At 41.9% G+C, this 60,948-nt stretch overlaps 2 protein-coding genes across 10 annotated transcripts in view; one reads left to right on the forward strand and one right to left on the reverse strand.

Annotated features, from left to right (window-relative positions):
• The window catches only part of LOC115153868 (uncharacterized), a 15,194-nt gene extending 11,480 nt beyond the window's left edge, over nt 1-3,714 (reverse strand). For 2 of the 6 annotated variants that reach the window (XM_029699494.1, XM_029699490.1), the window contains exon 1: nt 3,181-3,324. The gene's annotated coding sequence lies outside the window, so the exon portion shown is untranslated. The other 4 variants (XM_029699493.1, XM_029699492.1, XM_029699491.1 and 1 more) reach the window with 4 other exon arrangements.
• Nucleotides 3,715-31,861: 28,147 nt separating this feature from the next.
• LOC115153869 (uncharacterized) lies at nt 31,862-58,786 on the forward strand. 4 transcript variants are annotated; one of them, XM_029699498.1, is made up of 4 exons: nt 31,862-32,027; nt 50,606-50,727; nt 50,900-51,004; nt 54,353-58,786. In XM_029699498.1, the coding sequence occupies exons 3-4, from the start codon at nt 50,911-50,913 to the stop codon at nt 58,072-58,074; spliced, it is 3,816 nt and encodes a 1,271-aa protein (XP_029555358.1). In that variant the 5' UTR covers nt 31,862-32,027; nt 50,606-50,727; nt 50,900-50,910; the 3' UTR covers nt 58,075-58,786. The 4 variants fall into 4 exon arrangements, with proteins under 4 accessions (XP_029555358.1, XP_029555356.1, XP_029555357.1 ...); XM_029699496.1 differs by having other exon boundaries at nt 50,630-50,727; XM_029699497.1 differs by lacking the exon at nt 31,862-32,027 and adding an exon at nt 41,195-41,639 and having other exon boundaries at nt 50,630-50,727.
• Nucleotides 58,787-60,948: the final 2,162 nt, after the last annotated feature.

Here is a 60,948-nt window from a genome sequence, read left to right on the forward strand (position 1 = left end):
TGCCTACAACAAATGCAATATAGACAAAAACAAATAACAATGAAATGAAATAGCCATATAAATAGCTAGTCATGTTTATTTCCCCCATTAAAAACTCTTACATATCTGTCTAGGTTGGAACTGTTGCTGTTAAAATTCAATAAATAATTTTCATTCTGAACTGGAACAAACTGATTGATCACATCACACAGATGCATAACAGAACACACACGCAGGCTTTTAGACAGTGCAACCCTAAGTAACAGTACAGATGAAGATGAACAATGATCAGGCCTAGTGTACATCTCACTGTAGAAATTATTGTCGAAAGAAAGTCTAGGTTGGAGCTGTTGCTGTTAAAATAGAAGTCATCATAGTTTTTATTCTGAACTGGAACAAACTGATTGATCCAGGCTGTATCACATCCGGCCGTGATTGGGAGTCCCATAGGGCGGCGCACAATTATTCCAGCGTCGTCCAGGTTTGGCCGGGGTAGGCCATAATTGTAAATAATGATTTGTTCTTAACTGACTTCCTGGTTATGAAATATAAATAAAAATAAACGATTTAAAAAATAATAATCACATGGATGTAGACCAGAAAACACACACACACAGTCCTAATGTGAGGTGTGCTGCTGGTTGAAGTTTTCAACAAGCATGTCTATTCTGGGCTCAGTTTTTGACAGTGCAACATTCAGGTCATGCTCAGCATTGAGACTGTTTCTGTACTTGTTTTTTTAAGTAATCCAGAGTTGAGAACCCTGACTGACATAGGTACTTGGTGCCAAACAGGACCAGAACATCTACTGCTTTCTCAGTCAGGCAGGAGACCGCTTCCTGCTGTAGATGAGCAACCCAGAACTGTGTGTGTTTGCCTCAAAAAGTATCTTGCTTCAATCAGTTTATTCCAGTTCAGAATAAAAATGATGACTTGTATTTTAACAGCAACGGTTCCAACCTAGACTTGTTTTCAACAAGAACTTCTAAAGTAAGATGTACAGTAGACCTAAATATTTGTAATCTTCATAATTACTGTTACTTAGGGTTGCTAGCTAACTTGCTTTGGCTAACGTTCGCTGTTAGCTGTGTACAAGGCCAGGGGATTGTTTGAAGGAGAAACTCACATATACTACTGTAACGACCCTAGGTTGATAAGCGCGGATATCGACTGCCGCTTGAGCATGCTTTTGCGCCACAGTCGATAGCGCGGTGCCTGTTTCATTACACTACTATGAGATAGTACCCCCTTATTTCTGCTTGCCATTACATTTTATAAAATGACAACAATAACTTGCTAGCTGATTTACTTTTCCACTGTCGAAGCACTGTTTCCTGAAGCATTCTGCCCTGTTCTGAAAGAATTCCTTGTGTATACCGTCAAGCTGTGGATGTTTGGTCAGGACGTGTCATTATAGGAATTTGTTCGTTTTGATTGACTCATTACCAAGCACTTTCCCGCATAAAACACATTAAGGGAGCTCCTTGTTAATTCTCAAAGTTTGTATGAAAGAGAGAAACTCATCGGTCTATTGGCTTTTCATGACGATTGAGCTCAGTCAGAACTTGTTGCGAGCCTGAGTCGATTTGGCGAGTGGGAATGACAAGTCAGTGGCTGACAGCGCACCATCTGCTGTTGAACGACAGCGCACCATCTGCTGTTGAACGACAGAGCACCATCTGCTGTTGAACGACAGCGCACCATCTGCTGTTGAACGACAGCGTACCATCTGCTGTTGAACGACAGCGCACCATCTGCTGTTGAACGACAGCGCATCATCTGCTGTTGAACGACAGCGCACCATCTGCGGTTGAACGACAGCGCACCATCTGCGGTTGAACGACAGCGCACCATCTGCTGTTGAACGACAGCGCACCATCTGCTGTTGAACGACAGAGCACCATCTGCTGTTGAACGACAGCGCACCATCTGCTGTTGAACGACAGCGTACCATCTGCTGTTGAACGACAGCGCACCATCTGCTGTTGAACGACAGCGCACCATCTGCTGTTGAACGACAGCGCACCATCTGCTGTTGAACGACAGCGCACCATCTGCTGTTGAACGACAGCGCACCATCTGCTGTTGAACGACAGCGCACCATCTGCGGTTGAACGACAGCGCACCATCTGCGGTTGAACGACAGCGCACCATCTGCTGTTGAACGACAGCGCATCATCTGCTGTTGAACGACAGCGCATCATCTGCTGTTGAACGACAGCGCACCATCTGCTGTTGAACGACAGCGCACCATCTGCTGTTGAACGACAGCGCACCATCTGCTGTTGAACGACAGCGCTGCATCGTGTGTCGCGGAGTGATCTTCAAGAAACTCCAGAAAAAGGATCTGGTGAACCGCGAAGCACAGAGGCATCTTCCTCTCCCACTCGCGCAGCTGCCAACCTGAGACAGCCGCTAAGCAGAGAGCGCACTGAACAGAGACCGCAGTTGCACTTGGCCAAATCAATTCATTAAATAATTATACATTACTCTGACACGTCGCGACCCATACTTTAAGAAAGGCTGTGTTAGAGGACTTATTTAATCAATATATATTTGTGTTTTATTTACCATTAATTTAAAACAAGTGCTAGAATTATTCTTCCACTCTGACATTTCAGAGTATGTTGAGTAGATCGTTGACAAAAAAAGACAAATCCATTTTAATCCCACTCCGTAACACAACAAAATGTGGGTTGTAAATACTTTGAAGGCACTATTTATGTATACATATAATTATAATATGAATATTATAATACAGTAGTGTTCTGTACATTCATCCACAATAAGAACAATGTCAGACTAATCCAGAAAGCAGAAAATATATGTATTTCTGGAAATAAGGTGATAGTTTTTAGATTACTAAATTGCAACAAAAAAAAAAAATGTTTCCTGCCTTGTGTTTGTTAGGTAACCCTTCACCGTCACATCATTAGTGTTTTTTATGTTGTTATTTAGAAAATAATAACATTTGTAACATCAACTGGACCAAGATAGAACTTTTACAATTATTTTTGTAATTATTTTCTACATCAGATACAATAAATTCATTTTTCCTCAATAGAGTTTAAAATTACACAGATAATTAGAATATGAGCCCATTTAAACTGTAAATATTAGCAAAATATAATATCCATTTATAGACTGAAGTAGTCTTAATAAGTTTATTTTGTGCAATTTATTTTGTGCAGCAAAGTATACCTTCCAAATGTGTTCCAATCAGTCAATATGTTTTTCCATGGACACCTGAGCTGTCACACCCAGACCCCACACAGTGCTCTTATCCTTTTCTTTCCAGCCTACTACTGCTCAACCAACAGCACATTTGACTATAAAGATCAACAAACTGACCAGTGCCTACCTTGTTATGCCACAGGATCAGAAGTGTGTCTCCTATGAAGAGATCTGATTCACACAGATGATCGGTCTCTTTATACAACACAACAAGGAAGTGCCGTGCCAACATGATTTACAAGAAACCTTTCACAGTGGAAATATCTTTGGTTTCATTGTTCTGGTTCCTCAGAAAAGTGACGTACAACTGCCATCATGATCTTGTATGTTATTACATTTAGGTTTCTTCTCTGCCAGTCAGTATACTACTATTATGGTCCTACAGACGCTGTATCTTAATTTGATCATCCTGTTCTTGCAGGAATTTTTCTGAATAGCAGGAAATGGAAACTTGTAGTGTATTCAAGGCTTTTACAGTTCTTAATATCCAATTTAAAATCTCAGACTTGATTTGCCCTTATGAAATATGTATCAACCCCTACAAAAAAATTTAAATTAATTATAATCCACATAATAATTCACATTTCCGATTGCTGCAGGATTCTTTTCCTGCTGTGAGAAACTGGGTCAAATTAACATGTGGTATCTTTAGGTCAGTTCTGTATGTGTTTTAGCTAACTTGTCTGATTGCTGTTGAGGAGCTGTATGAAGCACATACGACCAAAGCACATAGAGACATGCAACTAGGTTGGTATGCTATTGCTATGCTACCTCCTGTTGAAATGTGAATCTTCACCCCAGTCGGAGGTCCTGAGCACTCTGGAGCAGGTTTTCCTCAAGGATCTCTGTACGTTGCTCCGTTCTTCTTTGCCTCGATCCTGACTAGTTTCAAATAAAATGCATCCCCAAAGCATGATGCACCCACCACCATGCTTCACCGTTGGGATGGTGTCAGGTTTCCTCCAGATGTGACGCTTGGCATTCAGGCCAAGAGAGGACAAAGACATTTTGCCTGCTGCCTTAAATTTACAAAGGGCGTGAGGTGTCATAAAACCCCCCATCTCCATACATCTCCATCTCTTCCCCTCTGGTGGGTGTGAGAGATCTCTTTGTAGGATTGTGGTCCACGGTAACCTGACCCGAGCAGGCCAGTCATGACAATGGTCAGAGAGAGAGAGAGACAGCTGCTTCATAGACATTTTAATGATGCACCACCTATCTACCTTGAGTGAGACTTTTTCCAGAGTCCGAGCACTGGAAAAACGAAAGGTGTTAAGGCTCAGTCACACTGTGACAGCTAACAGCCTAAAGCAAATCATTGCCAGAGACCCATTTACCTCCACTACTCTGGGACACACCTGTGGGATGACATCACCATAACCATAGCAACAAACATGTGAATTTGCCCCAAGCTACAACAGAAATAATTCTCTAATGACTTGAAGATAGAGCATGATTGTGATTTTTTATTTTATTTAATCTTTATATCAGGGCTCTCCAAACCTGTTCCTGGAGAACTACCTCCCTGTAGGTTTTCACTCCAACCCTAATCTACCGCAGGGTTTCCCAAACTCAGTCATAGGGCCCCCCCTGAATGCACTTTGTGATATTTGCCGTAGCACTACACAGCTGATTCAAATAACCAAAGCTTGATGATGAGTTGGTTATTTGAATCAGCTGTGTAGTGCTAGGACAAAAACCAAAATGTGCACACGGGGGGCCGGCACCGAGTTTTGGAAACCCTGAGCTAGCACACCTGAGTAGCTGGTTGATAGGCTGAATCTGGTTTGTTACAACTGGGGTTGGAGTAAAAACCTACTGGAGGGTAATTCTCCAGGAACAGGGTTGGAGTAAAAACCTACTAGAGGGTAGTTCTTTAAGAACAGGGTTGGAGTTAAAACCTACAGGAGGGTAGCTCTTTAAGAACAGGGTTGGAGTTAAAACCTACTGGAGGGTAATTCTCCAGGAACAGGGTTGGAGTAAAAACCTACTGGAGGGTAGTTCTTTAAGAACAGGGTTGGAGTTAAAACCTACTGGAGGGTAGTTCTTTAAGAACAGGGTTGGAGTAAAAACCTACTGGAGGGTAGTTCTTTAAGAACAGGGTTGGAGTTAAAACCTACTGGAGGGTAGCTCTTTTAGAACAGGGTTGGAGTTAAAACCTTCAGGAGGGTAGCTCTTTAAACAGATTTTTACTCCTGAACTTATTTAGGCTTGCCATATCAAAGGGGTTGAATACTTATTTCAGCCTTTAATTATTTATTTTTGTATGAAAAAATCCGCTTTGACGTTATGTGTAGGCCACTGACAAAAAAACACATTTTTATCCATTGTATGTTCTGTCTGTAAGAATACAACATGTGGAAAAAGTCAAGGGTTGTGAATACTTTCTGAAGGCACTGTATGATTAAACTATAATATTATGATAAGTCATGTTGACTGTCCTCTCCCTCCCAAAGACAGGTTGATGATGTCATCAGTCCTGGCCATAGTCTCTCTCCTTCTCCTGCAGACAGGGGTCCAGGGGTTCTTGGTGCTCTTCGCAGGCAGGTCCATGGACCACCTGGAGATCACTAGGGAAGCCATCTTACAGACCACGGCACAGGTGTGCAAGCAGCTGGCCTCTGCTGAGGGAAGAGACTTCACTCTGGCGGTAAGTAAACTAAAGCCACAAAACTAAAGACTACATCAGATCCATATACAGTCACTGTTTTATATTTATACTTTTGTCATAGTAAAGAAAGTATTGGTGTTGTGTTTTCTAATGTAGTACAGTATATAGTAGAATACAGTTTATTTACATTTGTGTGTGTGTGTGTTTGTTTGTAGCCCGGACCACTGAGTGCAGAGTCTCTGGCTCTAGCCTGCTCCTCATCGGGGTCTGCTAAGAGTTTCCTGAGTGCCATATCAGACGTCACCTGGAGAAATGCCGGAGTTGACTTCCGTCACCTTTTCAATGAAGAGTACCACTTTGATGGGGAGACGTTCGTGGAGGGGCGGAAACTCATCACAGATGGCGTGACCTCTGTCAAAGCCAGCATCAAGCAAGGGAACTTTGAGGCAGCAAGACAGAAGCTGGGTGACATTTTTCACACCTTAGAGGTGATTTGGTATTTACTCCATGTGTAACTCTGTGTTGTTGTCTGTGTCACACTGCTTTGCTTTATCTTGGCCAGGTCGCAGTTGTAAATGAGAACTTGTTCTCAACTTGCCTACCTGGTTAAATAAAGGTGAAATAAATTTTTAAAAAATTTAAAAAATGTAAATGATTTTCATTATCTCCTTACTCCACAAGACAAGAGAGAGTGCTTTTGCTGAAATATTAGTTTTGCTAAAAGCATTTAAACAGTTTTCTCAATAATAAATCAATAACATGACATTTGGCATAACACTATTTTAAACAACTTGTCATTCTTATATTTTCAGGACTTCTACAGTCATAGTAACTGGATAGAACTGGGTAACAGATTTCCCCACTCCAATCATCAGATCAGACGTGTTGGACATCGGCCCAGTTGCAGGTATGCGTGAGAGTTTTCTGGGTGGGTGTTAAAGAGGCGGAGTAGTTTGAAGATGTCTGAATGAGTTTGAAGATAGATGGCTAATTGCCAACTAAGCATGTAGATTGATGTTCCTCTGAAGAGACAAGGGGTGTAACATTCGGGTTCGCCAACATTCCTTAAACATTCAACACAATGGAGGTTATGTCAACTGGAGATTGTTAAAGGGACGAGGGTGGGGAGAGGTTCGATATGCCAAGATAGATGCAGAAAGTGTTTACTTAACTCAGGACAACAAACCGATACAGACCAGTGCACTATGCTGCTGAAAGAACAGCCACATGCCAATTGTTAGAGTTTCTTTGTCCTGAATTGGTGGTTGACAAAACATAGGTCAAATCAAAATCAAATCAAATCAAATGTATTTGTCACATACACATGGTTAGCAGATGTTAATGCAAGTGTAGCGAAATTCTTGTGCTTCTAGTTCCGACCATGCAGTAATATCTAACAAGTAATCTACCCTAACAATTCCACAACAACTACCTTATACACACACGTGTAAAGGAATGAATAAGAATATGTACATAAAAATATATGAATGAATGATGGCCAAATGGCATAGGCAAGATGCAGTAGATGGCCTAGAGTACAGTGTATACATGAGTAATGTAGGGTATGTAAACATTTTATAAAGTGGCATTGTTTAAAGCGGCTAGTGGTACATTTATTACATTGAATTATTTTAATTATTAATGTGGCTGGAGTTGAGTCAGTATGTTTGCAGCAGCCACTCAATGTTAGTGATGGCTGTTTAACAGTCTGATGGCCTTGAGATAGAAGCTGTTTTTCAGTCTCTCGGTCCCAGCTTTGATGCACCTGTACTGACCTCGCCTTCTGGATGATAGCAGGGTGAACAGGCAGTGGCACGGGTGGTTGTTGTCCTTGATGATCTTTTTGGCCTTCCTGTGACATCGGGTTGTGTCGGTGTCCTGGAGAGCAGGTAGTTTGCCCCCGGTGATGCGTTGTGCAGACCTCACTACCCTCTGGGTAATGCAGACCTCACTACCCGCTACCCAATAAATGGTTATAATTTTAACTGGGGGAATCGTCACACATTTTACACCTAACAGCAGGAACAGCATCGTCTAGTGGTCAGAATCTGGTAACATCAGGAGATGGGACATAAACCTGACAACTTCAATTACTAATTTCCCTGAACAGGGGGTAAAAACACAACATTCAGTGATGATACATTACATAGTATGAATAAACAATTCTCCAAGCCACAACTTCATACTACTGGTCAAACATAGAGAACTGATAGTGTATACTGGCCATTGGGTGGGTTTGGTGTGGGCCCTGGGGGGTCTGTGGGTGGCTTTTGACCATTTATTTTAGATTCCTCAAGTATAATCATTGCTAAGAAGAGGTTTGGTACAAATCAGACAGTAGGTACAATACTGTATTTATTGAACATAGTGTGAAACCTACACATTGAAATGGACAATATTGGTGCAATCAATTAGTTTAGTTTCTCTGAGTTCAAATTGTCTTTCAACATAATGTGGCAGGAATGCTTATCTTATCTGTTTCTGACTACAGAAACCATTCAGAACAATCAGATGTGGGTGTCATGGCTTGCTGAAATGGAACGACCCGGATGGCTTCACCTCTGGTGTTCTTCTGAACTGTTGTTAAGGCAGATTTCATGGACATTGAAGCGGTTGAAATCTCCAAGAATTGCAAGTCCAAAGTCTGGGTACTTTTTTAGTAATTTTTTATTTTATTTCACCTTTATTTAACCAGGTAGGCAAGCCAAGATAAAGCAAAGCAGTTCGAGAACATACAACAACACAGAGTTACACATGGAGTAAAACAACATACAATCAATAATACAGTAGAAAAATAAGACTGTATACAATGTGAGCAAATTATGTGAGATAAGGGAGGTAAAGGCAAAAAGGCCATGGTGGCAGAGTAAATACAGTATAGTAAGTAAAACACTGGAATGGTAGATTTGTTATTTTAAGAAAGTTCAAAGTTCAAATATAAATAATATGGTGCAAAGGAGCAAAATAAATCAAATAATTAAATACAGTAGGGGAAGAGGTAGTTGTTTGGGCTAAATTATAGATGGGCTATGTACAGGTGCAGTGATCTGTGAGCTCCTCTGACAGCTGGTGCTTAAAGCTAGTGAGGGAGATAAGTGTTTCCAGTTTCAGAGATTTTTGTAGTTCGTTCCAGTCATTGGCGGCAGAGAACTGGAAGGAGAGACGGCCAAAGGAGTAATTGACTTTAGGGGTGACCAGAGAGATATATCTGCTGGAGCGCGTGCTACAGGTGGGTGCTGCTATGGTGACCAGTGAGCGGAGATAAGGGGGGACTTTACCTAGCAGGGTCTTGTAGATGACCTGGAGCCAATGTGTTTGGCGACGATTATGAAGCGAAGGCCAGCCAACGAGAGCGTACAGGTCGCAGTGGTGGGTAGTATATGGGGCTTTGGTGACAAAACGGATGGCACTGTGATAGACTGCATCCATCTTGTTGAGTAGGGTATTGGAGGCTGTTTTGTAAATGACATCGCCGAAGTCGAGGATTGGTAGGATGGTCAGTTTTACGAGGGTATGTTTGGCAGCATGAGTGAAGGATGCTTTGTTGCGAAATAGGAAGCCAATTCTAGATTTAACTTTGGATTGGAGATGTTTGATGTGAGTCTGGAAGGAGAGTTTACAGTCTAACCAGACACCTAGGTATTTGTAGTTGTCCACAAATTCTAAGTCAGAACCGTCCAGAGAAGTGATGCTGGACAGGTGGGCAGGTGCAGGCAGCGATCGGTTGAAGAGCATGCATTTAGTTTTACTTGTATTTAGGAGCAGTTGGAGGCCACGGAAGGAGAGTTGTATGGCATTGAAGCTCGTCTGGAGGGTTGTTAACACAGTGTCCAAAGAAGGGCCAGAAGTATACAGAATGGTGTCATCTGCGTAGAGGTGGATCAGAGATTCACCAGCAGCAAGAGCGACATCATTGATGTATACAGAGAAAAGAGTTGGCCCAAGAATTGAACCCTGTGGTACCCCCATAGAGACTGCCAGAGGTCCGGACAACAGGCCCTCCGATTTGACACGCTGAACTCTATCAGAGAAGTAGTTGGTGAACCAGGCGACGCAATCGTTTGAGAAACCAAGGCTACTGAGTCTGCCGATGAGGATGTGGTGATTAACACCATTATTTAGATAAAATAACATAAAATGTAGGATGTCATCTTACATTTATTTAACCTTCAATTATACGAATGTTTCAACATTTGCTGGTCCTCAACCATAACCTGTTATCTATAAGGTAACATCTCATTTACAGGCAAAACTGAGTGAGAGCAACTATTTATCATCATCATCATCTTCATTGTTGTTGTCATATAATCATCAGTCCCATTTTTTATAAAAACGTACAAATTTCCCAAGAAATACAATTCGACACACCATACAAAGCACAACAATGGGAGAACCCTCTGGGGGAAGGTCTCTGTCCAGAGAGAGCGAGAGAGAGAGCTGGTGCTCCACACTGCATGTTATGGGAAGGTCTCTGTTGTCGTGACGTTGTGTTGATTAATGTGACGTTTGCTGCAAGTCGAAGGATTAACGGTTTATAATTACTTGATTAAATGAATCAGGCAATTATTAACTCATTAACCTGCGGCACCATGGGAAAGTTTTAGCGTTATTAAGTTTTTATTTCCAAAATTAACTCAAAGAATATTAGAATATCGATTTTACAACAGTCGCTAATTAATCAATTTCCTCTACAGTCTCATTCTGAACGTCGCATTATTCGGGAATCTGCACAAACCCGAGTCTCACTAAATAAGTCCGTACCACACCGATTGAGTTGACTATTTATTTGCTAACAAGCTAAAATGATAATCTAAGTTACACATACACAAACATACAGTCTCTGATGACGGTCCGTGTTCGGTTATCGGGTGTAACTATCTGTTTCTCCTCACGATGTCAGTGTCCTTTTGGTTAGTGTTCTGTTTCCTTGCCCTTGCTCTGAAAATGGGTTTTCGGGAGGAGGGCTAATAAGTCGTGTGGATGATTCCAGCGTGGGAAGGAAAACAGCGTAGACACAAGATTCCTTGGGGAGTGGTGACCGGGTGGTCCTGCTGGAATTCACCCCCTTTAGATACAGCTACTCGTCCGTAGCATATGTTGTTAAAAGGTTCCTTTGTCTTCTTCAACCTCGTGTTGCGTTTTGAGTTTTCTGACCACTCAGACCTTGGCTGCAGCTCAGGGTCCTTAGTCTAATATGTTAATTCTTAACTCACATGTTTTATACCCTCGGGTCAGAAATGGGCGTTTCCGCCTTTAGGGCAATTCTCTGGGCGTACCAAGTTACAAGGCAAGGTCTGGGTTTTAGTCAGATCCAATTTAGACAACTAACTTCACATTTCATCTTTACAAAAACGTTCTCTTTGATCTGGACATTTTCCACACAACGTACAGTATGCAAACAACAGGCACATATTAGAAAAACACTTAAAGTTACAATGTTTTCGTTATAACGTCGTCATTTAACTTTTAACAACATAACAAAAACAACATTCATGTTCATATTCCATCTATCATCATTACCACCATTGTGGCTGATGAAACCTACTGTCCCAAAGTCCATTTATTGCATGCTAATGTTCTGATGCCGGTTCTCCATAGTGAGAGGACAAAGACATTTTGCCTGCTGCCTTAAATTTACAATGGGCGTGAGGTGTCATAAAACCCCCCATCTCCATACATCTCCATCTCTTCCCCTCTGGTGGGTTTGAGAGATCTCTTTGTAGGATTGTGGTCCACGGTAACCTGACCCGAGCAGGCCAGTCATGACAATGGTCAGAGAGAGAGAGAGACAGCTGCTTCATAGACATTTTAATGATGCACCACCTATCTACCTTGAGTGAGACTTTTTCCAGAGTCCGAGCACTGGAAAAACGAAAGGTGTTAAGGCTCAGTCACACTGTGACAGCTAACAGCCTAAAGCAAATCATTGCCAGAGACCCATTTACCTCCACTACTCTGGGACACACCTGTGGGATGACATCGCCATAACCATAGCAACAAACATGTGAATTTGCCCCAAGCTACAACAGAAATAATTCTCTAATGACTTGAAGAAGAGCATGATTGTGATTTTTTTATTTTATTTAATCTTTATATCAGGGCTCTCCAAACCTGTTCCTGGAGAACTACCTCCCTGTAGGTTTTCACTCCAACCCTAATCTACCGCAGGGTTTCCCAAACTCAGTCATAGGGCCCCCCCTGAATGCACTTTGTGATATTTGCCGTAGCACTACACAGCTGATTCAAATAACCAAAGCTTGATGATGAGTTGGTTATTTGAATCAGCTGTGTAGTGCTAGGACAAAAACCAAAATGTGCACACGGGGGGCCGGCACCGAGTTTTGGAAACCCTGAGCTAGCACACCTGAGTAGCTGGTTGATAGGCTGAATCTGGTTTGTTACAACTGGGGTTGGAGTAAAAACCTACTGGAGGGTAATTCTCCAGGAACAGGGTTGGAGTAAAAACCTACTGGAGGGTAGTTCTTTAAGAACAGGGTTGGAGTTAAAACCTACAGGAGGGTAGCTCTTTAAGAACAGGGTTGGAGTTAAAACCTACTGGAGGGTAATTCTCCAGGAACAGGGTTGGAGTAAAAACCTACTGGAGGGTAGTTCTTTAAGAACAGGGTTGGAGTTAAAACCTACTGGAGGGTAGCTCTTTTAGAACAGGGTTGGAGTTAAAACCTTCAGGAGGGTAGCTCTTTAAACAGATTTTTACTCCTGAACTTATTTAGGCTTGCCATATCAAAGGGGTTGAATACTTATTTCAGCCTTTAATTATTTATTTTTGTATGAAAAAATCCGCTTTGACGTTATGTGTAGGCCACTGACAAAAAAACACATTTTTATCCATTGTATGTTCTGTCTGTAAGAATACAACATGTGGAAAAAGTCAAGGGTTGTGAATACTTTCTGAAGGCACTGTATGATTAAACTATAATATTATGATAAGTCATGTTGACTGTCCTCTCCCTCCCAAAGACAGGTTGATGATGTCATCAGTCCTGGCCATAGTCTCTCTCCTTCTCCTGCAGACAGGGGTCCAGGGGTTCTTGGTGCTCTTCGCAGGCAGGTCCATGGACCACCTGGAGATCACTAGGGAAGCCATCTTACAGACCACGGCACAGGTGTGCAAGCAGCTGGCCTCTGCTGAGGGAAGAGACTTCACTCTGGCGGTAAGTAAACTAAAGCCACAAAACTAAAGACTACATCAGATCCATATACAGTCACTGTTTTATATTTATACTTTTGTCATAGTAAAGAAAGTATTGGTGTTGTGTTTTCTAATGTAGTACAGTATATAGTAGAATACAGTTTATTTACATTTGTGTGTGTGTGTGTTTGTTTGTAGCCCGGACCACTGAGTGCAGAGTCTCTGGCTCTAGCCTGCTCCTCATCGGGGTCTGCTAAGAGTTTCCTGAGTGCCATATCAGACGTCACCTGGAGAAATGCCGGAGTTGACTTCCGTCACCTTTTCAATGAAGAGTACCACTTTGATGGGGAGACGTTCGTGGAGGGGCGGAAACTCATCACAGATGGCGTGACCTCTGTCAAAGCCAGCATCAAGCAAGGGAACTTTGAGGCAGCAAGACAGAAGCTGGGTGACATTTTTCACACCTTAGAGGTGATTTGGTATTTACTCCATGTGTAACTCTGTGTTGTTGTCTGTGTCACACTGCTTTGCTTTATCTTGGCCAGGTCGCAGTTGTAAATGAGAACTTGTTCTCAACTTGCCTACCTGGTTAAATAAAGGTGAAATAAATAAAAAAAATAAAAAAATAAATGTAAATTATTTTCATTATCTCCTTACTCCACAAGACAAGAGAGAGTGCTTTTGCTGAAATATTAGTTTTGCTAAAAGCATTTAAACAGTTTTCTCAATAATAAATCAATAACATGACATTTGGCATAACACTATTTTAAACAACTTGTCATTCATATATTTTCAGGACTTCTACAGTCATAGTAACTGGATAGAACTGGGTAACAGATTTCCCCACTCCAATCATCAGATCAGACGTGTTGGACATCGGCCCTGTTGCAGGTATGCGTGAGAGTTTTCTGGGTGGGTGTTAAAGAGGCGGAGTAGTTTGAAGATAGATGGCTAATTGCCAACTAAGCATGTAGATTGATGTTCCTCTGAAGAGACAAGGGGTGTAACATTCGCGTTCGCCAACATTCCTTAAACATTCAACACAATGGAGGTTATGTGAACTGGAGATTGTTAAAGGGACGAGGGTGGGGAGAGGTTCGATATGCCAAGATAGATGCAGAAAGTGTTTACTTAACTCAGGACAACAAACCGATACAGACCAGTGCACTATGCTGCTGAAAGAACAGCCACATGCCAATTGTTAGAGTTTCTTTGTCCTGAATTGGTGGTTGACAAAACATAGGTCAAATCAAAATCAAATCAAATCAAATGTATTTGTCACATACACATGGTTAGCAGATGTTAATGCAAGTGTAGCGAAATTCTTGTGCTTCTAGTTCCGACCATGCAGTAATATCTAACAAGTAATCTACCCTAACAATTCCACAACAACTACCTTATACACACACGTGTAAAGGAATGAATAAGAATATGTACATAAAAATATATGAATGAATGATGGCCAAATGGCATAGGCAAGATGCAGTAGATGGCCTAGAGTACAGTGTATACATGAGTAATGTAGGGTATGTAAACATTTTATAAAGTGGCATTGTTTAAAGCGGCTAGTGGTACATTTATTACATTGAATTATTTTAATTATTAATATGGCTGGAGTTGAGTCAGTATGTTTGCAGCAGCCACTCAATGTTAGTGATGGCTGTTTAACAGTCTGATGGCCTTGAGATAGAAGCTGTTTTTCAGTCTCTCGGTCCCAGCCTTGATGCACCTGTACTGACCTCGCCTTCTGGATGATAGCAGGGTGAACAGGCAGTGGCACGGGTGGTTGTTGTCCTTGATGATCTTTTTGGCCTTCCTGTGACATCGGGTTGTGTCGGTGTCCTGGAGAGCAGGTAGTTTGCCCCCGGTGATGCGTTGTGCAGACCTCACTACCCTCTGGGTAATGCAGATCTCACTACCCGCTACCCAATAAATGGTTATAATTTTAACTGGGGGAATCGTCACACATTTTACACCTAACAGCAGGAACAGCATCGTCTAGTGGTCAGAATCTGGTAACATCAGGAGATGGGACATAAACCTGACAACTTCAATTACTAATTTCCCTGAACAGGGGGTAAAAACACAACATTCAGTGATGATACATTACATAGTATGAATAAACAATTCTCCAAGCCACAACTTCATACTACTGGTCAAACATAGAGAACTGATAGTGTATACTGGCCATTGGGTGGGTTTGGTGTGGGCCCTGGGGGGTCTGTGGGTGGCTTTTGACCATTTATTTGAGATTCCTCAAGTATAATCATTGCTAAGAAGAGGTTTGGTACAAATCAGACAGTAGGTACTATACTGTATTTATTGAACATAGTGTGAAACCTACACATTGAAATGGACAATATTGGTGCAATCAATTAGTTTAGTTTCTCTGAGTTCAAATTGTCTTTCAACATAATGTGGCAGGAATGCTTATCTTATTTGTTTCTGACTACAGAAACCATTCAGAACAATCAGATGTGGGTGTCATGGCTTGCTGAAATGGAACGACCCGGATGGCTTCACCTCTGGTGTTCTTCTGAACTGTTGTTAAGGCAGATTTCATGGACATTGAAGCGGTTGAAATCTCCAAGAATTGCAAGTCCAAAGTCTGGGTACTTTTTTAGTAATTTTTTATTTTATTTCACCTTTATTTAACCAGGTAGGCAAGCCAAGATAAAGCAAAGCAGTTCGAGAACATACAACAACACAGAGTTACACATGGAGTAAAACAACATACAATCAATAATACAGTAGAAAAATAAGACTGTATACAATGTGAGCAAATTATGTGAGATAAGGGAGGTAAAGGCAAAAAGGCCATGGTGGCAGAGTAAATACAGTATAGTAAGTAAAACACTGGAATGGTAGATTTGTTATTTTAAGAAAGTTCAAAGTTCAAATATAAATAATATGGTGCAAAGGAGCAAAATAAATCAAATAATTAAATACAGTAGGGGAAGAGGTAGTTGTTTGGGCTAAATTATAGATGGGCTATGTACAGGTGCAGTGATCTGTGAGCTCCTCTGACAGCTGGTGCTTAAAGCTAGTGAGGGAGATAAGTGTTTCCAGTTTCAGAGATTTTTGTAGTTCGTTCCAGTCATTGGCGGCAGAGAACTGGAAGGAGAGACGGCCAAAGGAGTAATTGACTTTAGGGGTGACCAGAGAGATATATCTGCTGGAGCGCGTGCTACAGGTGGGTGCTGCTATGGTGACCAGTGAGCGGAGATAAGGGGGGACTTTACCTAGCAGGGTCTTGTAGATGACCTGGAGCCAATGTGTTTGGCGACGATTATGAAGCGAAGGCCAGCCAACGAGAGCGTACAGGTCGCAGTGGTGGGTAGTATATGGGGCTTTGGTGACAAAACGGATGGCACTGTGATAGACTGCATCCATCTTGTTGAGTAGGGTATTGGAGGCTGTTTTGTAAATGACATCGCCGAAGTCGAGGATTGGTAGGATGGTCAGTTTTACGAGGGTATGTTTGGCAGCATGAGTGAAGGATGCTTTGTTGCGAAATAGGAAGCCAATTCTAGATTTAACTTTGGATTGGAGATGTTTGATGTGAGTCTGGAAGGAGAGTTTACAGTCTAACCAGACACCTAGGTATTTGTAGTTGTCCACAAATTCTAAGTCAGAACCGTCCAGAGAAGTGATGCTGGACAGGTGGGCAGGTGCAGGCAGCGATCGGTTGAAGAGCATGCATTTAGTTTTACTTGTATTTAGGAGCAGTTGGAGGCCACGGAAGGAGAGTTGTATGGCATTGAAGCTCGTCTGGAGGGTTGTTAACACAGTGTCCAAAGAAGGGCCAGAAGTATACAGAATGGTGTCATCTGCGTAGAGGTGGATCAGAGATTCACCAGCAGCAAGAGCGACATCATTGATGTATACAGAGAAAAGAGTTGGCCCAAGAATTGAACCCTGTGGTACCCCCATAGAGACTGCCAGAGGTCCGGACAACAGGCCCTCCGATTTGACACGCTGAACTCTATCAGAGAAGTAGTTGGTGAACCAGGCGACGCAATCGTTTGAGAAACCAAGGCTACTGAGTCTGCCGATGAGGATGTGGTGATTAACACCATTATTTAGATAAAATAACATAAAATGTAGGATGTCATCTTACATTTATTTAACCTTCAATTATACGAATGTTTCAACATTTGCTGGTCCTCAACCATAACCTGTTATCTATAAGGTAACATCTCATTTACAGGCAAAACTGAGTGAGAGCAACTATTTATCATCATCATCATCTTCATTGTTGTTGTCATATAATCATCAGTCCCATTTTTTATAAAAACGTACAAATTTCCCAAGAAATACAATTCGACACACCATACAAAGCACAACAATGGGAGAACCCTCTGGGGGAAGGTCTCTGTCCAGAGAGAGCGAGAGAGAGAGCTGGTGCTCCACACTGCATGTTATGGGAAGGTCTCTGTTGTCGTGACGTTGTGTTGATTAATGTGACGTTTGCTGCAAGTCGAAGGATTAACGGTTTATAATTACTTGATTAAATGAATCAGGCAATTATTAACTCATTAACCTGCGGCACCATGGGAAAGTTTTAGCGTTATTAAGTTTTTATTTCCAAAATTAACTCAAAGAATATTAGAATATCGATTTTACAACAGTCGCTAATTAATCAATTTCCTCTACAGTCTCATTCTGAACGTCGCATTATTCGGGAATCTGCACAAACCCGAGTCTCACTAAATAAGTCCGTACCACACCGATTGAGTTGACTATTTATTTGCTAACAAGCTAAAATGATAATCTAAGTTACACATACACAAACATACAGTCTCTGATGACGGTCCGTGTTCGGTTATCGGGTGTAACTATCTGTTTCTCCTCACGATGTCAGTGTCCTTTTGGTTAGTGTTCTGTTTCCTTGCCCTTGCTCTGAAAATGGGTTTTCGGGAGGAGGGCTAATAAGTCGTGTGGATGATTCCAGCGTGGGAAGGAAAACAGCGTAGACACAAGATTCCTTGGGGAGTGGTGACCGGGTGGTCCTGCTGGAATTCACCCCCTTTAGATACAGCTACTCGTCCGTAGCATATGTTGTTAAAAGGTTCCTTTGTCTTCTTCAACCTCGTGTTGCGTTTTGAGTTTTCTGACCACTCAGACCTTGGCTGCAGCTCAGGGTCCTTAGTCTAATATGTTAATTCTTAACTCACATGTTTTATACCCTCGGGTCAGAAATGGGCGTTTCCGCCTTTAGGGCAATTCTCTGGGCGTACCAAGTTACAAGGCAAGGTCTGGGTTTTAGTCAGATCCAATTTAGACAACTAACTTCACATTTCATCTTTACAAAAACGTTCTCTTTGATCTGGACATTTTCCACACAACGTACAGTATGCAAACAACAGGCACATATTAGAAAAACACTTAAAGTTACAATGTTTTCGTTATAACGTCGTCATTTAACTTTTAACAACATAACAAAAACAACATTCATGTTCATATTCCATCTATCATCATTACCACCATTGTGGCTGATGAAACCTACTGTCCCAAAGTCCATTTATTGCATGCTAATGTTCTGATGCCGGTTCTCCATAGTGAGAGGACAAAGACATTTTGCCTGCTGCCTTAAATTTACAATGGGCGTGAGGTGTCATAAAACCCCCCATCTCCATACATCTCCATCTCTTCCCCTCTGGTGGGTTTGAGAGATCTCTTTGTAGGATTGTGGTCCACGGTAACCTGACCCGAGCAGGCCAGTCATGACAATGGTCAGAGAGAGAGAGAGACAGCTGCTTCATAGACATTTTAATGATGCACCACCTATCTACCTTGAGTGAGACTTTTTCCAGAGTCCGAGCACTGGAAAAACGAAAGGTGTTAAGGCTCAGTCACACTGTGACAGCTAACAGCCTAAAGCAAATCATTGCCAGAGACCCATTTACCTCCACTACTCTGGGACACACCTGTGGGATGACATCGCCATAACCATAGCAACAAACATGTGAATTTGCCCCAAGCTACAACAGAAATAATTCTCTAATGACTTGAAGAAGAGCATGATTGTGATTTTTTTATTTTATTTAATCTTTATATCAGGGCTCTCCAAACCTGTTCCTGGAGAACTACCTCCCTGTAGGTTTTCACTCCAACCCTAATCTACCGCAGGGTTTCCCAAACTCAGTCATAGGGCCCCCCCTGAATGCACTTTGTGATATTTGCCGTAGCACTACACAGCTGATTCAAATAACCAAAGCTTGATGATGAGTTGGTTATTTGAATCAGCTGTGTAGTGCTAGGACAAAAACCAAAATGTGCACACGGGGGGCCGGCACCGAGTTTTGGAAACCCTGAGCTAGCACACCTGAGTAGCTGGTTGATAGGCTGAATCTGGTTTGTTACAACTGGGGTTGGAGTAAAAACCTACTGGAGGGTAATTCTCCAGGAACAGGGTTGGAGTAAAAACCTACTGGAGGGTAGTTCTTTAAGAACAGGGTTGGAGTTAAAACCTACAGGAGGGTAGCTCTTTAAGAACAGGGTTGGAGTTAAAACCTACTGGAGGGTAATTCTCCAGGAACAGGGTTGGAGTAAAAACCTACTGGAGGGTAGTTCTTTAAGAACAGGGTTGGAGTTAAAACCTACTGGAGGGTAGCTCTTTTAGAACAGGGTTGGAGTTAAAACCTTCAGGAGGGTAGCTCTTTAAACAGATTTTTACTCCTGAACTTATTTAGGCTTGCCATATCAAAGGGGTTGAATACTTATTTCAGCCTTTAATTATTTATTTTTGTATGAAAAAATCCGCTTTGACGTTATGTGTAGGCCACTGACAAAAAAACACATTTTTATCCATTGTATGTTCTGTCTGTAAGAATACAACATGTGGAAAAAGTCAAGGGTTGTGAATACTTTCTGAAGGCACTGTATGATTAAACTATAATATTATGATAAGTCATGTTGACTGTCCTCTCCCTCCCAAAGACAGGTTGATGATGTCATCAGTCCTGGCCATAGTCTCTCTCCTTCTCCTGCAGACAGGGGTCCAGGGGTTCTTGGTGCTCTTCGCAGGCAGGTCCATGGACCACCTGGAGATCACTAGGGAAGCCATCTTACAGACCACGGCACAGGTGTGCAAGCAGCTGGCCTCTGCTGAGGGAAGAGACTTCACTCTGGCGGTAAGTAAACTAAAGCCACAAAACTAAAGACTACATCAGATCCATATACAGTCACTGTTTTATATTTATACTTTTGTCATAGTAAAGAAAGTATTGGTGTTGTGTTTTCTAATGTAGTACAGTATATAGTAGAATACAGTTTATTTACATTTGTGTGTGTGTGTGTTTGTTTGTAGCCCGGACCACTGAGTGCAGAGTCTCTGGCTCTAGCCTGCTCCTCATCGGGGTCTGCTAAGAGTTTCCTGAGTGCCATATCAGACGTCACCTGGAGAAATGCCGGAGTTGACTTCCGTCACCTTTTCAATGAAGAGTACCACTTTGATGGGGAGACGTTCGTGGAGGGGCGGAAACTCATCACAGATGGCGTGACCTCTGTCAAAGCCAGCATCAAGCAAGGGAACTTTGAGGCAGCAAGACAGAAGCTGGGTGACATTTTTCACACCTTAGAGGTGATTTGGTATTTACTCCATGTGTAACTCTGTGTTGTTGTCTGTGTCACACTGCTTTGCTTTATCTTGGCCAGGTCGCAGTTGTAAATGAGAACTTGTTCTCAACTTGCCTACCTGGTTAAATAAAGGTGAAATAAATAAAAAAAATAAAAAAATAAATGTAAATTATTTTCATTATCTCCTTACTCCACAAGACAAGAGAGAGTGCTTTTGCTGAAATATTAGTTTTGCTAAAAGCATTTAAACAGTTTTCTCAATAATAAATCAATAACATGACATTTGGCATAACACTATTTTAAACAACTTGTCATTCATATATTTTCAGGACTTCTACAGTCATAGTAACTGGATAGAACTGGGTAACAGATTTCCCCACTCCAATCATCAGATCAGACGTGTTGGACATCGGCCCTGTTGCAGGTATGCGTGAGAGTTTTCTGGGTGGGTGTTAAAGAGGCGGAGTAGTTTGAAGATAGATGGCTAATTGCCAACTAAGCATGTAGATTGATGTTCCTCTGAAGAGACAAGGGGTGTAACATTCGCGTTCGCCAACATTCCTTAAACATTCAACACAATGGAGGTTATGTGAACTGGAGATTGTTAAAGGGACGAGGGTGGGGAGAGGTTCGATATGCCAAGATAGATGCAGAAAGTGTTTACTTAACTCAGGACAACAAACCGATACAGACCAGTGCACTATGCTGCTGAAAGAACAGCCACATGCCAATTGTTAGAGTTTCTTTGTCCTGAATTGGTGGTTGACAAAACATAGGTCAAATCAAAATCAAATCAAATCAAATGTATTTGTCACATACACATGGTTAGCAGATGTTAATGCAAGTGTAGCGAAATTCTTGTGCTTCTAGTTCCGACCATGCAGTAATATCTAACAAGTAATCTACCCTAACAATTCCACAACAACTACCTTATACACACACGTGTAAAGGAATGAATAAGAATATGTACATAAAAATATATGAATGAATGATGGCCAAATGGCATAGGCAAGATGCAGTAGATGGCCTAGAGTACAGTGTATACATGAGTAATGTAGGGTATGTAAACATTTTATAAAGTGGCATTGTTTAAAGCGGCTAGTGGTACATTTATTACATTGAATTATTTTAATTATTAATATGGCTGGAGTTGAGTCAGTATGTTTGCAGCAGCCACTCAATGTTAGTGATGGCTGTTTAACAGTCTGATGGCCTTGAGATAGAAGCTGTTTTTCAGTCTCTCGGTCCCAGCCTTGATGCACCTGTACTGACCTCGCCTTCTGGATGATAGCAGGGTGAACAGGCAGTGGCACGGGTGGTTGTTGTCCTTGATGATCTTTTTGGCCTTCCTGTGACATCGGGTTGTGTCGGTGTCCTGGAGAGCAGGTAGTTTGCCCCCGGTGATGCGTTGTGCAGACCTCACTACCCTCTGGGTAATGCAGATCTCACTACCCGCTACCCAATAAATGGTTATAATTTTAACTGGGGGAATCGTCACACATTTTACACCTAACAGCAGGAACAGCATCGTCTAGTGGTCAGAATCTGGTAACATCAGGAGATGGGACATAAACCTGACAACTTCAATTACTAATTTCCCTGAACAGGGGGTAAAAACACAACATTCAGTGATGATACATTACATAGTATGAATAAACAATTCTCCAAGCCACAACTTCATACTACTGGTCAAACATAGAGAACTGATAGTGTATACTGGCCATTGGGTGGGTTTGGTGTGGGCCCTGGGGGGTCTGTGGGTGGCTTTTGACCATTTATTTGAGATTCCTCAAGTATAATCATTGCTAAGAAGAGGTTTGGTACAAATCAGACAGTAGGTACTATACTGTATTTATTGAACATAGTGTGAAACCTACACATTGAAATGGACAATATTGGTGCAATCAATTAGTTTAGTTTCTCTGAGTTCAAATTGTCTTTCAACATAATGTGGCAGGAATGCTTATCTTATTTGTTTCTGACTACAGAAACCATTCAGAACAATCAGATGTGGGTGTCATGGCTTGCTGAAATGGAACGACCCGGATGGCTTCACCTCTGGTGTTCTTCTGAACTGTTGTTAAGGCAGATTTCATGGACATTGAGGCGGTTGAAATCTCCAAGAATTGCAAGTCCAAAGTCTGGGTACTTTTTTAGTAATTTTTTATTTTATTTAACCTTTATTTAACCAGGTAGGCAAGCCAAGATAAAGCAAAGCAGTTCGAGAACATACAACAACACAGAGTTACACATGGAGTAAAACAACATACAATCAATAATACAGTAGAAAAATAAGACTGTATACAATGTGAGCAAATTATGTGAGATAAGGGAGGTAAAGGCAAAAAGGCCATGGTGGCAGAGTAAATACAGTATAGTAAGTAAAACACTGGAATGGTAGATTTGTTATTTTAAGAAAGTTCAAAGTTCAAATATAAATAATATGGTGCAAAGGAGCAAAATAAATCAAATAATTAAATACAGTAGGGGAAGAGGTAGTTCTTTGGGCTAAATTATAGATGGGCTATGTACAGGTGCAGTGATCTGTGAGCTCCTCTGACAGCTGGTGCTTAAAGCTAGTGAGGGAGATAAGTGTTTCCAGTTTCAGAGATTTTTGTAGTTCGTTCCAGTCATTGGCGGCAGAGAACTGGAAGGAGAGACGGCCAAAGGAGTAATTGACTTTAGGGGTGACCAGAGAGATATATCTGCTGGAGCGCGTGCTACAGGTGGGTGCTGCTATGGTGACCAGTGAGCGGAGATAAGGGGGGACTTTACCTAGCAGGGTCTTGTAGATGACCTGGAGCCAATGTGTTTGGCGACGATTATGAAGCGAAGGCCAGCCAACGAGAGCGTACAGGTCGCAGTGGTGGGTAGTATATGGGGCTTTGGTGACAAAACGGATGGCACTGTGATAGACTGCATCCATCTTGTTGAGTAGGGTATTGGAGGCTGTTTTGTAAATGACATCGCCGAAGTCGAGGATTGGTAGGATGGTCAGTTTTACGAGGGTATGTTTGGCAGCATGAGTGAAGGATGCTTTGTTGCGAAATAGGAAGCCAATTCTAGATTTAACTTTGGATTGGAGATGTTTGATGTGAGTCTGGAAGGAGAGTTTACAGTCTAACCAGACACCTAGGTATTTGTAGTTGTCCACAAATTCTAAGTCAGAACCGTCCAGAGAAGTGATGCTGGACAGGTGGGCAGGTGCAGGCAGCGATCGGTTGAAGAGCATGCATTTAGTTTTACTTGTATTTAGGAGCAGTTGGAGGCCACGGAAGGAGAGTTGTATGGCATTGAAGCTCGTCTGGAGGGTTGTTAACACAGTGTCCAAAGAAGGGCCAGAAGTATACAGAATGGTGTCGTCTGCGTAGAGGTGGATCAGAGATTCACCAGCAGCAAGAGCGACATCATTGATGTATACAGAGAAAAGAGTTGGCCCAAGAATTGAACCCTGTGGTACCCCCATAGAGACTGCCAGAGGTCCGGACAACAGGCCCTCCGATTTGACACGCTGAACTCTATCAGAGAAGTAGTTGGTGAACCAGGCGACGCAATCGTTTGAGAAACCAAGGCTACTGAGTCTGCCGATGAGGATGTGGTGATTAACACCATTATTTAGATAAAATAACATAAAATGTAGGATGTCATCTTACATTTATTTAACCTTCAATTATACGAATGTTTCAACATTTGCTGGTCCTCAACCATAACCTGTTATCTATAAGGTAACATCTCATTTACAGGCAAAACTGAGTGAGAGCAACTATTTATCATCATCATCATCTTCATTGTTGTTGTCATATAATCATCAGTCCCATTTTTTATAAAAACGTACAAATTTCCCAAGAAATACAATTCGACACACCATACAAAGCACAACAATGGGAGAACCCTCTGGGGGAAGGTCTCTGTCCAGAGAGAGCGAGAGAGAGAGCTGGTGCTCCACACTGCATGTTATGGGAAGGTCTCTGTTGTCGTGACGTTGTGTTGATTAATGTGACGTTTGCTGCAAGTCGAAGGATTAACGGTTTATAATTACTTGATTAAATGAATCAGGCAATTATTAACTCATTAACCTGCGGCACCATGGGAAAGTTTTAGCATTATTAAGTTTTTATTTCCAAAATTAACTCAAAGAATATTAGAATATCGATTTTACAACAGTCGCTAATTAATCAATTTCCTCTACAGTCTCATTCTGAACGTCGCATTATTCGGGAATCTGCACAAACCCGAGTCTCACTAAATAAGTCCGTACCACACCGATTGAGTTGACTATTTATTTGCTAACAAGCTAAAATGATAATCTAAGTTACACATACACAAACATACAGTCTCTGATGACGGTCCGTGTTCGGTTATCGGGTGTAACTATCTGTTTCTCCTCACGATGTCAGTGTCCTTTTGGTTAGTGTTCTGTTTCCTTGCCCTTGCTCTGAAAATGGGTTTTCGGGAGGAGGGCTAATAAGCCGTGTGGATTATTCCAGCGTGGGAAGGAAAACAGCGTAGACACAAGATTCCTTGAGGAGTGGTGACCGGGTGGTCCTGCTGGAATTCACCCCCTTTAGATACAGCTACTCGTCCGTAGCATATGTTGTTAAAAGGTTCCTTTGTCTTCTTCAACCTCGTGTTGCGTTTTGAGTTTTCTGACCACTCAGACCTTGGCTGCAGCTCAGGGTCCTTAGTCTAATATGTTAATTCTTAACTCACATGTTTTATACCCTCGGGTCAGAAATGGGCGTTTCCGCCTTTAGGGCAATTCTCTGGGCGTACCAAGTTACAAGGCAAGGTCTGGGTTTTAGTCAGATCCAATTTAGACAACTAACTTCACATTTCATCTTTACAAAAACGTTCTCTTTGATCTGGACATTTTCCACACAACGTACAGTATGCAAACAACAGGCACATATTAGAAAAACACTTAAAGTTACAATGTTTTCGTTATAACGTCGTCATTTAACTTTTAACAACATAACAAAAACAACATTCATGTTCATATTCCATCTATCATCATTACCACCATTGTGGCTGATGAAACCTACTGTCCCAAAGTCCATTTATTGCATGCTAATGTTCTGATGCCGGTTCTCCATAGTGAGAGGACAAAGACATTTTGCCTGCTGCCTTAAATTTACAATGGGCGTGAGGTGTCATAAAACCCCCCATCTCCATACATCTCCATCTCTTCCCCTCTGGTGGGTGTGAGAGATCTCTTTGTAGGATTGTGGTCCACGGTAACCTGACCCGAGCAGGCCAGTCATGACAATGGTCAGAGAGAGAGAGAGACAGCTGCTTCATAGACATTTTAATGATGCACCACCTATCTACCTTGAGTGAGACTTTTTCCAGAGTCAGAGCACTGGAAAAACGAAAGGTGTTAAGGCTCAGTCACACTGTGACAGCTAACAGCCTAAAGCAAATCGTTGCCAGAGACCCATTTACCTCCACTACTCTGGGACACACCTGTGGGATGACATCACCATAACCATAGCAACAAACATGTGAATTTGCCCCAAGCTACAACAGAAATAATTCTCTAATGACTTGAAGATAGAGCATGTTTAAAATCAATTTTTATGCCATTTTTCTCGTAAAAAAGCGATAATATTCCGACCGGGAATCTGTGTTTCGCTAAATAGAGGGAAAAACAGAAAGACGGGGGCGGCCAGTGCACGAGCATGAAGCCCTTTGTCCTCTGATAGACCACTTAGCAAAAGCGCTCGTGTGTTTCAGCCAGGGCTTTGATTTACGTCATTCAGGTTTTTCCCGGGCTCTGAGAGCCCATTGGAGCCGTAGGAAGTGTCACGTAACAGCAGAGATCCTTTGTAATGAATAGAGATGACAAAGAAGGGCAAGAAATGGTCAGACAGGGTACTTCCTGTACAGAATCTTCTCACGTTTTGGCCTGCCAAATGAGTTCTGTTATACTCACAGACACCATTCAAACAGTTTTAGAAACTTTAGGGTGTTTTCTATCCATATCTAATAAGTATATGCATATTCTAGTAACTGGGTAGGAGTGGTAACCAGATTATATCGGGTACGTTTTTTATCCGGCGGTGTAAATACTGCCCCCTAGCCCTAACAAGTTAACACCCCGGCAGTCCTACAATTTAAGCTAGATGACCTCAATCTCACACAAATCATCAAGGAACCCACCAGGTACAACCCCAAATCTGTAAACATGGGCACCCTCATAGACGTTATCCTGACCAACTTGCCCTCCAAATACACCGCCAATGTTTTCAATCAGGATCTCAGCGATCACTGCCTCATTGCCTGTATCCGCTATGGGTCCGCGGTCAAACGACCACCCCTCATCACTGTCAAACACTCCCTAAAACACTACTGCGAGCTGGCCTTTCTAATCGACCTGGCCCGGGTATCCTGGAAGGATATTGACCTCATCCCATCAGTCGAGGATGCCTGGTCATTCTTTAAAAGTAATTTCCTCACCATCTTTGATAAGCATGCAATGTTAAAAAAATGCAGAACTAAGAACAGATATAGCCCTTGGTTCACTCCAGACCTGACTGCCCTTGACCAGCACAAAAACATCCTGTGGCGGACTGCAATAGCATTGAATAGTCCCCGTGATATACAACTGTTCAGGGAAGTCAGGAATCAATACACGCAGTCAGTCAGGAAAGCAAAGGCTAGCTTTTTCAAGCAGAAATTTGCATCCTGTAGCTGTAACTCCAAAAAGTTTTGGGACACTTCAAAGTCCATGGAGAACAAGAGCACCTCCTCCCAGCTGCCCACTGCATTGAGGCTAGGTAACACGGTCACAACCGATAAATCCATGATAATCAAAAATTTCAATAAGCATTTCTCAACGGCTGGCCATGCCTTCCTCCTGGCTACTGAAACCCCGGCCAACAGCTCCCCCCCCGCAGCTACTCGCCCAAGCCTCCCCAGCTTCTCCTTCACCCAAATCCAGATAGCAGATGTTCTGAAAGAGCTGCAAAACCTGGACCCGTACAAATCAGCTGGGTTAGCTTCTTGACGCTACAATCCCATTAGCGGGATCAATTTTTGTTAAAAATCAGAGCACCGTATTCAAAACCACAAATCTAATAATATCTACTTCTCAAACATAGGACTATCTGACACCGTTTTATAGATGGTTCGATTCTCCTGAATCGAACCATGTTGTCTGATTTCAAAAAGGCTTTACAGCGAAAGCAAAACATTACATTATGTTAGGAGTGTACATCGACACAAATAACCACACCTCCATTTTCCGACCAACCACATGCATCACAAATAACCAAAACACAGCTAAATGAAGCACTAACCTTTTGACAATCTTCATTAGATGACACTCCTAGGACATCATGTTACACAATACATGCATTCTTTTGTTCGCTAAAGTTCATATTTATATATAAAAACAGCATTTTACATTGGGGCGTGATGTTCAGAAAATATTTTCCCTCCAATACATATGGTGAATAAGCGCTACAATTTACTAAAATACTATTCGAAAACGTTGGTAAAATCTAATATTGTCATTCAAAGAATTATAGATTAACATCTCGTGAATGCAACCGCATTGCCCGATTTAAAAATAACTTTACTGGGAAATCACACTTTGCAATAAACGAGGTACTATGCTCAGAAAAATACACTAGGCTACACAGACTAGCGCCATCTTGGAGTCATCTAAAATCAAATATAGTATTGTAAATATTCACTTACCTTTGATTATCTTCATCAGAAGGCACTTCCAGGATTTCCCAGGTCCACAACAAATGTTGTTTTGTTCGAAAAAGTTCATAATTTATGTCCAAATAGCTCCTTCTTGTTAGCGCGTTCTGAAGGCTATTCAAAATGTACGAAGCGCGCGGAACATGTCGCCACGAAAGTACAATTTTTTTATTTACATTCATTCAAACATGTCAAACGTTGTATAGCATAAATCTTTAGGGCCTTTTTCAATCAGAACCTCAATAATATTCAAGGCGGACGATTGCATTGTCTTATAAAACATTTCGGAACGAAAGAGTCCCCACATGCACGCGCATCATAGTAGTAATGGCCTTCCCCTTATGACAAACTTTCCAGGCTTCTCGTTCGGTCAGTTTTTACCGGAGAAGACTCAAACTACTTTGTAAAGTGGAAGCCTTAGGAAGTGCCAAATGAGTAACCAGTCCCTGTGTGTTTCATAGGCAAAGGCTTGAAAGTGATTCCACACATCAGTTTTCCACTTCCTGTTAGGATTTGTCTCAGGGTTTTGACTGCCATATGAGTTCTGTTATACTTACAGACAACATTCAAAAAGTTTTAGAAACTTTAGAGTGTTTTCTATCCAAATCTAATAATAATATGCATATCCTAGCTTCTGAGTTTGTGTAGGAGGCAGTTTAACCTGTTTAACCTGTTACATCTCCGCTAGCGGAACGTCGCACCAATATCCAATCGTAGAGCGTGGCGCGAAATACAAATACCTCTAAAATGCAAGAACTTCAATTTCTCAAACATATTACTATTTTACACCATTTGAAAGATAAGACTCTAGTTAATCTAACTACGTTGTCCGATTTCAAAAAGGCTTTACAGCGAAAGCAAAACATTAGATTATGTTAGGAGAGTACCCAGCCAAAAAGTAATCACACAGCCATTTTCATGCAAGCATATATGTCACAAAAACCAAAACCACAGCTAAATGCAGCACTAACCTTTGATGATCTTCATCAGATGACACTCCTAGGACATTATGTTATACAATACATGCATGTTTTGTTCAATCAAGTTCATATTTATATCAAAAAACAGCTTTTTACATTAGCATGTGATGTTGAGAACTAGCATACCCACTCGTCCGGTGAATTTATTAAATTACTCACGATAAACCTTGACAAAATACATAACAATTATTTTAAGAATTATAGATACAGCCGTCCTTTATGCAATCGCGGTGTCAGATTTTAAAATAGCTTTTCGGCAAAAGCACATTTTGCAATATTCTGAGTAGATAGCCCGGCCATAATGGCTAGCTAATGTGACACCAACTAATTTTGGCGCACACTAAATTCAGAATTACTATAAGAAAAATGTCATTACCTTTGCTGTTCTTCGTCAGAATGCACTCCCAGGACTTCTACTTCAACAACAAATGTTGTTTAGGTTCCAAATAATCCATAGTTATATTCAAATAGCGGCGTTTTGTTTGTGAGTTCAAGTCACTATCCGAAGGGTGACGCGCATGTCTCATAACGTGACAAAATATTTAAAAATATTCCATTACCGTAATTCAAAGCATGTCAAACGCTGTTTAAAATACATTTTTATGCTATTTTTCTTGTAAAATAGTGAAAATATTCTAACCGGGAGACGTTGTATTGATTCAAAGAGAGAAAGAAAAACATGGCGAATTCATTCCAACCGGGAGACGTTGTATTGATTCAAAGAGAGAAAGAAAAACATGGCGAATTCACATGTGAATTTTTCTTTCTTTCTTTGAATACAACGTCTCCCGGTTGGAATGAATTCGCTAGTTCTCAACATTTCTAGTGTAACTGTTCCAAGGTGACCACTAACAAAAACTCCTGCTGTATTTCGCCCAGAGACTGGAGAGACGCCATTTAACTTTCTCCCGCCTTCTAAGAGCCTATGGAAGCCTTGGAAAATGTCACATTACAGCAGAGATATTCTCTTTTTGATAGAGATGCCACAGAAGGTGAACAAATGGTCAGACAGGGAACTTCCTGTATGGAATCTTCTCAGGTTTTGGCCTGCCATATGAGTTCTGTTATACTCACAGACACCATTCAAACAGTTTTAGAAAATTTAGAGTGTTTTCTATCCAAATAACTACTAATAATATGCATATTCTCGTTTCTGGGCAAGAGCAGTAACCAGTTCAAATCGGGTACGTTTTTTATCCAGCCATGAAAATACTGCCCCCTATCCCAAACAAGTTAATATGGGCACATCTTTTTTTCAAAATTCTCAATACTGCCCCCTGGCCTTAAGTAGCTGTAAGAGGTTAAACAATCTGGACCCTCTTTTTCTAAAACTATCCGCTGCCATTGTTGCAACCCATATTACCAGTCTGTTCAACCTCTCTTTCGTATCGTCCAAGATCCCTAGAGATTGGAAAGTTGCCGCGGTCATCCCCCTCTTCAAAGGGGGTGACACCCTAGACCCAAACTGTTACATACCTATTTCCATCCTGCCCTGCCTTTCTAAAGTCTTTGAAAGCCAAGTTAATAAACAGATCACTGACCATTTCAAATCCCAGTGAAACATCGATCGGTGGTAACTAGTAAGCCGGTGACGTCGACCGCCGAACGCCGCCCGAACAAGGAGAGGGGCCGACTTCGGCGGGAGTCGTGACAGTATGTAATAAAACCTAAGATTTTCTGGGGTAACAATGTAAGAAGTAACACATAAAAAACAAAATACTGCATAGTTTCCTAGGAACGCGAAGCGAGGCGGCCATCTCTGTCGGCGCCGGAAGTTATGCTGTAAGGAAAATGACATGTCTGTTACTCATTATACAGAAACAACAGGATGTGGGTCAAATATTGCCTCATGCAGTCACAACATATTTCCTTAGTAAAGGTGATGTAATGGTGTTTTACATCAAAAGTTTTTTAGATCGAGTAGTGTTGTGTAGCAAAGTACCAGGATGTAGTTTATATTGTGAAACCTCTATCCACCAGATAAGGACTGTCAGTAAAGACTGTCAGAACAACATCCTAGAAAACATCATCAGAGACAAGAAACTGACCTCTTTTTTTCCACCAAACCAAAAGGTAGAGTCAGTCACTAATCTAATTTTAATGAGATTTACACAGTGAATTGACCGGAAGTAGCAAAGCAATAGCATACCAACCTAGTTGGTCTCTATGTGCTTTATACAGCTCCTCAACAGCAATCAGACAAGTTAGCTAAAACACATACAGAACTGACCTATAGATACCGTATCTTAATTTGACCCAGTTTCTCATAGCAGGAAAATAATCCAGCATCAACAGAAAATAAGAATTATTATGTGGATTATAATTAATTGCATTTTTTGTAGGGATTTTTTGTCACGGCAAATCAAATCTGAGATTTTAAATTGGAAATTAAAAACTTTAGAAGCCTTGAATACACTACAAGTTTGAATGTCCTGCTGTTCAGAAAAATTTCTGCAACAACAGGATGATCAAATTAAGATACAGCATCTGTAGGACCAGGCTAGTAGCATACTGACTGGCAGAGAAGAAACATCAATGTAATAATATACAAGATCCTGATGGCAGTTGTAAGTGACTCTTCTTCTGAACCAGAACAATGAAACCAAAGATATTTCCACTGTCAACAGATATCATGCCAAGGCAACAGGTGACAACAGTGAAAGGTTTCATGTAGATCATGATAGCATGGCACTTCCTTCTTGTATTGTATAAAGAGACCCATCATCTGTGTGATACAGATCACTTCATAGGAGACACACTTCTGATCCTGTGGCATAACAAGGTAGGCACTGGTCAGTTTGTTGATCTTTATAGTCAAATGGACTATTGGTTGATAAGGGTGTGTGGGCAGTAGTTATGAAGGCTGGAAAGAAAAGGATAAGAGCACTGTGTGGGGTCTGGGTGTGACAGCTCAGGTGTCCATGGAAAAACATATTGACTGATTGGAACACATTTGGAAGGTATACTTTGCTGCACAAGTTAAATTTCACAAATGAAAGCTTATAAATGGATATTATATTTTGCTAATATTTACAGTTGAAATTGAAAAGGAAAGGGGGATACATAGCCAGTTGTCCAACTGAATGTCTTCCACATTTAACCCAACCCCTCTGAATCAGAGAGACCCAACGCTCTAACCACTAGGCTACCTGCCGCCCCAAATGGGCTCCTATTCCAATGCTGTGTGTAATTTCAAATTATATTGAGGAAAAGTGAATTTATTGTATCCCATGTAGAAAACAATTAGAAGTTGTCAGACAGTTGTGAAAGTTCTATCTTGGTCCAGTTGATGTTATTTTCTAAATCACTACATAAAAACCACTAAAGATGTGATGGTGAAGGGTTACCTAACGAACACGAGGCAGAAAACATTATTTTAGTGATCTAAAACCGAAGACCTTAGTTCCAGAAATACAGCACCTTCAGAAAGTTTTCAGACCCCTTGACTTTCTCCACATTTTGTTAAATTACAGCCTTATTTAAAATGGATTACATGTTTTTTTCCTCAGCAATCTACACACAATAACCAATAATGACAAAGCGAAAACAGTTATTTCTTTATTTTAGCAAATGTATAAAAACTAAAAAACAGAAATAACTTATTTACATAAGTATTCAGACCCTTTGCAATGAGACTCGAAATTGAGCATATGTGCATCCTGTTTCCATTGATCATCCTTGATGCTTCTACAACTTGATTGGAGTCCACCTGTGGTAAAATCATTTGATTGGACATGATTTGGAAAGGCACACACCTGTCTATATAAGGTCCCACGGTTGACAGTGCATGTCAGAGCAAAAACCAAGCAATGAGGTTGAAGGAAATGTCCGTAGAGCTCCGAGACAGGATTGTGTCGAGGCACAAACCTGGGGAAGGGCACCAAAACATTTCTGCAGCATTGAAGGTCTCCAACAACACAGTGGCCTCCATCATTCTTAAATGGAAAAAGTTTGGAATCACCAAGACTCTTCCTACAGCTGGCAGCCCAGCCGAACTGAGCAATTGAGGAGAAGGCCCTTGTTCAGGGAGGTGACCAAGAACCCGATGGTCACTCTGACAGAGCGCTAGAGTTCCTCTGTGGAGATGAGAGAAACTTCCAGAAGGACAACCATCTCTGCAGTACTCCACCAATCAGACCTTTATGGTAGATTGGCCAGACGGAAGCCACTCCTCAGTAAAAGGCACATGAAAGCCCGCTTGGAATGTTCCAAAAGACACCTTAAGACTCTCAGACCATGAGAAACAAGATTTTCTGGTCTGATGAAACCAAGATTGAACTCGTTGGCCTGAATGCCAAGTGTGACATCTGGAGGAAACCTGACACCATCCCAACGGTGAAGCATGGTGGTGGGTGCATCATGCTTTGGGGATGTATTTTATTTGAAACTAGTCAGGATCGAGGCAAAGAAGAACGGAGCAACGTACAGAGAGATCCTTGAGGAAAACCTGCTCCAGAGCGCTCAGGACCTCCGACTGGGGTGAAGATTCACATTTCAACAGGAGGTAGCATAGCAATAGCATACCAACCTAGTTGCATGTCTCTATGTGCTTTGGTCGTATGTGCTTCATACAGCTCCTCAACAGCAATCAGACAAGTTAGCTAAAACACATACAGAACTGACCTAAAGATACCACATGTTAATTTGACCCAGTTTCTCACAGCAGGAAAAGAATCCTGCAGCAATCGGAAATGTGAATTATTATGTGGATTATAATTAATTTACATTTTTTTGTAGGGGTTGATACATATTTCATAAGGGCAAATCAAGTCTGAGATTTTAAATTGGATATTAAGAACTGTAAAAGCCTTGAATACACTACAAGTTTCCATTTCCTGCTATTCAGAAAAATTCCTGCAAGAACAGGATGATCAAATTAAGATACAGCGTCTGTAGGACCATAATAGTAGTATACTGACTGGCAGAGAAGAAACCTAAATGTAATAACATACAAGATCCTGATGGCAGTTGTACGTCACTTTTCTTATGAACCAGAACAATGAAACCAAAGATATTTCCACTGTCAACAGATATCATGCCAAGGCAACAGGTGACAACAGTGAAAGGTTTCATGTAGATCATGATAGCATGGCACTTCCTTCTTGTATTGTATAAAGAGACCCATCATCTGTGTGATACAGATCACTTCATAGGAGACACACTTCTGAACCTGTGGCATAACAAGGTAGGCACTGGTCTGTTTCTTAATCTTTGTAGTCAAATGGACTATTGGTTGATAAGGGTGTGTGGGCAGTAGTTATGAAGGCTGGAAAGAAAAGGATAAGAGCACTGTGTGGGGTCTGGGTGTGACAGCTCAGGTGTCCTTGGAAACAGATATTGACTGATTGGAACACATTTGGAAAGTATACTTTGCTGCACAAGTTAAATTTCACAAATGAAAGCTTATAAATGGATATTATATTTTGCTAATATTTACAGTTGAAATTGAAAAGGAAAGGGGGATACATAGCCAGTCGTCCAACTGAATGTCTTCCACATTTAACCCAACCCCTCTGAATCAGAGAGACCCAACGCTCTAACCACTAGGCTACCTGCCGCCCCAAATGGGCTCCTATTCCAATGCTGTGTGTAATTTCAAATTATATTGAGGAAAAGTGAATTTATTGTATCCCATGTAGAAAACAATTAGAAGTTGTCAGACAGTTGTGAAAGTTCTATCTTGGTCCAGTTGATGTTATTTTCTAAATCACTACATAAAAACCACTAAAGATGTGATGGTGAAGGGTTACCTAACGAACACGAGGCAGAAAACATTATTTTAGTGATCTAAAACCGAAGACCTTAGTTCCAGAAATACAGCACCTTCAGAAAGTTTTCAGACCCCTTGACTTTCTCCACATTTTGTTAAATTACAGCCTTATTTAAAATGGATTACATGTTTTTTTCCTCAGCAATCTACACACAATAACCAATAATGACAAAGCGAAAACAGTTATTTCTTTATTTTAGCAAATGTATAAAAACTAAAAAACAGAAATAACTTATTTACATAAGTATTCAGACCCTTTGCAATGAGACTCGAAATTGAGCATATGTGCATCCTGTTTCCATTGATCATCCTTGATGCTTCTACAACTTGATTGGAGTCCACCTGTGGTAAAATCATTTGATTGGACATGATTTGGAAAGGCACACACCTGTCTATATAAGGTCCCACGGTTGACAGTGCATGTCAGAGCAAAAACCAAGCAATGAGGTTGAAGGAAATGTCCGTAGAGCTCCGAGACAGGATTGTGTCGAGGCACAAACCTGGGGAAGGGCACCAAAACATTTCTGCAGCATTGAAGGTCTCCAACAACACAGTGGCCTCCATCATTCTTAAATGGAAAAAGTTTGGAATCACCAAGACTCTTCCTACAGCTGGCAGCCCAGCCGAACTGAGCAATTGAGGAGAAGGCCCTTGTTCAGGGAGGTGACCAAGAACCCGATGGTCACTCTGACAGAGCGCTAGAGTTCCTCTGTGGAGATGAGAGAAACTTCCAGAAGGACAACCATCTCTGCAGTACTCCACCAATCAGACCTTTATGGTAGATTGGCCAGACGGAAGCCACTCCTCAGTAAAAGGCACATGAAAGCCCGCTTGGAATGTTCCAAAAGACACCTTAAGACTCTCAGACCATGAGAAACAAGATTCTCTGGTCTGATGAAACCAAGATTGAACTCGTTGGCCTGAATGCCAAGTGTGACATCTGGAGGAAACCTGACACCATCCCAACGGTGAAGCATGGTGGTGGGTGCATCATGCTTTGGGGATGTATTTTATTTGAAACTAGTCAGGATCGAGGCAAAGAAGAACGGAGCAACGTACAGAGAGATCCTTGAGGAAAACCTGCTCCAGAGCGCTCAGGACCTCCGACTGGGGTGAAGATTCACATTTCAACAGGAGGTAGCATAGCAATAGCATACCAACCTAGTTGCATGTCTCTATGTGCTTTGGTCGTATGTGCTTCATACAGCTCCTCAACAGCAATCAGACAAGTTAGCTAAAACACATACAGAACTGACCTAAAGATACCACATGTTAATTTGACCCAGTTTCTCACAGCAGGAAAAGAATCCTGCAGCAATCGGAAATGTGAATTATTATGTGGATTATAATTAATTTACATTTTTTTGTAGGGGTTGATACATATTTCATAAGGGCAAATCAAGTCTGAGATTTTAAATTGGATATTAAGAACTGTAAAAGCCTTGAATACACTACAAGTTTCCATTTCCTGCTATTCAGAAAAATTCCTGCAAGAACAGGATGATCAAATTAAGATACAGCGTCTGTAGGACCATAATAGTAGTATACTGACTGGCAGAGAAGAAACCTAAATGTAATAACATACAAGATCCTGATGGCAGTTGTACGTCACTTTTCTTATGAACCAGAACAATGAAACCAAAGATATTTCCACTGTCAACAGATATCATGCCAAGGCAACAGGTGACAACAGTGAAAGGTTTCATGTAGATCATGATAGCATGGCACTTCCTTCTTGTATTGTATAAAGAGACCCATCATCTGTGTGATACAGATCACTTCATAGGAGACACACTTCTGAACCTGTGGCATAACAAGGTAGGCACTGGTCTGTTTCTTAATCTTTGTAGTCAAATGGACTATTGGTTGATAAGGGTGTGTGGGCAGTAGTTATGAAGGCTGGAAAGAAAAGGATAAGAGCACTGTGTGGGGTCTGGGTGTGACAGCTCAGGTGTCCTTGGAAACAGATATTGACTGATTGGAACACATTTGGAAAGTATACTTTGCTGCACAAGTTAAATTTCACAAATGAAAGCTTATAAATGGATATTATATTTTGCTAATATTTACAGTTGAAATTGAAAAGGAAAGGGGGATACATAGCCAGTCGTCCAACTGAATGTCTTCCACATTTAACCCAACCCCTCTGAATCAGAGAGACCCAACGCTCTAACCACTAGGCTACCTGCCGCCCCAAATGGGCTCCTATTCCAATGCTGTGTGTAATTTCAAATTATATTGAGGAAAAGTGAATTTATTGTATCCCATGTAGAAAACAATTAGAAGTTGTCAGACAGTTGTGAAAGTTCTATCTTGGTCCAGTTGATGTTATTTTCTAAATCACTACATAAAAACCACTAAAGATGTGATGGTGAAGGGTTACCTAACGAACACGAGGCAGAAAACATTATTTTAGTGATCTAAAACCGAAGACCTTAGTTCCAGAAATACAGCACCTTCAGAAAGTTTTCAGACCCCTTGACTTTCTCCACATTTTGTTAAATTACAGCCTTATTTAAAATGGATTACATGTTTTTTTCCTCAGCAATCTACACACAATAACCAATAATGACAAAGCGAAAACAGTTATTTCTTTATTTTAGCAAATGTATAAAAACTAAAAAACAGAAATAACTTATTTACATAAGTATTCAGACCCTTTGCAATGAGACTCGAAATTGAGCATATGTGCATCCTGTTTCCATTGATCATCCTTGATGCTTCTACAACTTGATTGGAGTCCACCTGTGGTAAAATCATTTGATTGGACATGATTTGGAAAGGCACACACCTGTCTATATAAGGTCCCACGGTTGACAGTGCATGTCAGAGCAAAAACCAAGCAATGAGGTTGAAGGAAATGTCCGTAGAGCTCCGAGACAGGATTGTGTCGAGGCACAAACCTGGGGAAGGGCACCAAAACATTTCTGCAGCATTGAAGGTCTCCAACAACACAGTGGCCTCCATCATTCTTAAATGGAAAAAGTTTGGAATCACCAAGACTCTTCCTACAGCTGGCAGCCCAGCCGAACTGAGCAATTGAGGAGAAGGCCCTTGTTCAGGGAGGTGACCAAGAACCCGATGGTCACTCTGACAGAGCGCTAGAGTTCCTCTGTGGAGATGAGAGAAACTTCCAGAAGGACAACCATCTCTGCAGTACTCCACCAATCAGACCTTTATGGTAGATTGGCCAGACGGAAGCCACTCCTCAGTAAAAGGCACATGAAAGCCCGCTTGGAATGTTCCAAAAGACACCTTAAGACTCTCAGACCATGAGAAACAAGATTCTCTGGTCTGATGAAACCAAGATTGAACTCGTTGGCCTGAATGCCAAGTGTGACATCTGGAGGAAACCTGACACCATCCCAACGGTGAAGCATGGTGGTGGGTGCATCATGCTTTGGGGATGTATTTTATTTGAAACTAGTCAGGATCGAGGCAAAGAAGAACGGAGCAACGTACAGAGAGATCCTTGAGGAAAACCTGCTCCAGAGCGCTCAGGACCTCCGACTGGGGTGAAGATTCACATTTCAACAGGAGGTAGCATAGCAATAGCATACCAACCTAGTTGCATGTCTCTATGTGCTTTGGTCGTATGTGCTTCATACAGCTCCTCAACAGCAATCAGACAAGTTAGCTAAAACACATACAGAACTGACCTAAAGATACCACATGTTAATTTGACCCAGTTTCTCACAGCAGGAAAAGAATCCTGCAGCAATCGGAAATGTGAATTATTATGTGGATTATAATTAATTTACATTTTTTTGTAGGGGTTGATACATATTTCATAAGGGCAAATCAAGTCTGAGATTTTAAATTGGATATTAAGAACTGTAAAAGCCTTGAATACACTACAAGTTTCCATTTCCTGCTATTCAGAAAAATTCCTGCAAGAACAGGATGATCAAATTAAGATACAGCGTCTGTAGGACCATAATAGTAGTATACTGACTGGCAGAGAAGAAACCTAAATGTAATAACATACAAGATCCTGATGGCAGTTGTACGTCACTTTTCTTATGAACCAGAACAATGAAACCAAAGATATTTCCACTGTCAACAGATATCATGCCAAGGCAACAGGTGACAACAGTGAAAGGTTTCATGTAGATCATGATAGCATGGCACTTCCTTCTTGTATTGTATAAAGAGACCCATCATCTGTGTGATACAGATCACTTCATAGGAGACACACTTCTGAACCTGTGGCATAACAAGGTAGGCACTGGTCTGTTTCTTAATCTTTGTAGTCAAATGGACTATTGGTTGATAAGGGTGTGTGGGCAGTAGTTATGAAGGCTGGAAAGAAAAGGATAAGAGCACTGTGTGGGGTCTGGGTGTGACAGCTCAGGTGTCCTTGGAAACAGATATTGACTGATTGGAACACATTTGGAAAGTATACTTTGCTGCACAAGTTAAATTTCACAAATGAAAGCTTATAAATGGATATTATATTTTGCTAATATTTACAGTTGAAATTGAAAAGGAAAGGGGGATACATAGCCAGTTGTCCAACTGAATGTCTTCCACATTTAACCCAACCCCTCTGAATCAGAGAGACCCAACGCTCTAACCACTAGGCTACCTGCCGCCCCAAATGGGCTCCTATTCCAATGCTGTGTGTAATTTCAAATTATATTGAGGAAAAGTGAATTTATTGTATCCCATGTAGAAAACAATTAGAAGTTGTCAGACAGTTGTGAAAGTTCTATCTTGGTCCAGTTGATGTTATTTTCTAAATCACTACATAAAAACCACTAAAGATGTGATGGTGAAGGGTTACCTAACGAACACGAGGCAGAAAACATTATTTTAGTGATCTAAAACCGAAGACCTTAGTTCCAGAAATACAGCACCTTCAGAAAGTTTTCAGACCCCTTGACTTTCTCCACATTTTGTTAAATTACAGCCTTATTTAAAATGGATTACATGTTTTTTTCCTCAGCAATCTACACACAATAACCAATAATGACAAAGCGAAAACAGTTATTTCTTTATTTTAGCAAATGTATAAAAACTAAAAAACAGAAATAACTTATTTACATAAGTATTCAGACCCTTTGCAATGAGACTCGAAATTGAGCATATGTGCATCCTGTTTCCATTGATCATCCTTGATGCTTCTACAACTTGATTGGAGTCCACCTGTGGTAAAATCATTTGATTGGACATGATTTGGAAAGGCACACACCTGTCTATATAAGGTCCCACGGTTGACAGTGCATGTCAGAGCAAAAACCAAGCAATGAGGTTGAAGGAAATGTCCGTAGAGCTCCGAGACAGGATTGTGTCGAGGCACAAACCTGGGGAAGGGCACCAAAACATTTCTGCAGCATTGAAGGTCTCCAACAACACAGTGGCCTCCATCATTCTTAAATGGAAAAAGTTTGGAATCACCAAGACTCTTCCTACAGCTGGCAGCCCAGCCGAACTGAGCAATTGAGGAGAAGGCCCTTGTTCAGGGAGGTGACCAAGAACCCGATGGTCACTCTGACAGAGCGCTAGAGTTCCTCTGTGGAGATGAGAGAAACTTCCAGAAGGACAACCATCTCTGCAGTACTCCACCAATCAGACCTTTATGGTAGATTGGCCAGACGGAAGCCACTCCTCAGTAAAAGGCACATGAAAGCCCGCTTGGAATGTTCCAAAAGACACCTTAAGACTCTCAGACCATGAGAAACAAGATTCTCTGGTCTGATGAAACCAAGATTGAACTCGTTGGCCTGAATGCCAAGTGTGACATCTGGAGGAAACCTGACACCATCCCAACGGTGAAGCATGGTGGTGGGTGCATCATGCTTTGGGGATGTATTTTATTTGAAACTAGTCAGGATCGAGGCAAAGAAGAACGGAGCAACGTACAGAGAGATCCTTGAGGAAAACCTGCTCCAGAGCGCTCAGGACCTCCGACTGGGGTGAAGATTCACATTTCAACAGGAGGTAGCATAGCAATAGCATACCAACCTAGTTGCATGTCTCTATGTGCTTTGGTCGTATGTGCTTCATACAGCTCCTCAACAGCAATCAGACAAGTTAGCTAAAACACATACAGAACTGACCTAAAGATACCACATGTTAATTTGACCCAGTTTCTCACAGCAGGAAAAGAATCCTGCAGCAATCGGAAATGTGAATTATTATGTGGATTATAATTAATTTACATTTTTTTGTAGGGGTTGATACATATTTCATAAGGGCAAATCAAGTCTGAGATTTTAAATTGGATATTAAGAACTGTAAAAGCCTTGAATACACTACAAGTTTCCATTTCCTGCTATTCAGAAAAATTCCTGCAAGAACAGGATGATCAAATTAAGATACAGCGTCTGTAGGACCATAATAGTAGTATACTGACTGGCAGAGAAGAAACCTAAATGTAATAACATACAAGATCCTGATGGCAGTTGTACGTCACTTTTCTTATGAACCAGAACAATGAAACCAAAGATATTTCCACTGTCAACAGATATCATGCCAAGGCAACAGGTGACAACAGTGAAAGGTTTCATGTAGATCATGATAGCATGGCACTTCCTTCTTGTATTGTATAAAGAGACCCATCATCTGTGTGATACAGATCACTTCATAGGAGACACACTTCTGAACCTGTGGCATAACAAGGTAGGCACTGGTCTGTTTCTTAATCTTTGTAGTCAAATGGACTATTGGTTGATAAGGGTGTGTGGGCAGTAGTTATGAAGGCTGGAAAGAAAAGGATAAGAGCACTGTGTGGGGTCTGGGTGTGACAGCTCAGGTGTCCTTGGAAACAGATATTGACTGATTGGAACACATTTGGAAAGTATACTTTGCTGCACAAGTTAAATTTCACAAATGAAAGCTTATAAATGGATATTATATTTTGCTAATATTTACAGTTGAAATTGAAAAGGAAAGGGGGATACATAGCCAGTCGTCCAACTGAATGTCTTCCACATTTAACCCAACCCCTCTGAATCAGAGAGACCCAACGCTCTAACCACTAGGCTACCTGCCGCCCCAAATGGGCTCCTATTCCAATGCTGTGTGTAATTTCAAATTATATTGAGGAAAAGTGAATTTATTGTATCCCATGTAGAAAACAATTAGAAGTTGTCAGACAGTTGTGAAAGTTCTATCTTGGTCCAGTTGATGTTATTTTCTAAATCACTACATAAAAACCACTAAAGATGTGATGGTGAAGGGTTACCTAACGAACACGAGGCAGAAAACATTATTTTAGTGATCTAAAACCGAAGACCTTAGTTCCAGAAATACAGCACCTTCAGAAAGTTTTCAGACCCCTTGACTTTCTCCACATTTTGTTAAATTACAGCCTTATTTAAAATGGATTACATGTTTTTTTCCTCAGCAATCTACACACAATAACCAATAATGACAAAGCGAAAACAGTTATTTCTTTATTTTAGCAAATGTATAAAAACTAAAAAACAGAAATAACTTATTTACATAAGTATTCAGACCCTTTGCAATGAGACTCGAAATTGAGCATATGTGCATCCTGTTTCCATTGATCATCCTTGATGCTTCTACAACTTGATTGGAGTCCACCTGTGGTAAAATCATTTGATTGGACATGATTTGGAAAGGCACACACCTGTCTATATAAGGTCCCACGGTTGACAGTGCATGTCAGAGCAAAAACCAAGCAATGAGGTTGAAGGAAATGTCCGTAGAGCTCCGAGACAGGATTGTGTCGAGGCACAAACCTGGGGAAGGGCACCAAAACATTTCTGCAGCATTGAAGGTCTCCAACAACACAGTGGCCTCCATCATTCTTAAATGGAAAAAGTTTGGAATCACCAAGACTCTTCCTACAGCTGGCAGCCCAGCCGAACTGAGCAATTGAGGAGAAGGCCCTTGTTCAGGGAGGTGACCAAGAACCCGATGGTCACTCTGACAGAGCGCTAGAGTTCCTCTGTGGAGATGAGAGAAACTTCCAGAAGGACAACCATCTCTGCAGTACTCCACCAATCAGACCTTTATGGTAGATTGGCCAGACGGAAGCCACTCCTCAGTAAAAGGCACATGAAAGCCCGCTTGGAATGTTCCAAAAGACACCTTAAGACTCTCAGACCATGAGAAACAAGATTTTCTGGTCTGATGAAACCAAGATTGAACTCGTTGGCCTGAATGCCAAGTGTGACATCTGGAGGAAACCTGACACCATCCCAACGGTGAAGCATGGTGGTGGGTGCATCATGCTTTGGGGATGTATTTTATTTGAAACTAGTCAGGATCGAGGCAAAGAAGAACGGAGCAACGTACAGAGAGATCCTTGAGGAAAACCTGCTCCAGAGCGCTCAGGACCTCCGACTGGGGTGAAGATTCACATTTCAACAGGAGGTAGCATAGCAATAGCATACCAACCTAGTTGCATGTCTCTATGTGCTTTGGTCGTATGTGCTTCATACAGCTCCTCAACAGCAATCAGACAAGTTAGCTAAAACACATACAGAACTGACCTAAAGATACCACATGTTAATTTGACCCAGTTTCTCACAGCAGGAAAAGAATCCTGCAGCAATCGGAAATGTGAATTATTATGTGGATTATAATTAATTTACATTTTTTTGTAGGGGTTGATACATATTTCATAAGGGCAAATCAAGTCTGAGATTTTAAATTGGATATTAAGAACTGTAAAAGCCTTGAATACACTACAAGTTTCCATTTCCTGCTATTCAGAAAAATTCCTGCAAGAACAGGATGATCAAATTAAGATACAGCGTCTGTAGGACCATAATAGTAGTATACTGACTGGCAGAGAAGAAACCTAAATGTAATAACATACAAGATCCTGATGGCAGTTGTACGTCACTTTTCTTATGAACCAGAACAATGAAACCAAAGATATTTCCACTGTAAACATGTCATGTCAAAGCAACAGGTGACAACAGTGAAAGGTTTCATGTAGATCATGGTGGCACGTCACTTCCTTGTTGTGTTGTATAAAGAGACCCATCTGTGTGAATCAGATCACTTCATAGGAGACACTTCTGATCCTGTGGCATAACAAGGTAGGCACTGGTCTGTTTGTTAATCTTTGTAGTTAACTGTGCTGTTTGGTTGATAAGGGTGTGGGCAGTAGTTATGAAGGCTGAAAAGAAAAGGATAGGAGCAGTGTGTGGGGTCTGGGTGTGACAGCTCAGGTGTCCATGGAAAAACATATTGACTGATTGGAACACATTTGGAAAGTATACTTTGCTGCACAAAATAAATTGCACAAAATAAACTTATTAAGACTACTTCAGTCTATAAATGGATATTATATTTTGCTAATATTTACAGTTTAAATGGGCTCATATTCTAATTATCTGTGTAATTTTAAACTCTATTGAGGAAAAATGAATTTATTGTATCTGATGTAGAAAATAATTACAAAAATAATTGTAAAAGTTCTATCTTGGTCCAGTTGATGTTACAAATGTTATTATCTTCTAAATAACAACATAAAAAACACTAATGATGTGACGGTGAAGGGTTACCTAACAAACACAAGGCAGGAAACATTTGTTTTTTTTGTTGCAATTTAGTAATCTAAAAACTATCACCTTATTTCCAGAAATACATATATTTTCTGCTTTCTGGATTAGTCTGACATTGTTCTTATTGTGGATGAATGTACAGAACACTACTGTATTATAATATTCATATTAAAATTATATGTATACATAAATAGTGCCTTCAAAGTATTTACAACCCTAGTATTTACAACCCACATTTTGTTGTGTTACGGAGTGGGATTAAAATGGATTTGTCTTTTTTTGTCAACGATCTACTCAACATACTCTGAAATGTCAGAGTGGAAGAATAATTCTAGCACTTGTTTTAAATTAATGGTAAATAAAACACAAATATATATTGATTAAATAAGTCCTCTAACACAGCCTTTCTTAAAGTATGGGTCGCGACGTGTCAGAGTAATGTATAATTATTTAATGAATTGATTTGGCCAAGTGCAACTGCGGTCTCTGTTCGGTGCGCTCCCTGTTTAGCGGCAGTCTCAGGTTGGCAGCTGCGCGAGTGGGAGGAGAGGAGAGGTAGGTGCTTCGCGGTTCACCAGATCTTTTTTCTGGAGTTTCTTGAAGATCACTCCGCGACACACGATGCAGCGCTGTCGTTCAACAGCAGATGATGCGCTGTCGTTCAACAGCAGATGATGCGCTGTCGTTCAACAGCAGATGATGCGCTGTCGTTCAACAGCAGATGATGCGCTGTCGTTCAACAGCAGATGGTGCGCTGTCGTTCAACAGCAGATGATGCGCTGTCGTTCAACAGCAGATGTTTCGCTGTTGTTCAACAGCAGATGGTGCGCTGTCGTTCAACAGCAGATGGTGCGCTGTCGTTCAACAGCAGACGGTGCGCTGTCGTTCAACAGCAGATGGCGCGCTGTCGTTCAACAGCAGATGATGCGCTGTCGTTCAACAGCAGATGGTGCGCTGTCGTTCAACAGCAGATGGTGCGCTGTCGTTCAACAGCAGATGGCGCGCTGTCGTTCAACAGCAGATGATGCGCCGTCGTTCAACAGCAGATGATGCGCTGTCGTTCAACAGCAGATGGTACGCTGTCGTTCAACAGCAGATGGTACGCTGTCGTTCAACAGCAGATGGTGCGCTGTCGTTCAACAGCAGATGGTGCGCTGTCGTTCAACAGCAGATGGTGCGCTGTCAGCCACTGACTTGTCATTCCCACTCGCCAAATCGACTCAGGCTCGCAACAAGTTCTGACTGAGCTCAATCGTCATGAAAAGCCAATAGACCGATGAGTTTCTCTCTTTCATACAAACTTTGAGAATTAACAAGGAGCTCCCTTAATGTGTTTTATGCGGGAAAGTGCTTGGTAATGAGTCAATCAAAACGAACAAATTCCTATAATGACACGTCCTGACCAAACATCCACAGCTTGACGGTATACACAAGGAATTCTTTCAGAACAGGGCAGAATGCTTCAGGAAACAGTGCTTCGACAGTGGAAAAGTAAATCAGCTAGCAAGGCATTGTTGTCATTTTATAAAATGTAATGGCAAGCAGAAATAAGGGGGTACTATCTCATAGTAGTGTAATGAAACAGGCACCGCGCTATCGACTGTAGCGCAAAAGCATGCTCAAGCGGCAGTCGATATCCGCGCTTATCAACCTAGGGTCGTTACAGTAGTATATGTGAGTTTCTCCTTCAAACAATCCCCTGGCCTTGTACACAGCTAACAGCGAACGTTAGCCAAAGCAAGTTAGCTAGCAACCCTAAGTAACAGTAATTATGAAGATTACAAATATTTAGGTCTACTGTACATCTTACTTTAGAAGTTCTTGTTGAAAACAAGTCTAGGTTGGAACCGTTGCTGTTAAAATACAAGTCATCATTTTTATTCTGAACTGGAATAAACTGATTGAAGCAAGATACTTTTTGAGGCAAACACACACAGTTCTGGGTTGCTCATCTACAGCAGGAAGCGGTCTCCTGCCTGACTGAGAAAGCAGTAGATGTTCTGGTCCTGTTTGGCACCAAGTACCTATGTCAGTCAGGGTTCTCAACTCTGGATTACTTAAAAAAACAAGTACAGAAACAGTCTCAATGCTGAGCATGACCTGAATGTTGCACTGTCAAAAACTGAGCCCAGAATAGACATTCTTGTTGAAAACTTCAACCAGCAGCACACCTCACATTAGGACTGTGTGTGTGTGTTTTCTGGTCTACATCCGTGTGATTATTATTTTTTAAATCGTTTATTTTTATTTTTATTTCATAACCAGGAAGTCAGTTAAGAACAAATCATTATTTACAATTATGGCCTACCCCGGCCAAACCTGGACGACGCTGGAATAATTGTGCGCCGCCCTATGGGACTCCCAATCACGGCCGGATGTGATACAGCCTGGATCAATCAGTTTGTTCCAGTTCAGAATAAAAACTATGATGACTTCTATTTTAACAGCAACAGCTCCAACCTAGACTTTCTTTCGACAATAATTTCTACAGTGAGATGTACACTAGGCCTGATCATTGTTCATCTTCATCTGTACTGTTACTTAGGGTTGCACTGTCTAAAAGCCTGCGTGTGTGTTCTGTTATGCATCTGTGTGATGTGATCAATCAGTTTGTTCCAGTTCAGAATGAAAATTATTTATTGAATTTTAACAGCAACAGTTCCAACCTAGACAGATATGTAAGAGTTTTTAATGGGGGAAATAAACATGACTAGCTATTTATATGGCTATTTCATTTCATTGTTATTTGTTTTTGTCTATATTGCATTTGTTGTAGGCATAAGGGCAATGAAATGTACTAATATTTACATATAGTTGCATATGTTCCTAAGCTTGGGTACCAGGAAAACACAGCATTTCTAATTTGGGTCCCAGGCTGAAAAAGTTTAAGAACCCCTGATATAGACAACTGGAGGCCCAATTAACCTGTTGGATAATGATGGAAAATGATTTGCCCTTGTATTTCCTAAGAGGTTGAAACAAGGCTTACATCATTTAATTGATATAGAATAATCTGGTTTTATGCATGGTCAACACATTAGTAATTACATCAGGTAGATCTTAGATATGATTGACTATAATGACCTCATCCTTCATGAAAGTTTTCTTATGTTTGTTGATTTTTATAAAGCTTTTGACACTGTAGAACATGAGTTTACATTCAAGCAATACGTTTTTGGGGGTTTGGTGTCTTTTTTTAAAAGCAGTCCAAACTTTATATAGTGGTTGTACTAGCTCTGTAAAATTAGCTCACGGGACATCCCAAAGATTTGATATTGGCCGTGACATTAGGCAGGGCTGCCCAATTAGTCCATTTTTATTTTGATTGGTTACTCAAATTATGGCTCTTCATATCAAGAAAGGGAATTTTCAAGGTGTTTCAGCACTTGGCAAGGAATTTAAACTGTCAACTAGCTGATGATACCACCATATTTTCCTGCATTGAAGACTTTTCCTTCAGTTCAGGTTTGAAAGTAATATAATAAGTCAGTTTTATTTCCACTCAAGGACTGTTTTACAGGAAGCATATGGTATCCTAATTAAAGATAAGGTAACTTATCTTGGAATTGTTATATGCAAGGATGAAAAACAAATAAAAATATTTTCTATTTTTAACTTTTATTTAACTAGGCAAGTCAATTAAGAACAAATTATTTGCAAATGTTTATTTACAGTGTTTCTAGATTAGAATCACAGAGGATGGTGGCAGGTATATTGTCTCAAGGTATTAAAGAAACATTACAAAGTTAGCCTTGTTTGACCATCTTGTTTAGTCACGCTGGTGGATCACAAATAACTTAATAGCTTCTACTGAGCCTAAGAACCCACATTTATCAAAACAGAATGTAGTCAAAGCAGGCACACATTTTCTTCAGGAAACAGTACCAAATATACAGTACAAAATTGCTGCTTTGAGAGCAAAAGCATTCATTGTCTGTTTTTGGTTATTTTCATATCTAATCTCTAAGAAAGTCAGAGACCTACAAGATCAACAAGAGAATGGGTGGAGACTGGTCAAAAGGTCGAGCAGATCAGGCAGAGCGAGACCGCGATCAAGCCAGAACTGATCAACAGAAAGCGGAGGAGGACAAACAGAAAGCGGTGGAGGACAAACAGAAAGCGGAGGAGGACAAACTGAAAGCGGAGGAGGACAAACTGAAAGCGGAGGAGGAAAAGAGAAATACTGAAGAGGATTACAGGCAGCTCCTTGCTAAGAACGTGAGAATGGAAACAGAACAAAAGATGGAAGAAAAGCAAAGACAGGATCTCGAGAAGGAAAGACAAAAATTAATAGAACACAATAGACAGCGAGAGAAAGATGAAAAGACAAGAATTCAGCTGGAAAAAGAAAATGCAAAAGGAGATCAGAAAACTGTATAAGATGTATCCAAATATTAAGAGACAATGGCATAAACTGCTTAAATTTTCCACAAAATGAATTATTGGACAAAGCACACAATCATTGTATACCTTTAATATCCACAGTTGCACTGCCTGTTATATTTTCCCCAAATGATGTGCTTAAAGGGATAGTTCACACAAATGACAGTGGTTTTATAACCCTGTTAGTAGTCTTTGGTTTTGTTTACCTGGTTGCTGTCGCCAAATGCTTTTTAAAAACGAATGCCTGTCAATATCTGAGAATCCTCTGTAGCATTGCAATAAATAGATTCTATTGATGCCTTGTTGTCCGATCTCTTCTCTGACACTTCACACCTGACACAGAAAAATCCAAACAGTTTATTCAGGATTTATTACATTCAGTATTTACATTCAACTCTCTTATAGGCTGGCACTCAATGAAAGACATGTTTTCAATAAAATGTACATGTATCCATACCCAGTACGTGGCGTCATTAGGCCTGGGCTTCCGGGGCTTCAGCCCTGGATGTTAATGGTCCAGCCCGACCCTTTTGATGGTATTGTTATTAGTATTTTTTACATTTCAGTCTGGTCTGAGTTTCTATAACCACACATCAGTTACGCTATGCACATTTTAATGACTAAAATAAATTATCCAATATACTTTTCTAGGCAGTAGCAGGCACTGCAAGAAGTCCCTGGTGTGACTCAGTGTCTGCTGTGACCGTGACCCGCCCCTTGACCCCAGCCCTAGAGCACCGGTTAGATGTCAATCACATCACTCAGTAAAACACCTCAGCATAACACAACAAATATGGATATTCAGAATTTCTTCCGAAAGGCAAAAAAAAGCGAGCAGGTTGAGTAGTGAATGAGGTGGAGAGGGTAGAACAGCCAGAAAGGCAGTGCAGCAGCAAAGTTAGCTGCAGGTTTGGCGGTAGCTAACTAGTCCCATCAGCATAAGGGTAGGCTAATGCTAATAAGCTAGCGTTAGGTTTCAGTATCCTAAAGGTATTGGATGTCAGTCTGAGTTATTTAACAGTATATTTAGTGAATGGGCAAGCTAAGGATGTTGATATAAGTCATGATATTAGGAAAGGTATTTATATCCGGCGAGTGTATTTGATGGGTTTCGTTACTTTAGATAGCTAGCTTCTGTAGCTAGCTGAGACTGAAGAGATGAGCAAATGTTTTTCTGACTGAAGTGCATATCTTCTGACAGTGACACAGTGCCCCCAGTGGACTGAAGCTGAACTTCACTACATCATATTTAACCCTTTATAAAATGAGCAATGCTGAGATGGTAGAACTGATTAAATAAATCATAGGTCTTATAACCTATGTCATTCTACAGGTAAACATGCTTTGCTCATGTCTGTTATTTCCATAAAGGCTATGTAACTATTTCTAAAGAACCGGCCATTATTAAATTGGTGAAATTATTTCATTGTGCTTTTATTTTTTACTCTTTATTCATTTTCTATTGTTGCATTGCAGAGAGGTGAACCTGCAAGAAAGGGGAGGGCAGCCAGATAGAGGGGAAAAGATGGTCAGCTTTGTGGTTATATCGTACAGTGAACAAAACATTAAATACATAGGCCTTTAAAGTGTGTCCTCAAATGTTATGTAATCTAAACATCTCACATTAGCTGGTAGAATAATTCCATCCACCTGCTTACAAGCAAAAATTAAACCAGGAAGCACCAGTGACTATATCAATAAAACTATCAACATGTACAGTGTCTTTATGTTTTGTTTCTGCAGTTCAAGGTTTTTTTTCCAAAGATATAAGAGCACCAATCGTCAGGCTTCCAGAGTCCTCTTCCTGTTCAGAAAGAACAACAAGACTGGAGGACAAAGATGTGAGTGACACAAATGTTTGCATCACATACTGTATCAGTGATTATTTCCACACGCTGCATTGCCTGGGCAATGAGCAAAAAAACTATGATTTTATGTTGACGGCCATATTATCTGTTGCAATTTTTTAATACCGGGGCTGCTGAAGTAACCCCAGTTGTGATATTTTTTCAGAACACTGAGTCATGTCCAACTCAGAGACCATCGAGCTAGCCGCTCTGGGCCGACCCTTCCAGCTGGGGATGCTGTATGACTGTCGTAGAGATGTCCTCATTCCAGGTACAGGAAACTATTCCTCTTTGGTTTGGAGGTAATCAATATGCATTAGTTTAAATTCATTGACAGTATTTCCAACATTGAGTTGGATAGAGGGCACACTGTTCTAGCACGGGGAAAACCATTGAGGGCTTTTACTATTTTAAAGTAGTTACTATGGATTTAGGAAGAATCAGCAGGAGGGGTCAGCCAATGAATTGCACTCCTCAGCAAACATTCCATAACTGCAGATGTCAGTAAGTCTGTCACGGTCGTCATACGTAATGGACCAAAATGCAGCGGGTTGAGTGCTCATCTTAACTTTAATTGAACGCAAAACAAACAAAACAAGAAAACGATCGAACGAACAGGATTACAGGCTAAACACAGCTATGTAACCACATAAAACAAATACCCCCTGCCACGTCCTGACCAAACTACAATAACAAACAACCCCTTTACTGGTCAGAACGTGACAGTACCCCCCCCAAAGGTGCAGACCCCGGATGCACCTCACACAAAAAAAAAAATAAACACCAAAATAAACCCCCTAAACTAAAGGGAGGGAAGGGAGGGTGGCTGCCGTCACCGACGGTTCCCGTGCTATACCCCCCTCCCCAATCCTCCTACTGTGGAGGTGGCTCAGGCGCTGGCCTTAGTCCCCCACCTAACCTGTCCACCCCCGCTGCATACATATTTAATGTTACCCCTTCCAAAGTCTCTGTGCTATGGCGCATCGCTGAAGACCTCGGGCTGATGTGCGTTGCTGGAGACCTCAGGCTGATGCGCGTCGCTGGAGACCTCGGGCTGAAGGGCGACCCTGGCTGTGCCGATTTCGGACTGTCAGGCGACTCTCGCTGCGTCGATTCTGGACTGCAGAGCGACTCTCGCTGCGTCGATTCAGGACTGTCGGGCAACTCTCGCTGCGTCGATTCCGGACTGTAGGCCGACTCTCTCGGCTCTGAACTGTAGGCCGTTTCTCTCGATTCCTGACTGTAGGCCGTCTCACTCGGTTCCGGACTGTAGGCCGTCTCACTCGGTTCCGAACTGTAGGCGTCTCACTCGGTTTCAGACTGTAGACCGTCTCACTCGGTTCCGGACTGTAGGCCATCTCACTCGGTTCCGGACTGTGGGCCGTCTCTATACGGTGCACAGTTGCCGGACACTCAGGACGGGGCACTGTTGCCGGAAGCTCTGGACAAGGTACTGTCGTCGGAAGCTCTGGACGGGGACTGCACACTGAAAGCCTGGTGTGTGGGACTGGCTTAGGTTGTGCCAGACTGTAAACACGCACCTCAGGGCTAGTGCGAGAAGCAGGAACAGGGCGAGTTGGACTGGGCTGACGCACTGGAGGCCTGGTGCGTGGTTCTGGCTTAGGATGTGCCAGACTGGAAACACGCACCTCAAGGCTAGTGCGAGGAGCGGGAACAGGACGAGTTGGACTGGGCTGACGCACTGGAGGCCTGGTGCGTGGTGCTGGCTTAGGATGTGCCAGACTGGAAACACGCACCTCAGGGCTAGTGCGTGGAGCGGGAACTGTTTATACTGGGCCGTGGAGGCGCACTGGCCGTCTCGAGCACACCTCCTGCACAACCCGTCCTGGCTGGATGGAAATAGTAGCCTTGCACGAGCAGAGTGCTGGCACAGGGCGAACTGGGCTGTGCAGAGGCCTGATGGTTACCGTGCGTGGAGCAGGCATAGGGTAGCCTGGGCCTAGGAGGCGCACTGGTGGCCAGATGCGCTGCGCAGGCATCCTCCTTCCAGGCTGGATGCCCACTCTAGCACGGCACTTGCGAGGGGCTGGGATTACTCGCACCGGACTGTGTGTGCGCATGGGCGAGATCGTGCGTACATCCACATACAAAGGCGCTCTCTTCTCCACACGCTCCCCATAATAAGCACGGGGAGTTGGCTTGGGGCTTAACCTTGGCCCAGCCAAACTACCCGTGTGCCCCCCCCCCCCCAAATGTATTGGGGGTGCCTCTCGTGCTTCCTTATCGGCGCGTACATAGCCTCATACCGGCGCCGCTCTGCCTTGGCTGCCTCTATCTCCTCCGGTGGGCGACGGTATTCCCCAGCCTCGTGCCATGGTCCAGCCCCGTCCAGAATCTCCTCCCATGTCCATGATTCCTTGTAGTCCACATAATTCACCTGCTGCTCCTTCCCCCGCTGCTTGGTCCGTTTGTGGTGGGTAGTTCTGTCACGTTCGTCGTATTGAGTGGACCAAAATGCAGCGGGTTGAGTGCCCATCTTAACTTTTATTGAACACAAAACAAACAAAACAAGAAAACGATGGAACGAACAGGATTACAGGCTAAACACAGCTATGTAACCACATAAAACAAATACCCCCCTGCCACGTCCTGACCAAACTACAATAACAAACAACCCCTTTACTGGTCAGAACGTGACAAAATCACCAACCTTGGCTTTATACCTGTTCAGACTGTACACACTCCACACAGTAGGTGGTGGTATGCACCTTTTCAGTTTATTTACAAACTGCTAATACACTCATAGAATTTGAAGACATTGGGGACATACTTGTGAACATAAGCAACCATTTACATTTAAACAGATTCTCCAACTCAAAATGAGTCTCAGCTTATTAAAATAGTTGATTTACTTGCACGTGACATAATGCTAAATTGCAGCTGGTCCCATCAGATAACATAACAGATAACAGCTAACCTCACAAGGTGTCAGGGATTTATATTCTGTCTGATCCATCTCGAGGACCAAGATTGAATTATGTAATCCTTCCTTAACCCAAAGGAAGTATCTCCCAGTTGACTACCTCAAATGGTGATAGTCCTGAATGGCGCTGCCCATGCTAAAACAGGATTTTGGGCACTTAAGTCTGCTATGATGCTGTCACAGAAGCGGCCATTGCAGAGAGAGATTAGCTTTCTGGTGCATCTCTATGGTCACCACAGAGTAAGAAAAGTTGCAGGACGCACTTGGGACAAAAGAGTGATGGCATGCAAGTTGTTCATATAGTAGTAATGCTGTCATAGAAGTGACGAATGAAAAAGATGGCACTCTTTTTTTATGATGGAACTCTTTCTGGTTCCGAATAGCTCCCTTTATTTGGAACAAAGGTTCTATTTGACCTGAAAGAATCTCCAGATAAAACCCATTTCCAGACTGGTTCAAATGGTGCTACAGAGCATTCTTTACTTCTGAGTGGATAGGAGGTGTAGGTTTTCTAACTATGGGTTGACACCTAGAAAATGTACTTTGAGTTAAATATTTACCTTTAATTAGTTATTTGAATTTAACCATGTTTACGTATAGAAATATTTACACATGTACACGTTGGAGTATTATTTTCACAATAAACGTTCTTTGGTCATTCTCTTTAAACTGCAGGTATCACTCTCTGGGATTCTGAGATGCTGCAGAAACACATCAATGTCCGTCAACAACCAAACACTGACTTCAAAATCATTGTTTCAGACTCAAGTGAAGCCAAGTCAGAAGCTTTGAATGTGTCTGCATCTCTTGAGGCCAGTTTCCTTGGTGGCTTAGTCAGTGTGAAGGGTTCTGCTGAATTCCTACATGACAAAAAGACCTCAAAGCGTCAGTCTAGGGTTTCTCTGCAGTACCGTACCACCACTCGCTTCGAGCAGTTGACCATGGACCACCTGGGGACAGGAAATGTGAAACACTCTAATGTCTTACAAGAGGGATCTGCAACCCATGTGGTGACTGCCCTGCTCTACGGAGCGCAGGCCTTTTTCGTTTTTGACCAAGAAGTTTCCTCAGGAGAAAACCACCAGGACATCAAGGGAAACCTGCAGGCCATAATAAAAAAGATCCCTCTCATATCAATAGAAGGGCAGGCAAATTTGAAGATGAGTGAGGAAGAGAAGAGACAGGCCAATAAATTCAACTGCACTTTCCATGGTGATTTTGCACTAGAAAACAACCCTGTAACATTTGAAGATGCCATCAAGGTGTATGCTGGCCTGCCAAGTCGACTAGGGGAGAACGGAGAACATGCTGTGCCCATGACCGTCTGGCTCTACCCTCTCAAGAAACTGGACTCTGCAGCTGCCCAGCTAGTCAGGCAGATCAGTGTTAGCCTGGTGCGTCGCGCACAGCGACTCTTGGACGGACTGGACAATACTGATGTACGATGCCAGGACATGATGAAGGAAGACATGGCTATCAAGTTCACTGAACTCAAAGCCAAGCTCAACAAGTTCAGGGACTTGTGCTCAGAATACAAGCTTGTGTTCCAGAAGGTTCTCTGCAAGGTTCTTCCCAACATAAGAGGAGGAGGAATGGAGGAGGAAGAGCTGATAAAAAAGCTCAACAGCAAGGAACGTTCTCCATTCCAGAATGACCTCATGATCACGTACCTGGACGACAGAGAGAGAGAGATGAATGTTGTCAGCTCTTACCTTGACATAATGAAAGAGGTACAAGTTGTGTACTCAAGCAGTGAATTGGATGGAATAGTGCTTGATAAAGCTAATGATTATGTAGTGTGTTTTGCATTTTCCTATTTGAAGGAGAAAGAAGACTATGAGGTAGTCTTGGAGAACTACTTGCTGGAAGAATCAAAAAGTGATTTTTCACTGATCCCTTACAACCCCAACGCAGCCGGGAAGACTACAGCAGAAAAGTGGTTTCGCTCGGGGGAGGTAACCACCCTAACCAGGCAAACCATAAATCTGTTCCTAGACTTCAAAGAGTCAAATGAAGGCAGAGAAAATCTTGCATTCTGCATTGCATCAATTCCAAACAAACACCTCACTGCGTCCTCCATCCATGTTTATGAAAGAGGGACACTTTTGAGTCCACAGTTTGAGCTGCCATCAAAGCCAGGTGTTCCCACCATCAAGAGTCATGAGCATGACTGTGTCCACTTGCAAATCAACCCTCCCAACCTTGGTGTTACCTCTGTGGAGTTGTACCAGGTTTTGTACCAGGCTGAGCAGGCTGACTCTGAGTGGACCGAGGTCAAATTGGATGCTACAACTAACCAGGTCACCATCAGTCATTTGGACCCTTACAAAATGTACCGCTTTAGCTGCAAGGCGGTGTGTAGACCTGGTGTGAGCCTCTCTAGTGACTGGACAGAATACTTCCGGACCCGCCCATGTAGCCCCCCTGGACCACCCACAGAGAAAAGGATAGAATCGGGAAGTATCAGAGTGAACTGGGACATTCCTACCATAGCGGGAGATGATGTTGAAGTCATTGGTTATGTGGTTGAATACAGAAAGAATGTAAAGGCTATAGACAATCAGATGTGGCACACCATCAAAACCACCACTAGAGAGAGTACACTGGAAGGACTTGAGGCTGACACTGCATACAGCATCAGAGTCTTTGCTAACTGTGGCGAAGCAGGGAATAGTCTACCCAGTTCTGAGACTGTGCTGACTACCCTTAGGGTCTCTGATCCCCAACCGAAGACAAGCAAATCAACCAGAGCAAAAAGTGAGGAATTCCTCCAAAAATCCCAGAAGGTGGAAAACGGCAATCCCTCAATCCACTGGCTGAATCTGGAACAGAAGTTGGGTGTAAAGGAAAGTTTTGACCAGTACAGATTTGGGAGGAAAGTTGAGCAAGGTAATAACAAGGTGATATTGCTTCTGGGGGCCACAGGTGCAGGAAAAACAACTCTGGTCAATGTCATGATAAACTACATTCTCGGGGTAAAGTGGGAAGAACGTTACCGCTTTAAGCTCATCCATGAAGTGACCAACAGGTCACAGGCTGAGAGCCAGACTGTGGTTGTGACATCATACGAGCTCTACAACCAGCCAGGCTTTCAGATTCCTTATTCTCTGACCATCATTGACACACCAGGGTTCGGAGACACCAGAGGAATGGCTCATGATAAGCTGATCACAGGGCAGCTGAAGGATTTCTTGTGTAACCCTTTAGGCATCGATCACATTGATGCAGTCTGCTTTGTATTGCAGGCAACACTTGTTCGTCTCAGTACTTCCCAGAGATACATCTTTGATTCCATCCTGTCCATCTTTGGAAAGGATGTTGCTGAAAACATCCTGATGCTTGTGACATTTGTTGATGGGAAGCACATTCCGGTGCTAGAGGCCATCAAAGCTGCAAATCTGCCCTGTAAGAAAGACAAGAAGGGGCTACCAACCCATTTCAAATTCAACAGTTCATTTCTGTTCTCAAAGGAGACGGAGAGCAGCTCTGAAGAGGATGATACTGAGGATGATCATAAGGCCCAGTGTCCAGAGCAATGGAGGTCAACTTTCAAGGAGATGAAGAAATTTTTCCAACAACTGGAAAGCATTGAGAGCAAAGATCTGACCCTGACAAAGAAAGTTCTGGAAGAACGTGAGCTTCTGGAGAAGACCATGAGACGCCTGACCCCTCAGATTACAGCAGGTCTGTCAAAGCTAAGTGAGATCAAAAGCTTCAAACAGTGTCTGGAGAATGAGGACGAGAACATGAAACAGAACAAAAATTTTGAGACTGAGGTAAATGTGCTACAGGTGAAGAGAAGCAAATTATCCCAAGACTTTGCAACAAACTGCAAGGTATGCAATTTTACATGTCACACCTGCTGTTTCCTCCCAAATGAGGATGACATCAAAAGATGTGCTGTGATGGATGATGATGGCAACTGTACCATATGTCCAGGAAAATGCTCTTCCACTTACCACGACAGGGAACAAGTCTTGTTGACATATGAAACAAAGACTGAGAAAAAGTCTATTCAAGAACTGAAGGACAACTTCATGAAGGCGTGGGGCAAGTCTATGGAAACCAAGGAGATGCTGGATAAGCTTGAGAAGGAGTTTCATATGATTGAGGACGCGCTGATGAATTTGATCACGCAGTCTTCTGACTGTCTCAAGAGACTTAATGATGTTGCCCTGAAACCAAGCTCTCTCTCCACTGTGGAGTACATTGACATACTCATTCGCACAGAGGAGGATGAACACAAGCCAGGCTTTGAGGATCGGATTGTAGGGTTGAAGAAAATAAAGGCAGAGTCTGAGATTCTGGATAAGATTGCAAAAGGAGAAGATTTACTCCCAAATGAGCGAAGATTCATGAAGGATAAAAAGGATAGACGGCAGGGGGTTCCAACATAAGTCAGGAATGTTGTCCTGCTAACATTATCTGGAAACAACATTCGGTCTCCATTTGAACATTAAGCTTTCCAATGTTGTAGGAACGTTTGCGTTTGCTGGGAAGATCCAACTGAGATGTGGGGTTCATTGGATTTGTATTAAAACTCTTAGACTTGTGTAAAGTCTTATGTTAATTTGTCCTCCCCAAGGTAACTGAACAAAAATTAAGGCCTAGATTAAATCAGAACTCTATAGAAAATCATTGTCTTTGTTCAGGCAATGTCAGAGGTGTAACTGCATCAAATCTCTGACTGGTTGTTCTTGTGGTCATTGTCACAAAGCCACACCCATCCTACCGGTGTTAGAAGTTCAGAACTAGCAAGTGTTGGCTATATAGACACTCAAATAAGAAGAAAATCATTTAAAATAAGGAGTAAGGCTTGATCTCATCCTATTACAACACACATTCCTATGTTCAAACTTGTCAAACGGCTGCATGAGATTTCTAATAATGTGACTCAGTGTATCGAATGGCTGAGATCAGTATAACGCCGGGAAACACTTGTTGATTTGACAGCTACAACACAGTAACACCTCTGACATCGCCTACGGGTATTTCTATAAGCTAGAGTACCAGTGAGGATTTCCTGCGGTGGACAACTCACAGATACAGCTGTTGATATGTGATTGATATAAGGAACATTCAATAAAATTCACAAGTTAATTTAACAAACTATGTTTAACACTTTTTCATGGTTGGTGTCTTGACAAATTTGTCCAGAATCGTTTGACATAAAACACTTAATTTCTTACCTTGCATTCATGGCAGTGTTTGTTGTTATATGATATATTAAGCATTTATCAGTTAAATGAGACATTGAACTTGAACCCGGTAAGAATCCTGGATCTTGCAGTTCTTTGTATGGCGATTTTGGAAATGCACTGTAACTAGGCTTACTTAAAACTTCTTATGGGCAGGTGGGACGGTAAAGTCCCACCTGGCCAACATCTGGTGAAATTGCAGAGCGCCAAATTCAAAATACAGAAATACTCATTATAAAAATTCATAAAATACACTGCTCAAAAAAATAAAGGGAACACTTAAACAACACAATGTAACTCCAAGTCAATCATACTTCTGTGAAATCAAACTGTCCACTTAGGAAGCAACACTGATTGACAATAAATTGCACATGCTGTTGTGCAAATGGAATAGACAACAGGTGGAAATTATAGGCAATTAGCAAGACACCCCCAATAAAGGAGTGGTTCGGCAGGTGGTGACCACAGACCACTTCTCAGTTCCTATGCTTCCTGGCTGATGTTTTGGTCACTTTTGAATGCCGACGGTGCTTTCACTCTAGTGGTAGCATGAGACGGAGTCTACAACCCACACAAGTTGCTCTGGTAGTGCAGCTCATCCAGGATGGCACATCAATGCGAGCTGTGGCAAGAAGGTTTGCTGTGTCTGTCAGCGTAGTGTCCAGAGCATGGAGGCGCTACCAGGAGACAGGCCAGTACATCAGGAGACGTGGAGGAGGCCGTAGGAGGGCAACAACCCAGCAGCAGGACCGCCTTTGTGCAACGAGGAGCAGGAGGAGCACTACCAGAGCCCTGCAAAATGACCTCCAGCAGGCCACAAATGTGCATCTGTCTGCTCAAACGGTCAGAAACAGACTCCATGAGGGTGGTATGAGGGCCCGACGTCCACAGGTGGGGGTTGTGCTTACAGCCCAACACCGTGCAGGACGTTTGGCATTTGCCAGAGAACACCAAGATTGGCAAATTCGCCACTGGCGCCCTGTGCTCTTCACAGATGAAAGCAGGTTCACACTGAGCACATGTGACAGATGTGAACGAGTCTGGAGACGCCGTGGAGAACGTTCTGCTGCCTGCAACATCCTCCAGCATGACCGGTTTGGAGGTGGGTCAGTCATGGTGTGGGGTGGCATTTCTTTGGGGGGCCGCACAGCCCTCCATGTGCTCGCCAGAGGTAGCCTGACTGCCATTAGGTACCAAGATTAGATCCTCAGACCCCTTGTGAGACCATATGCTGGTGCGGTTGGCCCTGGGTTCCTCCTAATGCAAGACAATGCTAGATTTCATGTGGCTGGAGTGTGTCAGCAGTTCCTGCAAGAGGAAGGCATTGATGCTATGGACTGGCCCGCCCGTTCCCCAGACCTGAATCCAATTGAGCACATCTGGGACATCATGTCTCTCTCCATCCACCAACGCCACATTGCACCACAGACTGTCCAGGAGTTGGTGGATGCTTTAGTCCAGGTCTGGGAGGAGATCCCTCAGGAGACCATCCGCCACCTCATCAGGAGCATGCCCAGGCGTTGTAGGGAGGTCATACAGGCACGTGGAGGCCACACACACTACTGAGCCTCATTTTGAGTTGTTTTAAGGACATTACATCAAAGTTAGATCAGCCTGTAGTGTGGTTTTCCACTTTAATTTTGAGTGTGACTCCAAATCCAGACCTCCATGGGTTGATAAATTGGATTTCCATTGATTATTTTTGTGTGATTTTGTTGTCAGCACATTCAACTATGTAAAGAAAAAAGTATTTAACAAGATTATTTCATTCATTCAGATCTAGGATGTGTTATTTTAGTGTTCCCTTTATTTTTTTGAGCAGTGTATATAAGTGTTATACATCGGCTTAAAGATTAACTTCTTGTTAATCCAGACGCTGTGTCAGATTTCAAAAAGGCTTTACGGCGAAAGCATACCATGTGATTATCTGAGGATAGCGCCCCGCTTACAAAAGCATTAAAAACATTTTACAACCAAGTAAAGGAATTACAAAAGTCAGAAATGGCGATAAAATGAATCACTCACCTTTGATGATCTTCATATGTTTGCAGTCACAAGAGTCCATGTTACACA

Source organism: Salmo trutta, chromosome 19, assembly GCF_901001165.1.
Source record: "Salmo trutta chromosome 19, fSalTru1.1, whole genome shotgun sequence".
NCBI lineage: Eukaryota > Metazoa > Chordata > Actinopteri > Salmoniformes > Salmonidae > Salmo > Salmo trutta.

Coding starts and splice junctions, on each gene's coding strand:
- LOC115153869 (XM_029699498.1), top strand. CDS start 50,911: ATGTCCAACTCAGAGACCATCGAGCTAGCCGCTCTGGGCCGACCCTTC. Junction 51,005..54,352: donor TAGAGATGTCCTCATTCCAG/GTACAGGAAACT, acceptor TTTAAACTGCAG/GTATCACTCTCTGGGATTCT.